Source organism: Heteronotia binoei, chromosome 3 (assembly GCF_032191835.1).
Source record: "Heteronotia binoei isolate CCM8104 ecotype False Entrance Well chromosome 3, APGP_CSIRO_Hbin_v1, whole genome shotgun sequence".
In the NCBI taxonomy this organism is placed as follows: Eukaryota; Metazoa; Chordata; class Lepidosauria; order Squamata; family Gekkonidae; genus Heteronotia; species Heteronotia binoei.
The window spans coordinates 94,071,627-94,143,715 of NC_083225.1; the positions used below are offsets into that span (position 1 = coordinate 94,071,627).

The following is a 72,089-nucleotide window of genomic DNA, read 5'->3' on the forward strand; positions in this document are numbered from 1 at the left end:
ATCTAGCCATGCAAGCAGCATGATTAGATACCTTTACTCCTAGAGCTCCCACCGAATAAAACTTCTGACCAGCACTGTCCAATTTCTTGCCCTCCTTGTTAGGTGGCGAAGAATGGGTCTTGCAGGCCTTGGATGATGAGGAGACTACCACCGAGTTGGGTTTCGGGTGTGCGAACAGAAACTCAGCACCAGCCTTCTGGACCCGATACATATGATCCAATCTTCTAGAAGAAATAGGGGTGGACGCTGGCTTCGCTCAAGGCTCCTTCACTGCCTGCAGGATGACTTTTGTTACAGGCAATGCCACAGCTGTCGATGTGTCCCGCTGCATAATATCGAAGACTGTGTCATTGATGACTGGCTGAGGTTGCATCACTGTGAGGGAGAGGGAGTGTGCCATCCACTACACCAGGTCCCCATACGACTCCAGATCTTCCGATGGTGAAATGGGAAGGTCCTCAGTGATATGTGACTCTGGTGAAGGTTCCACTGCTCTGTCCGGGTCATCGGTACAGACCTCAGAGTCCAATGATGAGGAGTCCCTTCTTACTGAGTGCTTAGAGAGTATCGGGGTCAAAGCTCGCTCAGAAGACCGCAGAGATACCGACGATCGAGCTTGGATGTCTTCCACCCTCTCTCTTTGTCTCTCAGGCAAGATCGACACCGATGCTGATGCTCGCTGCCTAGAGTGATGGGAAACTCTGGAGAGATGAGAGACCTCCAACTGCTGATCCCACTCAGGAAAGTCACATGGAGGATACCATTGGTATGGTGAGTACGGGTAACCATAAGGAGAAGGCCACTGACGTTGATCCCATGGTAGAAGCAGTGGGAAGCATCGAACCACTGTCGTTGGCTCTAGCTCTCTCCGGACCATAGTCGATGCAGGTGCCAAAGCCTCGATCTCCAAGACCGAACCACTGTCGCTGCGATGGCGCGATCCTGATGAGTGGGTGCGCTGAGTCAGGTCTATTTCGTGCTCCGATCCCGACAGGCGGAGCTGCTGCGACTCTCTGCCTCTCGATGCCGAAGGACTCCTCGGACATGGAGACACCAGGATCTTTCAAAGTGGAGCAGCTTGAGTCGACACCAAAGCATCCCGAGAAGGAGTGCGGGAGAGTCTGGTCTTTCTCTTCTCCTTCGACTTCTTCGGGAGGGATGATCGGTTCCCCGAATCATCCCTACGCTTCTTGACCGGAGTCACCACTGACCCTTCAGAGGGTCGTTTAGTGGGTCGGCCTCTCTCGGTCAGCAAATCGGTCTGCATGAGCGATGGCTCGACTGATGTAACCGTCGGGGTTGATGCAGCCTCTTCCATCGGTACCGACGGGCCATTTTCAGCGGGCGAAGAGCCGATTGCACAAGTGCCACAGATAGTCTCGCCGCATGGTTTTTGCGGGTTTGCTTAGAGAAGGCTAAGCAGTGCAGGCACAAATCAACTCAGTGTCCCTCACCCAGACACAATAAGCAGAGGGAGTGACCGTCAGGAGGTGCGATCTTCTTACCACACAAGTGGCACTTCTTAAAGAAACCCCAACGCCTTTCCATAGGCGCCAAAGAAAAAACCACACAGAAAGATTTCTGAGGGAAAAGGGGGAAAAAAAACAATGCACCAAGGAGCAAAGTTCAACAAAATTTTTTTTTTCAAACGACAATACCTATCTTAACAACTAACTACACTAAGAAAACAACAAACGGGCTATATACAACAAGAAGAAACAATCCAAAGGATTACAGTATCGACTGGAGAAATGAAAGGAGATCCTCTCAGCTCAGCGGTCAAAAAGGAACTGGCAGGATCCGCACACTGGCGCCGGTGAGCATGCATGCTGGGACGCCCGCGCATGCCCACTGGTGCCGAGCATGAAAAAATCCCAGGCTTTTTAGGTACCGATTCGGGGGATCGGTGCAGGCGCTATATCCCGTGAGTGTGAAGCACAGAGACCACGAAGAAGATTCAGTTCTTCTCTTTTCAAAGAAGAATTGCAGGAAGGAAGGACAGCTGAGAGGGAAAGTGAGATAGGAGTGATGGGAGAAAGCAGCAGATTGGAATCACAGGGAAAGAATGAAGGTAACAAGGGTCCCAAAGATAGGGGATCTGGATCAAGCACATAGGCATGAATGACAATAGCAGGAGCAGACTTGGCAACAGGGGCAGGGAGGCATGTGCAATGGGATTTCCACTCCCCTCCGCCATTGTTTGTCATGGGTTCCCCTGTTGTTTACTGTAGATCTGGTCATGAGAGCACATTTCTAAATGAAGTTTCATCACAAAGGATAATCCCCACCACCATTTTTATTGTTACACATTATTTTTTTAAAAAAGAATGTCAATATGTGCAAGTTGCCACAAGGTGTTAAAACTAAAGTTTAGGCAAATTATAATTTAGAGTTCAGTTTACATGTGATACCCAGCTAAACCTCTTCAGGTACTAGTCGGGTATTTTTGAAATCTAAATCCCCTCTTGAGAATATGGAACAAACTTATCAGGTTATGGGTCAGGGAAAACAGAAAAAGGGCTATGAAAACACACTATGGATTAAGAGGCCTTGGACTGCAGGAAAAATTTAATTGATTAAACATTTTTTTTACAAATTTACAATTAAGATTTTGGACATATTTCAGCTTAAAAGAAAATATCACTCATGTTCTATATTATATAAAATTGCCTGTGTTAATATGTAACCCATTTTTATACAGCAGTTAGAACATCACATAATGGTCTTTGTTGCACTGCTTTTATTCTTACCTCTCAACTTGTTTGGATAAGTTTAAAATAATAAACCTTAAAGCTTGCATATTGGAAGTCTGGCCCCAAAGGGGTCACTAGGTTGGTCAATACTGCTTAACAGGCTTTCAATATGGAAATATTGAATATAGGCAATAAATCATTACAACAAAAATTATGCTTACAAATCATATGGATGACAAGTGTTCATTTCTGTTGGAAATACCCCCTTGGGATTGAACAAACTTTCTGTACTCTAACCGAGAAGGATGCATTTTGTAATAGAAACAGGCCAGGGAAGTTTTAGTAGTATCTATTAACCCACAGAGGCAGAGCCATATATATTTTTATTTGTCTGCAAATTAATTTAATCCTATAATTAATTAACATTACTTATTTATTACAGAAGGATACCTGAATATTAAACTTTCTACTAGAGTTCAGTTAACCTTGCATTATACAATGTGCAGATGACAACATACATCCCATTTTTGCTATTGTTTGTTATTCAAAACACATCAGGTGATCCACAAAGTCAGCAGGAGAGTTTCTTGTGATAGCAAGTCAGAACCAAGGCATGTGATTATCAGCCTCAGCAGCTGATCCGTTCCACTCTGGCTGAACTGTACCACCTTTAACTGTAGACTGGGAAAGCAAATGTTTGAATGGTCTCCCTCATGAAACACTCCCTGTACACATGCATATTATACATAAGATAGCAAGTCATGCATTTTACCTCTAAGACGAATCTCAGACTGTGCTGTCCCCTAACTCTAATTTAAATTTTCCCCACACATAACTGTTACCTCACTTAAAATGTTTATTAAGAGCAGGCAAAAAAATTGTATTTTTCTACAATGGCCAAATTTGTTGACTGAAAATTAAGCATACCCATTTTATATCCAACTTATGTGTGTGTTAAAAAAGAAAGAAAGACAGACCTATTAAACATAACAAACCCTACTTAATCATTACCCTCTTAATGAAAGTTTTTATGCAAGGAACTTTTCCCAAATTTACTTCTCTTAAAGAATTTCTACAAAGGAAGAATGTTTGAAAAAACTATCAGAGAGTTCTATTCCAGGTTAAAAATGGAACCTTGTCTGTGTAATCATTGCTGGTTCTGTTGCCTGGGCAACAGAGCCATACCCAACTGAGTATCTGTCATTGTACATTTCAATTTAGAAAGATGGATGAAAGTTATGCTACAAGTGTTGAGACAGCCCTGTCTTTGTTAGCCACATTTCTGTGGCAAGGGATTCTGTGAAAAGGCACATAGCAGTTGAAATTATTGCTTATGTAATTCAAGTATTCATACTTACTTGTCCTAATCAATGAAGGAATGAATTAACAGGCACTGATATATAATACTGAGGCATAAAAAACAAAATAGGAATGATAATTTGCCACCTTATTTTTTTTCAGTACAGGAGAACTAATAAACATCTCTCAAGATTACCAATCTTCCACATAAAGGCAATAGAGTTGGAAGGCACCTTCAGGGTAATCTAGTCCAACCCCCTGCACAATGCAGGAAATTCACAAATACCTCCCCCCCACACCCTCAGTGACATCTGCTCCATGCCCAGAAGATGGCAAAAAACCCTCCAAGATTCCTGGGCACAAGTGGCCTGCAGAAAAATTGCTGCCAGATCCCAAAGTGGCGAACCGCATTTCTATGGGTGTGTAAGAAGGGGCCACCACAAGTACAGATACAGCCTCTCCTGCCCTCCTTCTCATGATCTGCCTAAGTTCATAGAATAAGCATTGCTGTCAGATGGGCATCTAGCCTCTGTTTAAAAACCTCCAAAAGGAGAAGAGCCCATTACCTCCCAAGGAAGCCTGTTCCACTGAGGAACTGCTCTGTCAGGAAGTTTTTCCTAATGTTTAGTAAAAAAACCTTTGATTTAATTCCAGTTTGTGGGTTCTGGTCCAACCTACTGGGCAACAGAAAACAACTCCACATCATCCTCTATATGACAGCCCTTCAAGAACTTGAAGATAGTTATCATATCTTTCCGTCATCTCCTCTCCAGGCTAAACAAACCCAGCTCTTTTGAATCTTTCCTCATAGGACTTGGTCTCTAGACCCCCTCACCATCTTCCGGACATGTTCCAGCTTGTCTATATGCTTCTTAAATTGTGGTGCTCAAAACTGAACACAATACTCTAGACAAGGTCTAACCAGAATAGAGTAAAGTAATACCATCAATAGTTTACAGCTTATTCTTTGTTGCTCACATATTATATGCAAAAATATTGGATTATAAAAGCCAAAATAACCATAAAGATCAACATTTGGAAAACTGATTTATGTGAAAAGAAAAATTTAATGGCCAGCTATACAACAAACTATTATTTTCTGTACATATACTTGCATTTCACAGTTCTATACAAATGCCTAATCAAATATAAGGAGGCATTCTTTCAGGCATGATTATTGCTGAGTGCAGAGAGGAAAAATTAATTTGTTTCTTGATTATTGTGAATATTAAGAAATAGAGCCACTTTATTGCCTCTAGGGAATCTCTTTTATACATTTCAAAAACCTGTCCAGGCATTAAATTTTTGTTTTAAAGTCATTTTCAGCTCTTTTACTAATACTAATTTTTACACAAGTGTCTAAATCTATGTCAATTGTGGGGGAGAAAGTCAGCCAAAACAGCTGTAGGTGTGCTGTTGCCAGGTACTAAATTCAGTACAGGTTGGCATTTAGCAAGCCAGCACTGACATTTGTGGGCAGAAGCTGGCACACATCAAGACAGTTGTGCAAATACAGAGCCACCCTAATCAGTTACATCCTTCTAAACCCATTGATTTCAGTGGACTTAGAAGGGTACTTACTTTGCTTAGGGACTGTACTGTTACTATCCTATTTGCTGTCACCAATACCAGGCTTCAAAAGAAAAAGAAAAAAGAACACCTTAGCTTATATTAATCAAGTGGTCAACCACCTAGTTACTGTTTATTCATGAAAAACCCTTTACCTTTTCCACTCACAGCCAAATGGGCCACCTTTCAATTGAAGAGACTGGATTGTTTTCAGTTCAATGTCTAGTCATTAGATATATCAAAAAGGTGTAAAGAGAGAAACTTGCCCTTATAATTCATCTGCTTTGCAGAAGGTACATACAAAGGCTCAGTGAATGTATCCTAACATTGCTTATGCATGAATTCAGAAAAGGGAAGCTAATATGAGTGGCAAAATCAAATGTCATTAATTAGAAAAAAACTCAAAGGGAATGCTGAAACAAGGTAGCTTGTGCCTTGTTTTGGTAGGAAAGTATCTTTTCTATTTCATGAACTCTTCTGCCTGCATATTTGTGAATAGCATCCTTGTAAATTAAGAGGTAGTCTTGTTTTATGTTAAGGCAGCACAGTAGGGTTCAGTTTCAGTATTTTCCCCTACTTCATGTCTTCTGAGAATCTGGATCCTTTGGAAGTAACTGATATGGCTCTCTATCTAAAATAAAAAAAAAATCTCTTCCTAGTTTAACATGTATCCTTCCTCTATATAGAGAACTAATCTCCTGATTTAAACATGCTTTAAAACAACAATGGCTTTCTTTAAATGTGGCAAAGAAGAAAAAAATCAATTCTTGTTGGAACTATAACATTTGCATTTTTAAAAAGTAATAAGAGGATAAAGGTTCAGCTAAATGATTGTCTTTCCAGAAACAGCGGACTAGGGCTTGTTACTGTTATATGCATTTGGTTCAAAACCCTGGTTAGAAACAAAGCTTAAAATTATAACGCAGCAGAATCAGAGGACATTTTGTAGCGGAATGTGATGCTGAAATTTTTAAAGTGTGAAACCTGGACTTCCAGCTTTGGTTAAAATAGCCACAATTCAACTAAACAGAACAAGGATTCCCTGCAGTTTGATCAAATCCTTCATTTCCATCGATGTCGTACTAAGGATGATTCATCATTTACTACATCATTTTCAGTGTAACGATGCTGAGAACGAGGTGGAAGCAGCAGCAAGATAATTAGAAAAAGAAGGACTAGTCCACAGAAACTCATAAGCGCATATGACACTATCCACAGTATTGGTTCATGGAAAGATATTGTAGACACACAGTTGCTTGCTACATCAGCAGTTGTGAAAGGGCCTTCAATCTCAGATACCGGAAAACCACCAACTTCTAAAAAATTACAAAACAAAAAGGAAAGAAATATTTAAAAGGGATTTAAAAAAAACCTAACACATTTCAACCATTATATGATTGCACATATTTAGTGTTAACAGATCTATGTTAAATTTAATATAAGGAACATCTCGCGTTTAATAGTTCCAGCCAACTACAGGGGGGGGGAAGCCAAGCTACACCTTAATAAGACTTTCTCATCTGTCAGTTACTTGTTCTGAAATGGTACTCCTGCATGAAACGACACACACACTCCATTCTAAAATAAAGGGATGTGGACCTTTTGCTTTTCCGTTTCCCCAGACATGAATTATTTCAAGGCTGCCATGTCCTTTCTTTCTCCTGAACATCTGCACCACTCAGTGTTAACATCTAATCACTTCCCATCCACCCTCTGTCACTACTGCCAAATAATTTAACTGAAATATAATGGACAATTTAAGCTTATCAAATAATATGCTTAATTGGAGATGTGCTTGCTCAGTATGACGTTGCTTTTTCCCAGAGGGTTCTCTCTGTCTCACCAATAAAACAAGACTGAAGCAAAACCCCTGTTCACACAGTCTTCTTCTGTGTTACTAGGTAAGACATAATATCAATACACTTATTGCTGCTGTCCAGCTCATCACAATTCTTTCACAGTCTCTATCAATTTGTATTGTGCCACTTTTCTCCCAGTCATATCTCTAGGGGGTCCTTTCACAAGGAAAAGGACAGGTTTCTTACCTGTAACTGGTGATCTTCGAGTGGTCATCTGTGCAATCACACATACGGGTATTCCTCCAGAATGGCCCTGACCTCGGAGAGTTCAAAGCAATCTTGATCGTAGATCTGGCGCGCCTCCCCCTCGTCCTGGGGCGGAGCCACCGTTTGCGCATGCGCGGACGAGGGGGGAGGCGTCTAGCCACTCAGTTTCTTCCCGCCACCGGACAGGTGGAAGACGTGCTAGGTGAGTGTCCAGCAGCGGGGAAGGCTGGGTGGGTCTGTGTGATTGCACAGATGACCACTCGAAGATCACCAGTTACAGGTAAGAAACCTGTCCATCTTCTTCGTGGTCTCTGTGCATTCACACATATGGGTGATTAGCGAGCTATCCCTTCGGAGGCGGGTGCTGGATCTGTAAAAAGTATGCAAGGTTAGACCAGAATGTAATGAGAGTGGTACTTACGGTGGTCAGTCGAAGATGGAGCGAAGTACAGCCTGTCCGAAGGAGGCATCACGCCGGGCACGAACGTCAAGAGCGTAGTGCGAGGCGAAGGTAGACGTGGAGGACCAGACCGCTGCATCGCAGATGTCCTCTATAGGGATGCCCTTCGTGAAAGCTGACGAGGTGGCGACGGCTCTAGTAGAATGAGCTCGTATGTGTTGCGGGACTGGTTGTTTCGCCAGTTGGTAGCAGAGTTCTATGGTGGCAACGAGCCACTTAGAGAGCCTCTGAGTAGATATTTTGCTGCCCTTATTATGGGTGGCGTAGGTGACAAAGAGTCTCGGATCCTTACGGAATTCTCGAGTTCTGTCTATGTAGAAAGCTAGCGCTCTGCGCGCGTCCAAGTTGTGGAGAGCCCTCTGGCCTGCGTCCGAGGGGTGCTGGAAAAAGGCTGGTATGGTTGACTGTTTCCCTAGGTGGAATGGAGAGACGACCTTTGGTAGGAAGGTCGGGTCGGGGCGAAGGACCACCCTGTTACTGTGAAAGATTGTGTAGGGTGGGTCCGCCCTCAGGGCACAGATGTCGCTAGCCCTCTTGCCTGTGGTGAGAGCCGTGAGTAGTGCTGTTTTCCACGATAGCAGGTGCAGTGGAATAGATGCCATGGGCTCAAAGGGTGGTTTCATGAGCTGGCTGAGCACTAGAGAGAGGCTCCAGGTTGGAAGGATTTGTCTGACAGGAGGGTGTAGGCGAATGATGCCCTTGAGGAAGGCCTTCGTGGCATGATGAGAGAAGACTGTTGTTCCCCCGATGTGGGGGTGGAAGGCAGAGATAGCTGCGAGGTGTACCTTCAGGGAGGAGTATGAGAGGCCTGTTCTTGAGAGTGCTAAGGTATAAGTTAATACCTGAGAGATGGTAGCGCAGTTAGGGTCAAAGTTGTGTTGAGAGGCGTAGTGGGTGAAGCGCTTCCATTTTAGTAGATAGGCTTTCCTAGTGGATGGTTTTCTAGAGTTCAGTAGGACTTGGCGAACGTCCGGGGGAAAGTCTAAAAACTGATTCTCCAGGCCGTCAATTTGAGGGATGCCGGGTTGTGGTGTAGGACCTTCCCGTCTTGTTGGGAGAGGAGGTCCTGTGCTTGTGGGAGGATTAGGAATGTCCTGTTGGACAGAGACAGGAGGGTGGTGAACCAGGGTTGGCGTGGCCACCATGGGGTTATGAGGATGCAGTTCGTGCGGTCTGTTTGGATTTTCTGCAGGACCCTTGTGATGAGTGGGATGGGGGGAAACAGGTAGTGTAGTTTTCCCTTCCAGGTTTGGAGGAATGCATCCCCTCTGGAGAGCTGGGATGGTGGACCTCTCATGTAGAAGTGGGTGCACTGGGCATTTGATGGTGAGGCAAATACATCTATGCTCGGGGTTCCGAAGGTTTTGAAGATTTGTTGGATGTATTGAGCGCTGATAGACCACTCGTGGTTGTTGGTCGAGTGGCGGCTCAGGGCATCCGCCTGGGTATTCTCGGTCCCTGGTAGGTGAACGGCCGTGAGGAAGATGCCCTGGGTGATGCTCCAATGCCACAATGCCAGGGCCCTCTTGCAGAGTCTGATGGAGGCGGTGCCTCCCTGTCTGTTGATGTAGAAGACCGTGGCGATGTTGTCGGAAGTGACCTGGACGTGCTGATTCCGTAGCGATGGGAGAAAGGATCTCAGCGCTTTGTGTACTGCAAGGAGCTCTAGGCAGTTGATGTGGAGGGACCGCTCGTAGTCCGACCATTGGCCTTGGACTGTGAGGGTTCCTAAGTGGGCTCCCCATCCCCACCTGGAGGCGTCCGTGGTGACGATCACTGAGGGAGGGGCTTGTTTGAAGGGCATGCCCGTGCGGAGGTGATGTTCCATCGTCCACCATTTGAGGGATGTTACGATGTGCGATGGGAGGGTCAAGAGTGTGGATTGGTGCTGTGTGTGAGGATGAAAGGTCCTGACAAACCACATCTGCAGGGGTCGCATGTGAAGTTTTGCGAAGCATAGGACTGCGGTGGTTGCTGCCATTAGGCCTAGCATCCTTTGAAACGTTAGGGCTGTCTGGGAGCGCCGGGCAATGATGGTGTTGGCCAGAGATTGTATGCTGAGTACTCTGTCGTGCGGTAGAGAGGCTGTTTGGGAGATTGTGGAGATGTCTGCTCCTATGAACTGAATTCTCTGAGTGGGGGTTAGTTTGGATTTTGATAAGTTGACCTGGAGGCCGAGTGTGGCCAAGAGGGAGAGGGTAGTGGAGACGTCCAGTTGGAGTTGTTCCCTTGAATGGGCGACGATCAGCCAGTCGTCTATATATGGGTATATTGATATGCTCCGTTGTCGTAATGATGCGGCAACCACTGCCATGCATTTGGTGAAGACTCTCGGGGCCGTCGATAGGCCGAATGGGAGAGAGCGGAACTGGAAGTGTTGCTCCCCGACGGCGAATCTGAGAAATCTTCTGTGATGGTGGTTGATTGTGATGTGGAAGTAGGCGTCCTGTAGATCTATGGATGCCATCCAGGAGCGTTCTGGGATAAGCGGAAGGATTGCCTGGAGTGTGATCATACGGAATTTCTTGTAGGTGATGTGGAGGTTTAGTTTGCGAAGGTCGAGGATCGGGCGGAGACCTCCGTCCCTTTTCGGCACCAGGAAGTAGCGGGAATAGAACCCGGTGCGATGGTATTGGGGTGGGACTGGTTCTATCGCGTTCTTGTCTAGCAGGGACGCGATTTCTGTCTGTAGCGGTGCGGACGATGGGGTGGTAAGAAATCTGTGATGTTTCGGGGTGGATGTGAATTCTATTAGGTATCCTCTCTGTATGATGGTGAGGACCCAAGCGTCCGATGTTATGTCTCTCCAGGCGGAGTAAAACTGTTGTAGACGGGTGTGGGGGTTTGGCTGAAGGAGGGAAACTGGACGTCTCGTGGCAGGGTGGTCAAAGAGACGGTTTTGAGGTAGCTGCGGTCTTTTTGGAAGTTTGCGTGCGTGGTCTGTATTGAGATGACAGCTTGGACTGGGGGGTTTTCCGTCTCCATGAGGTTTGCTGTCTGGGGGACTTGGTACCCTTATGGTAGGTGGACTTCCAGTTCCTCTGCCTGTTGAACTGGGGTTGGTGTTGGGAGACCCCCAAGCGTTTCGCCCGTTTCCTGCCGTCATCGACTGATGTGAGGATGTCGTCTGTGGCTGCGTTAAACAGTCCAAGGCCGTCGAAGGGTAAGTCCTCAATCTTATATTTAATGTCCGGTTGGAGTGACGAGGACCTAAGCCACGCATGTCTGCGTAAGGCTATAGCTGAGGCCAAGGCTTTGGAGGAGCACTGTGCAGCATGGCGAGCTGTGTTAATCTGCTGCTTGCTCAGTCTTGCTAATTCCTGTAGGGCGTTAGAGGCTGGTTTTTGTGATTCCTCGGGTAAGGAGGGTATCAGGGTGTTGAGATAGGTGGTTAGGTTGTATGCATATGCTGAGAAGCATGCCGTGTAGTTTTGTATCTTTGTTGCAGCTGTAGTGAGCGAGTATATCTTTCGCCCTATAGTATCGAGCTTCTTGCCCTCTCTTTCCGGGGGTACCGGGTGTCTCGTCTGTTTCGATTTCGAGGAGGAGTGAACTATTATGGAGTTGGGAGCCGGGTGGGTGAACAAGAACTTTGCATCGGGTGCGTGGATCTTGTAAAGGGCTTCGACTCTTTTGGAGGTTGGAGGTACCGATGCCGGCTTGTCCCAGGCTTCCTTGAGTGTCTCGAGGAGGACGGGAAGCATAGGGAGAGAGGAGCTTGCTGGGAGGTCTGAATGTACGAGGTCAAAGACGACGTCCGAGACCCTGGGTGCGTCTGTGTTAAGCTTCAGATTCAGCGAGTTCGCCATATTGGAGACTAAGTCAAGGTAGGATTTCGGACCCTCTGATGGAGACAGGTCCGCCGGTTTAGCTATATCGGAAGCCGGGGATTGTAGGTCCGACCCCGAGGAGCGGTCGGATTCGGAGAGTTCGGCTTCGGAGTCGTCGTCGGATCCGTGCTGTAGGTCTGGTTGGGTTTCTACAGGTGGCAGCTGTTTGTTTGTCGCAGTGTGTATGGAGCCCGGTGGTGAGGGCAGTTTCGGCTCGAGGTCGAGGCGACTGCGTTCGTCATGGAGCTGAGCGAGTGTGTCGTAGTCGAGGTGGTGTGTGCGCGGGGACGCTTCGTAGTGTCGGGTTCGATCGTGTCTGTCCGCGCGGTCTCGGTACCGAGGGGAGTCATGGTAGCTGTGGTAGTGGCGCCCTCTCGAATCCGAGCGGTAGCGGTCGTGAGAGGGGGATCGTCGGTGCCCTCGTCGGGTCCGGGGAGAGCGAGATCTAGATCTCGACGGGGAGTAGTAGGAGTATCTCTCTCTACGGCGGCTGTGGGAACGGTGACTGCGGCGGCTGCGGGAACGTTGGCGGCTGTCCCTACGGCGGCTACGGGAACGTTGCCTACGGTGGCTGCGGGAGCGTCGGCGACTGCGTGAGCGTTGGCGGCTGTGAGCTCTTGGTGTGGGTTGCCGTGGTAAAAGGACTCTCGGAGTTGAAGGTTCCCTGGTCAGGGATTGGGCTTCCAGCGGCTTAGAGAGATCTATGAAGGCGCGGGGGTCGAGTGGTTGGTGGCTCTTTGCAGGGGAGTGGACCTCGAGTATTTGGTCGGGTGGAGAGGTCGTGATTGACGGCGACTTGGAGGAGATGCGCACAATCTCCAATGGTGTGATGTTCGGCGTCGGCGTCGATTTCACTGTTGGTGTCTTTGGAGCCGAGGCGGAACTCGTGGTCGGGTTCGATGTCGATCTTACTGCGGTCGAGCTCGTGGCCGGGTTCGAGCTCGTGGGTTGCCCAGATTGGTCGGAGGGTCGATGCGCAGACTTGGTTTTCTTTATGCTGGCGGTGCTCGTCGGATCCACGTGGGCGGACTCGGAGCGGTGACGCTTCTTGGTGCCGTCCGACTTTGTGGTATGTTTGCCGGACTTAGGCTTGCAGGGACCTTGAGCCACGGAAGCTGCCGGCTGCGCCGTTCCCACGTGGAGTGGGGAAGATGGCGGAGGCTGGTGTTGCGCGCCATGCGGTCGGAGGGAGGCTTCCATTAGATGGCTCCGGAGTCTCGCGGCGCGATTCTTGCGGGCTTGTTTGCCGAACTGGCTACAGTGGACGCAGGAATCCGTGCGGTGGGTCTCCCCGAGGCAGAAAAGGCAGAGGGAGTGCCCGTCAGACGATGGGATCTTGGCCGAGCAGCGCGTGCAGCGTTTGAAAGTGACCTTGTCCCTTCCTTCCATCCGCTCCCGGGGGGGGGGGTGAGGGAGAAAGTCCGAAAGATAGTGAGGAAGGGTTTTTTTTTTTTTTTTTTATACGATACCCGGTGAAGATGAAAGACTGAAGTAGGTTTGAAGAAAGAGGTAGTTTGCTGAAGATTGCAATGAGGAAGTTGGAGATCAACGAGGTAGGTGCGATCGGGTCAGCGGTAAGGAAGAAACTGAGTGGCTAGACGCCTCCCCCCTCGTCCGCGCATGCGCAAACGGTGGCTCCGCCCCAGGACGAGGGGGAGGCGCGCCAGATCTACGATCAAGATTGCTTTGAACTCTCCGAGGTCAGGGCCATTCTGGAGGAATACCCGTATGTGTGAATGCACAGAGACCACGAAGAAGATCTTTCAGATATTTGTTTCCTCAGTGATTCTAGCACAACATCCAAAAGAAAAACATTAGGTCCTAGAAGTCTGATGATGGTGCAAGAAACTACGGTCTTTTCACATTGGTTATTTTTGTCCTAATTTTAATGCTGTTGGGAAGTGGTGTTTTTTCTTGTTTCCCTACAGCACTGGAGCACATTCATGCACCTCCAAGAGTTAACCCAGCTTTTCTCTGATCTTTCCCAAACCTGCTTTGCTCCAAAGTTTTGGGAAAGATCACAAAGCAAAGTCTGGATGGTGGTCAATATTCCTTCTAAGCTGTGGAGTCTTGTGAGCAAAAATTGTACTTTGTGAGCTACTGGCATAAAGGTTGTGAGCTGCTGCATAAATTAGTTTGCTCTGAGGTCATTTTTTGAGCTAAGACAAAAATGTGTGAGCCAGAAGCTAAAACACTGTGAGCTAGCTCACACTAACTCAGCTTAGAGGGAAAACTGATGGTGGCTGTGTAAGAGAGAAAGTTCAGATTTTCCCAGACTGTCCAAGTGATTGTCCCTGAAATGCCATCTTTTCTACCATGACACACAGCTTTTTAAAAAAAATGGTGATTAAATAGGGCTATTTTGCTATTTGGTAATACTAGTATTTGTATCAAGTTCCCTGAATGCTCAGCTTTAATTTGTTTTAAAAGTGTAGTTTTATTGAGACAAAGAAAAAGGGGTATCTCTGCAAGGAAAGGAGCCAGAGACTTAAAAAAAATCGGTCATTCAGAAAACCTTATACAGATAAAGATAAAATAGCACAGAGCTATAACTATGTAACTGCCAATTAAAAAACAAAAACAAAACTGCCAGGGAACACTTTGATGTGGAAGCCCTATTGTGCTGTAATGTGTTAGCAGCCACAACATTAACACGGAAACTATATAAGTCTGTACCCATATGGAAAACATCTATGGTTCCTTACTGATGCCTTGCTACAGCCTTCCTCTAAACATTTGCTGAGATTAGCCAGTGAAACACATATGCAGTTTCCCTTTTCTTAATAAGAATCTGGGTAGACTATTATCAAGTTCTTTCAATATATATATTGACTTTCTATTACCAAAAGGTATCTTCCTGTTCAAGAATCTTTGTTCCTGTTTGCTTCTCCAAGACACTTTCAGAAACTTGGCCTCTTATGCAGTATACAAAAAAATTAACATTACTTCCCAGAACACATTGTAATTATCTGCACATTAGTCAATGTGTTATTACATCTGGGCACAAGTATGTGTTAAATTTAGACGTAAGACAGAGGACCAGGTGCAAAATCCATCTGGATCCAAAGAACTATATGGGGCAGGCTGTCCAATGATTTTGAAAGTGTTTCAAATTTCAAAAACATATGCAATGAGAGACTACTATTCAAGAAACACATTCCAAAACATCACTTGGATACATGGAACTAAGTGTGTGAGCCTTTTTATTCCAGCCCAACTCAAGTATTATTAGATGGTCTTGAGCTAGTCATCATCTCTTTGCCTGGCCTACTTTGCAAGTGTGTCCCAAGGACAAAAGTAGTAAATAAACACAGCAAGTGCTGCAGAAGTTATTATTCATTTGCAGGTGGCAAAGGCAGACTGAGAGACTAAGGCAAGGTGCTATATTACGATATGGGTGTTTTCTTTGTAAAACAGGTGTCTTACCAGCACATGGACTTAATGCAAAGCCCACTCTCTTTTGAGCTCTATCAAAGATGACATAGAAACCCTCCATCACTGTAGCACCAAGGACCAAGGCATTGGTAGATGAAGAGATACCAAACCGATAACAGTTCAGATTCTGGGCAATCTCTAGAACAGGCTGAATATAAAGCTGTTTATTTAAAAGAAAATTGATTATGAGTAGTTCAGTTCAGACCTTTATTGGCATAAGTAAAATTGATTATTAAAAAGCAGAAATTGACTATAAAAGGGGCAGTAGCATACATTTAAAACATTTTAAAAGGAGCAGCAACATAAAAAAGAAGTTATGAAGGTAGAATGCCAGCAGGAGCTTGGGGGCTATCCAATGTATTGCAATGAGTACAACATGTATGACTATCTGCTAGCTGAACAGAAATTATGCGTTTGTGCTCTGTGCAAGGAGCTCCTGGTTCTCCAGGAATGAGTTCACACTCTCAAGGCCAAGGTGGCTGACCTGGAAAAGCACAGTCAGTCAGTTAGGCACACAGATAAGACTCTTGGGGACTTGCTAGACATGTTCCACTCCACAAATGGCAGCCCCACTGCAGGCAGCTTCCCAGTCAGGGAGCATGAGGGTCAAGGGGAAACAGAACACTGTGCTGAAGAAAGGAGGAATTTTCTCTCAGAAGGAAACCCTTCCACAACTGGTGAACACCAAAGAATCATCCTTGGGCAGGGAGAGAGGGGGGCTCTTGGTAGCTGGTGATTCGATCCTTAGGCATGTTGATACATGGGTTGTAAAGTCAGGTACTGACTGTGTGGCGACTTGTCTGCCCAGTCTGAAGGTAGCAGACATTACATGTGGTCTAGATAGTTTGGTAGAGGAGCCAGTGGTCATGGTACATGTTGGCAGCAACAATGTGGGGAAATGTAGTTATGTGGTCCTGGAGGAAAAAATTAGGCTTCTGGGCAGGAGACTGAAGACCAGGACCTCCAAGGTAGCCTTCTTAGAAATGCTGCCTGTTCCATGTATAGGGCCAGCTAGACAGGAACACATTAGAAGTTTCAATGTGTGGATGAGACAATGGTGCAGGGAGGAAGGGTTTAAGTCCTGGGATACTTTTTGGAACCTGTATAAAAGAGACAGCCTACACTTGTCCAGAGAAGGAATCAAGATGCTGGCGCTTAAAATCAAAAAGGTGGCAGAGCAGTTTTTAAATTAAATTTTGGGGGAAAGCTGACAGGAGATGAAATGTCTCCAGTTGGGGATAGCTCATCTCTAAGAGATGAAGGGGTAGTTTTAACTGTTCTAGAAGGAAAAGGATTAGGACTGGCCACTGAGAGGGTGATAAACAATATTGATTGCCTGACAAGAGGTCACAGGAGGAAGACTGCAAGTCTAACTCGTCTGGGAAATTATAGATATTTATATACAAATGCTAGAGGTGTCTGAAGTAAACTAGGGGAGCCTGGAATGCTTCGTGTCAGAGGAGAACATAGATTAAGATGAGCAGTCATGTCAGTAGCAGTAGAAAAGAACAAGAGTCCAGAAGCACCTTAAAGACTAACAAAATTTGTGGTAGGGTATGAGCTTTCGAGAGTGCTTCACAAAAGCTCATACCTGCTGCCACAAATTTTATTAGTCTATGGTACTAGAGAAGAACACAGACATTGTGGGCATTTCAGAAGCTTGGTGAAATTAGGATAATCAGTGGGATACAATGATTTCTGGATATAAATTACACATATCAGAAGGATAAGGAGGGAAAGTTCAGAGGTGGAGTGGCTCTGCATGTCAGAGAGGGTATATAGTCCATAAAATTGAGTTTATAAGAGAAACAGATTCGCTTACAGAAATGCTATGCGTTTCTGCAAAGGAAGTTTAACACTGGGAGTTTGTTTTTTGTTGTTCAGTCACACAGTCAAGTCCGACTCTTTGCGACCCCACGGACCAAGTCACGCCAGGCCCTCCTGTCTTCCGCCATCCTTCGGAGTCTGCTCAAATCCATGTTTGTTACATCAGTAATGCTGTCAAGCCATCTCATCTTTTGCCGTCCCCTTCTTCTTTTGCCTTCTGTCTTCCCCAGCACCAAATCAAATATTAGAGCAGGGCTTTTTCCGAGCAGGAACGCACAGGAATGCAGTTCTGGCTGGCTTGGTGTCAGGGGATGTGGCCTAATATGCAAATGAGTTCCTGCTGTTTTTTTTTAAACAAAAAAGCCCTGTGTGAAACAATGGTGACATCAGGGGTGTGGCCTAATATTAACATGAGTTTCTGCTGGTCTTTTTCTACAAAGTAAACCCTGGATTAGAGGATGATTTAGAAACAGCAAAGGAATAAAAGCAACCAGATGAAATAACTGTGTCATAATAGGTGATTTTAACTAAGTCAAGAGGAACAGATTGGATTTCTAGATACTCTCATGGACTGTGTTATGAAGCAGATGATCACAGAACCTACCAGGAGGGAGAGAGGCAATCCTGGATTTGGATTAAATACTGATTAATTAATAGGAAACAGAGAGTGAGTATAAATGGGAGTTTTTTACAGTGGAAGTTGGTAAGCAATGGGGTACCACAGGGCTTGGTTCTAGGTCCAGTACTTTTTAACTTGTTCATTAATGATCTGGAGTTGGGAGTAAACAGTGAAGTGGTGAAGTTTGCAGATGACACAAAGTTGTTTAGAGCAGTGAGAACCAGGGAGGACTGTGAGGTGTTCCAGAGGGATCTGTTAAGGCTGGGCAAGTGGGCATAATCATGACAAATGAGGGTAAACATGGGCAAGTGCAAAGTAACATTGGTGCCAAAAATCCTAACTATAAATATATGCTGATGGGGCCCAAACTGGCAATAACTGACCAGGAGGGAGATCTTGGAGTCCTGGTCGATAGCTCCTTGAAAATGTCAACTTAGTATGTAACGGGGAGGGGGGGGGGAACCCAACAGGCAAATACTATGCTAGGAATTATTAGGAAGGGAATTTAAAACAAATCAGTCAGTATCAATCTATTGTGCAGCCTCATTTGGAATACTGTGTACGGTTCTAGTCACCATACCTCAAAAAAGATATTACAGCATTAGAAAAAGGGCAGAAAAGGGCAACTTATTAAGGGGATGGAACACCTTCCCTATGAAGAAAGGTTAAGGAGGTTAGTGATCTGTCAAGACAGGGCAAGAGAGCTTCAACTTGGCAAATGAGATTCAATGTGGGCATATGGAGCACATGTATAGAAGTAGCAGTTTATACATAAGGTAGGTACACAGGAACAGACTGGAAACCAGTCTGGTGGGAGCTCTGCACATTCCTAAAGGAAGCACTGTTATATGCAAACTCTCCAATAGCTTCTGCAAATATCCATCTCAGAAAAACATCAAGCACAATCCCATTTCTTTAAATATAGATTGAACATATGAACATATGAAGCTGCCTTCTACTGAATCAGACCTTCGGTCCATCAAAGTCAGTATTGTCTACTCAGACTTGCAGCGGCTCTCCAGGGTTTCAAGCTGAGGTTTTTCACACCTACTTGCCTGGACCCTTTTTAGTTGGAGATGCCGGGGACTGAACCTGGGACCTTCTGCTTACCAAGCAGATGCTCTACCACTGAGCCACCGTCCCTCCCGTGAGCACAGAAGGACACATGGTCACAATTTAATAGGCTACCACTGTTGCCTATGAAAATGCAAATGTTTCTACATATAATGAGCAAATGTAGGTATGTATGTAGGTGTTCCTGCTATAATTCAAGCTCACAAGGTATTCAGGAATTCAGCTGTCAGGAATATAATGAATTGCTGGCCTCTAACAAGATTTCAGCAGGGCATCCTACTTTGTTCATCACTTTAGGAAGAAATAGCAACAACTCCAAAGTAAATGCAGGGTATATAAAGGCTTTGAAATCTATAATGCATTGGTTATATGGTAAAATGCAATGGTCCATACAACACAAAAGAAAAGGGATGGTTCAGACCTGTGGGAGGATAGTGATCCTAAATGATGAGCTGGAATTTTCATCTCGCAGATAGATAGATATCTTTGGAAACATGGTCCAGGGTTCTTCAGTTATATCCCAACAAGCAAGCTGTGCACCAGTCCAAAACCCAGGTGAGAATTCTTGGATCTATATGGGGGAGGGGGTTCAAAACAACATTATATGTACCACACTACAAGTAGAATACATTTTTTCTGTGCATGGCCTGTTTTAGTTTTAAAAGTTACATCAGTAGTGATGTGTTCTTCTCAACAACTATGGCTTATATAGCCAGTGCAACTTACCAATAAAGACATGCAAAAATTTTCAAGGTGTGATGCTAACTATTTTGGGGAGGTTTGAAATATTGGACATTTTCACAAGGGGTATGGTGAACAACTTTTAACCTGTCTTCTGGAATGTCTACATTTGGGAAAACAAACATAATATTCTACATACATGGGAATATTTTAATTTGACGAAGGTCTTCTCTGGAAGGTGAGATTCAATTTAACGGTTGATATTCTGTTTTTAACACCTGTGCAAGCGTGCATTGTTAAAACAAGAACTCTTTTCATGAAAAAGAAGCATCTGGTTCTTCTTTTTTGGCTATGTGGGCACTGATTCTAGAAGACAGTAGCAGGTGACAGTAGAAAAAAGAGAAATTCTGCAATTAATATGGATACCAGGGCCAATTTTACGAAAGCCTTTGTACGACCAAACTAAAAAATCTTTTCTATTTTCCTTCTACCAAAGCACCTGCCTACTACAAACAGGAATTTTCCCATTTATTTCAGGAGATTTAGAAATATATCCTTCAGTTCCATCTTTATAATTGATCTCTGTTGCTATAGCAGATAGATTATAAAATTCAACCCTTAATATCCAACCTGACATGATCACTTAAGCAACCTGTGCAGTTTTCTTTCCAGCCAGACTAAACATTCTTCCAGAATTTACTGACAGCGTTTCCTTGTGCTAACCTAATGACATGAAGACTTTTGTTACTAGTGTTGTTTTATTGCAGAGCCATAGCAACTAGCCCTAAAATATTCATTTGGGTGAAGAAGCAAACCTACTTCAGACAGCAGAAAAAGGAAGATCCACTATCCAACTTGGTTATCTGAAGAAGTGAGCAGTGATTCATAAAAGTTTATACTCTACCACAAATTTTGATAGATTCTAAGGTGCTACTGGACTCTTTTCTACTACTCAACTGAGAGCTCTCATAAGTGAGCAGAGCCCCAGAGCTCTTATTGACATGCAGCCCTTGAGGTATTTAAAAATTCTACTAGATGATGCTACAATCTGGCGGGCTGGTGCTCCTGATAAATTGCTAAACAGTTTGAAGGTCAGATGAAAAGGTCCTATGAGCCACATTTAGCCCCCAAGCTATAATTTGCACTTTTCTGATGTAGAATGTATACATGTGATTTTCCTGGTTGAGTTTGACCATATGCATTACAGCACACAGACGCCACTGTATCCAGAAATAAGTTAGAAAAGCAGAAGGGCTAGCCTAAAATCATACCCAAATTATTATTAGATCTGAGGGTATTGCAGTATAATGTTACTTAATTTAAGCAGCCACAAGTCCAAATGCATAAGTTCCCCTAATTATTCCAGAACATTATCTCCTGAAAGCATACAGTCATTATTTTGAGTAATGTAATAAATATAAGATGGGCCAGTTATTTGTAAATCTTAGGCTGAAGTGCTGAAAATTGAGTATTAATTCTGGAAGGAACAGCACAAGGTATTTCTAGACCATAGCCATGGTGGGGCACATTGTAGCCATGCCCCCCAACTTACAATTCATGGCCTACAACTTTTCAGTCAAGGAAATATTCTTTTCCAATGTAAATCTATTCAATTTCCATTTAAATCATGCTGCACTGGCACCCTGCCCCGATCTGCCTTGCCCATTATGAACAGCAAATTCCATGAAGCTGGAGGACTACTGACACTTTTCTCTTCCCCCCTTCCCCCTCCTGCATGGGTATGGGGGGGAAGAAGTCCTGTCTCAGTGCCATCACCTTAGGAAGGAAGCCCACCCAGTACCTGAAATGGGTCTGTGCTGCTTGGGTCTCCTTCTCGGTCACAGAGCACTCACCCTCTTGGAGCAGCAGCCTGCCTCCTCTTCCCCAGCTCAACTTCACTTCAACTTCCCCAGCTCAAGTTGCAGCAAAATTTACACTGACATCAAGGTTGGATGTCTAGAAGCTGAAGCAAGTGGCTAAGGGAGTCTTGCCTTCTCCAAAAGGGCTGGTGGAAGAGCAGAAAGTGGCTCAAGTGTGGTACTTCAGCCCCAGCATCACCATGTGACAGGTAATATAATTAACTTTAATGTACTGCTCCCTTAAAAATTTAAATGCCCCAGAGAACAAAAAAATCCTGGCCATGGGCTTGGGGTGTTTATACTTTGGATTCTCACCCATACAAAACAAAACAAAACCACGAAGTGGCTTGGATCCACTTGAGCTTTTTCAGGGATACAAGGATTTCTACTAATGGACAGTGACTTTCTCACCTTCCCTTCCTGTTGAAGCCCAAAATGCCACCCAAATCCTGTTCACAGAGGTTCTGGAACAGGTTTTTGGAGAGTATTTCTGGCTACAGTGTGAAGGGGAAGATGAGAAAGTCACGCTCCATGGGTTGGAATCCATGAGTCCATGGGAAAACTCCAATGGATACAAGTAAATATTTGATCAGTGTGATCTATGCTTTGGGTCTTGGGTCACTCTTCAGAGATGCCAATTTATTAAAGTAATGCATAGCTATCTCTTTTCTCTAAAACAAGCAAATGAACAAAAAACAAGCTTGTGTTCTAAACACTACGCATATTACTGGCAGAACAATAACTAGCACTGCAAAACCATTTCTTTTCAGAAAAAGTGCCAATAAAGCAGTTACTTTTTAGGCCCAAACCCTCCATGATTAAAGAAGGGTAGCATGCGAATGTTTTTAAAATAAATTGAAATAAAATTATGCCCATTTTAATTATAATTAATTTTTCCAAATTTCATTTTCTTATCTAAGATGCTATTTACCCAAATGAGAAAAGACAACTTATTAAAAACTATTCCCAAAAGAAACAAGTATCTTAGAGGACAAATATGATGAATAACAGCAGCTTACCAAGGATGTGCGTACAATTGCATCCACAACAGCACTGAAGACTTTCTCAGGCAGTCGGAGGAGAGTGGTGCCACTGTCTACAATTGCCTTTTCTTTGTTGTACTGATGGAGAAAGAGACAACCATCTTAGGAAACTGTATCAAACAACTCACAGGCAAGTCAAAAGCACAACTCTTTCTTCTGGTGGGGCCTGGCACAGCACAGCAAAAATCACTAGAAGGATTACAGTGTACAATAGAGACTTCAGCAAATATTACTACAACAAATATTACCACTGTAATGAAACAAGCTAAAAATCTAAAAAAATCTTTATGAAATATTTCATCTTATAAATCTTATCTTTTTAATGTGTATAATAAACAAAAATTCAAAAGGAACATTAGTATACAATAAGTTCAATACAATCACTTGAATCTCTATAACAAGATCATGATACATCCAAACTTCTATGTAAAAAATAATCAATTGGAAGAATAATCAGAATCATCAATGGGAAGAATCATCACACAAGGATCCTGGGTACACAATCTCTTGTTTTGATTCTCTTCTCCAGTGACACTAAAAAGATACACACATTACATTGTCATATAATCATATTATTATAATGAAGAACCAAGACCACAGAAGTGGACTATATATTAATCTTAGGATTTATTGTTACTCACTCTTAGTCCATCTGGAGTTCATACAAGCATTGGAGAATATAAAACTGTAATTTTTGAATTATTGTATATGACTATATTGTTCAATATACACACAAAAAGATGAGCTTTATAAGATAAAATATTTCATAAAGATTAGTTTAGATTTTTAGTGCATTTCATTACAGTGGTAGTATTTGTTGATTGCACAGCAAAAACTTGAAATGCCTGATGCACAAGTTATGCCATGAGCCCTTCAGCATAGATAGCCCAAACAACTATTTCACGGTAAGGCTAGTCCTGTCCCCACTCCCAAGTGGTCCTAAGACATTTTGTTTGTCCATAAACCCAATACTTTGTGGGACACTTTGCACTAACCTGAAGGATTAAAAGACGGTAGCTTGGTTTTATGCTAAATGAGACCATCTAATCTATAGTCTACAGTGCAGGATCTCAAACGGGGTGGCCAATCTGTGGCTCAGGAGCCACATGTCACTCTTTCATACATATTCTGTGGCTCTCAAAGCCCCCACTGCCCCATTGGCCAGCTTGGCGAGGGCATTTCTCTTTAAATCACTTCTCCAAACTGGTGGATTGGAAAATGCATTTAAAGCTTCCTTCCTTCGGGTTTTCAAATATCTGAAGTTCATGTCTTGCAGCTCTCAAACATCTGACTTTCATGTCTTGTTGCTCTCAAACATCTGACGTTTATTCTATCTGGCTCTTACATTCAGCATGTTTGGCCCCCATGATGTCAAATTATTTGATTGTCAACTAACATTTAAAAGAATACGTACAAGTATCCTCATAACATTATTTTGTACAAATATATAGGAACAGCAACTTCAAACATTACTTAAGAAGTACCACTAACTGAGTCCTGAGCTGAATGGCACAGGCTAACTTGATCTCATCAAATGTTGGAAAGTTGGGTCGGCCCTGGCTGGTATTTGGGTTGGAAACCACTTAGGAAGTCCAGGGTCTTTAAGCAGGGACAGGCTTAAGCAGGGACAAATCATTTCTGAACATCTCCCATCTTGAAAACCGTATGGGGCAGCCGTAGCTGAAACTTGATGACACTTTCCACCACCAACACCACTAACTGAATGTCTGGTAACTAGCAAATGGCCTTCAGATCTTAAACTATATTCTTAGCACAGTACTAAACTACATCCACCAAGTTTGTCTAACTAAGACTTGCTACATTTCTTCTGTGGAAGCTCTTCTTAAATATTCCAAAGGATACAGAATTTCTGTATCGATACAACATTGAAAACCCATCTCCTTCAGGGTTCTTGAAAGAAGAGAATCCCTTTTGCATAAGGCATGTGGGAACCTTTATTCAGTCTGTTCTAATTTTATGTTACTAAGTTAAGAGTTATCATGGCCAGCTGAAAGTGATTTAAAGTTTTGCGATACAACAAGGCATGGATTCCTTTCACAGTGTATCAAGGTATGGTGGTGTGGGGGAGAATATGCCTGAAACCAGAAACCTCGAGCAAACTAATACCATTAATGAAGTAGCTATGCCTAATGATCAAAATATCCAGTAGAAACCGTACATTTCTTCATTATAGTACCAAAGTGTTGTCCATGGAATTTACACTTGGGCAACTTCCTTTCATGTTAATTTGGAGGAATTCCAACTAAGTTGCAGTCACCATTACAAAATCTGAGCACATTTGGAAACATGGTAACGTTAGATTTTATAAAGCAGAATTAATTTAGGATTCATCCAAGTGGCTCAAGGGACATTCAGACATAAAGAATTCCAGTTTCATGGAAAAGATGACTGAAGCTTCAGGAAGGATAGGCTGTTGTTGCCATTTAATTAAGTGCCACACTCTTTTGTTAATTTGTATACTTTGAAGTAAATCCCCTTAACTGCAAAGGGACACTGAACTATGCTTAGTTAGATTCATACCATAGTCCTATTGATCAGCATTTTAAACCACATTTGTGGATTTTTTTCCTCCTTGCAAATTGCTAGAATCTTTTTAAAAAAAATCTGGAATTATGGTTTCTTATAAATACCTCTCTACAGTCCAAATTAAGGTTCTGGCCTGCAACCTCCAGTTTGAGAATTTCAACCTGATAATACCACTCTTCTTTAACAGGCGTATACCAGACTTCTCCCTCATACAGGCTTGGTTCAATTCCACCTAATATCTGAAAAAAGAAATGCAAGAAACAAGCTGTCTCTTACTATATATTTTTTATTGCTTACTACAATGACTAATACAGTATGCATGTAACTTTCCAGACAGTGCCTGGTGTACTAGAATTACACTGAAATGCAAAAAAAAAATAAAAAAAAATAAAGGAAGTACTTGCAAAGGATATATTAGGCATGCAACGCAATTTTTCATGGCGATTCATCAACTAAAAAAAATTCTAGATTTGCAAACAGGTATCTTTTGTATTTCAAAACATTTATTTTCTAGAGCAAAGGAATATAAAATGAAGACAACTCTGTACTCCAACCACTGTAATGTGAAATGGTGTTCACAAGATAAGCAGGGCTTAAAGGCAGTCAGAATAGTCCTGATATCACAAAATTTTATGAAATGAAATAATGAGTTGTAGATTCTTTTTAAATATAACAGAATAAAAAATAATCTAAGGCCAGAGTTAATCAACAGTGCTAGACTATTTGAGTCCATAAAGTTCTAGGGCCACCTTAAGTAAATTTATACACTTTTAAGTCTACTAAAGTCTTCTAGACACATACAGAGCAATCCTAAACAGGTTTACCCAAAATTAGACACCATTTTATTAAGTAAGGTTTACTCCCAGGAAAGTGTTTTTAAGATTGCAGACATATGCACTTAAATTACACTGCAATCTTATGATAAAATGGTATATTATTTCTGCTTTATAATGGTTTATATAGAAAATTTTGTAGGCCTCCAGAGACACTGTTTTGGTTTCATACTGACATGACAATACCATAACTAACAAGATTAAAAGATCTTTTTTTCTACCTAAATAGGTTTAAATTCATTGTGTAAGTAACTACAAACCTGATAAAAAGCACTTTAAAAAACCATGAATATTTCCTCTTCCAGGAAGGTTGCCAGCCTCCAGGTGGGACCTAGAGATCTGCTTTTACAACTGATCTCCATTTGGCAGAGATCAGCCCCCCTGGAAAAAATGGCTGCTTTAAACGGTAGCCTCTATGGCATTGTACCATGCTGAGGCGCCTCCCCTCCCCAAACCCCACCCTCTCCTGGATCCACCCCCAAAGTCTCCAGGTATTTTCCAGCACAGACCTGGCAACCTTAGTTGACCGAGATACTTACAAGACTACCTCCACTGGTACCAGATCCTGAAACAGGCAAACCAGCTCCACACATCTGTAAGGAAAAGATGTTGGAGATCTTGGCTTGACTCACAAGGGAATCAAAAAAGGTCTCCACAGAACTTGAGGGCTGTAATAAAACAACAAAATTTGTAAATTGTGTCAAGTATTCTCACACAACACAATTACTTTCAGTTTTCCCCCTTTCTGCATAGGTCATCACCCAAAGAATTTTTAGAAATGCAGTGATGATTTTAGATGCCAAGGACCTGTATACAAGCAACCCCACAACTGATCTCTGAGGTCAGGCCTTGATACCATTAGCCAAACCTGCCTTGATGAGTAACACCATTAGGCTTACTTCTCTTTTCATCCCAGGGTGATACATTAATGTATTTTAAGTTTCATTTCCTTTTAAGAACCTTATATTGAGTTAAAGGTCTATTCCATCTTACTCACTGTTGTCTATATCATAGGGTTGCCATCCTCCAGGTGGGAGACAGAGATCTTCCTTTTTTACAACTGATCTCCAGCTGGCAGAAGTCAGCTCCCCTGGAGAAAATGACTGCTTTGATTCTATGGCATTGTACCATGCTGAGGTCCCTTCCTTCCCTCAAACCCTACCTTCTCCTGGATCCACCCCCAAAGTCTCCAGGTACTTTCTAACATGGACCTGGCAATCCTGCTGAAGGAAGGAGTGTCATCTATATAGAGATTTAAACTCCATTGATATGTTAGGGTTTTTAAAGGGGTGTAGGCTGCAGGCATTTTTAAGGGGGTTATTTAGGCTTATTCTATTTTTGTATGTTTACAATTTTAATTTGTAAGTCATCATGAGGTGAGGTATAAATACTTTAATAAAATAAAGTCAGTCAGCCAATAAATACCCTGGCAGCAGCTTTCCATGCTGCCTGGTAAAGAAAGGTCTCTGGCATCACCTTATTATTTAAAATCATTTAACTGAATATGCTAGGGATTGAACCATGATCCTTCTGCAGTCAAAGCATGTATTCTACCACTGAGCCACAGCCCTTCCTACAATTTTGTAATTGTAATTCCACATAAAACATGATTCAAGGCATGTGTATATACCTGTGCCTCCATCCACCTAAATTGCTATATAGTATGAACAATGGTTACAATAAGAGATAAGATAGTTATTTACAAGAGCTAGATTTGTTTTTAAGTGTGACTAAAGGCCAATCTGTAACAAACTGAGTACAGACAAATGTCCTGGAATAGTTCACTAAGCAAAGCAACTATTTTAAAGAAGATAATCTCTCTCATTAGATGAACTGGTAGAAGGAGAAGTAGTAAAGTATTGAAAGAAAGTGCTTAATTATCAGCTCATTCTGACACGTTGGTAAGCAAAAAGTCAAAATTACCTTGGCGAGGACACTATAGGCAAGACCTAGAATCCCATTCCATTTAACTCCTTTTAAAAAGAAATTCTCAGACTGAAAGATGGTAGCAATATTGATAGTATAAGTTCCATTTATCCCTTTAGGAATAGTGATAATATCTGTGCCCAGAGTTCCAGTCCAGCTCCCTTGAGTGTATTTAACAGTGACCTCAGTGCCCAGTGACCGATATGTGTTTGACCTAAGACAGGAAAGAGAGAGGCAGCAAAACTCATGAACAGGGTTTTTTTTTTTAAACTTTAAATTTTTTATTAATTTTTCAACTATAACCAACAACCTTAATACACTCTAAACAACAAAACAATTACAATAAAGTACATAGCTTATCTTCATGGCATAAGTACTATTGAATCTAAGCAGAGCACCACTACCGTTTTCTATCCTTTCACAGTGTTGCATATGTCATCCATATTTCTAATACATTATCATTCATTATATAACATAGGATTTGGGAAAAAATTCTTCAATAGTATGAGAAAGTAATATATTTCTTTGGAATATGCTTTTCAAAGTCTCCATCTGAGTTTATATATTTAAAAAAGGGGAACCATTTCTCAACAAAATTATTGTTCTTCTGTTGTATATCAAATGCCCTTATTTGTATGGCTAATTTGTCTAAAGCTGCTACTTCCCAACTTTGGACATCCATTGCAGTTTGTTGGGAGACACATCTCGTTTCCAGTATTGGGCAATCAAAAGTTTGGCCGCCATCAAAGAAGAGTTGCCAGTTCTTTTTTCAATGGAGAAAGTTTTATATTGGGCCAATAGTTTAAAAGAAAGGATTCTGGAGTAAAAGGAATAGCACCCTCAATAATGTTATCTATTATGGGTTTAATTTCTTTCCAGAATTTGTTGACTTCTGGGCATAGCCACCAACAATGTAAAAATGACCCTTCCTGCTTACATTTCTTCCAGCACTCAGGGGTAGGCTTTATACGTGATAAAAAGAGTTTTTTAGGTGTCAAATACCACCTGGAAAAAAGTTTATAGTTTTGGAATTTCAAATTTAATGAATATGTGTTATAAAGTGGAGATTCCCAAATGGTCTGCCATTGTTCTAAAGTAAATGATATGCCACAATCTTTCTCCCATGCTTTCTGCTGGCTTGTGGTTTCAGACCAATCTTTGGTATTAAGGAGGTTATAAATAGTGGATGTTAAAGCTTTAGCTTGTGTTGGATTCCTTCTTAACAGCTTTTCAAATGTTGTTAATGGCCTATCAATTACATCTGTAATTCTAGGATTATGTAAGATATAATGCAGTTGTTGGTATTGGAACCATGGGATCAATATTTTGTACTGAGTTTCCAATTGTGTTTTAGTTAACATTTGTTTATTTTTAATAATGTTTTGAAATTGGTATATGCCAGCATCTCTCCAGACTTTAAAGTCCTTAGTTTCACGACCTGGTTTAAACCATGCTTGTCCCAAGAAACTTGCCATCGGTGAGATGGATGGTATTAGAGTTTTTTTATATTTATCCCAGATTTTTAAAGTTAAGGATAAATAAGGATTGTTGTCTTCAATAAAGTGTCTATCATTCGGTATATTCCAAATAGCCTCCCATAGGTGGTCCCTTACTAAATAAGATGCTTCAATTTTTACCCAGGCTTTGTCACAGTCTTTCACTGCGTACCATAGGATATTTTTTAAGTTAGCAGCTAAGTAGTAAGCCTCTAAGTTAGGCAAGCTCAATCCCCCCTGTTTTGTTGGTCTAGTCATTAATTTAAACTGAAATCTTGGTCTTTTATGTGACCATAAAAATTTGGAGAAGAGGTGTTGTCTGTCTCTGAATTCTTTGGGCGAAATGTAGCACGGTAAATTATAAAATAAAAACAAATATCTAGGCATAACAAAGGTTTTAATCATGTCAATTTTTTCTAACAAGGTTAGATTGAGTTTATTCCATTGTTCTAAATGTGTTTTAATAGAGTCATCTAGTAGTTTATAGTTAACTGTGTGAAGATCCTGCAGGTTCAATGGTATTTGGATACCCAAGTGTCGAATAGATTTTTGAACCCATTTGAAAGGAAAAGCATTTAATAATTCTAATTTGGAAGTTGAGGATAAATAAATAGGGTACAGTTCAGATTTTGTATAATTAATAGTAAAGCCAGATACCATGCTAAATTTTTTGATATGATGAAGTAATGAGGTAACCGACTGGGAGGGATTAGTGAAGTAAAATACAGCATCATCTGCGAACAGGCTTAATTTGTATTCTTCTTTTCCTATTGGAATACCACTTATTGATTTCTCATTTCGTACAGCAAAGGCCAATGGTTCTATGGAAAGTGCAAATAAAATGGGTGACAAGGGACACCCTTGCCTTGTACCCCTATGTAAGTTAAAGTCATTTGATCTATAGTTATTTACGTAAATTTGTGCTTTTGGCTTGGCATATAACGATTCAATGGAGGTTAAGAATTGTGGACCAAAGCCCATATGCTGTAATAAAGTATTGTTTTTGTTTTTAATTCTCAACATGAGTAGCCCAAATTCTATACAACAAGGCTAATTAAAAAAAAAACTCTATAAGAATGCAAGTTATAAGCACCTCAAACAGGTTCTAGCCAACTGAAATAGATTCTGGAGAGAGGTGGCACAGAAAATTTTAAATAGTGCAAATTCAACAAAAGTCTGTATGTTTCCTTATTTTGATTCTGCATAAAAAAGGCCAGTGTGACCACTGAAACCACTGCACCCACTGAAAACACCATCCAGCCACTTCTTTGGCTTCTGAGCTTTTGGCAGGCATAGGGCTGCCAGGTCCGACTCAGGAAATATAAGGGGACTTTGGGGCTGGAGCCAGGATCAAAGGTGTGACAAAGGAGTGACAATTTTCCAGTATTTAGTTCATGGAACTAAAAAAAGCCCTTCCAAAGATGCCTGTTCTAGATATAGTTTTATCCGTCTTCCTTCAGTTTGGAAGCTTATTTATCACTGGAACTAGAAATATATACATACATGTCATATTAAATTGTTATACAAAAGTTAAAAAATAGTCAAACAGTTGTCAAAACATCATAAACAGAACACTCACCCCCAATCTTTACAATACATTCACAGGAGATCAACAAGGTTCAGAACATGTCTGTAAGATTTCCAGGTTCTAGAATTTCTAGAGCCATTTTACAACACTTAAAAGACCAACAGGTGACCTTAATTAAGCCAACAGAAGCATAGTTCAGGGCAACTGATTACAATGTATTTTTATAAATTGCTTGTTGATGTTTTTTGTATGTATAGTTAGCTTGAACATGTATAATTATCTGGAACAAACGCCTTTGGAAGGGCTTCTTTTAGTTCCATGAACTAAATACTAGAATATTGTCACTCCTTTGTGATTGGAAAGGCTGCTTTTGAACTGTCTTCTGTTAATGTTTTTTTGCTACATGCTCTTTTCTATTTGAAGTTCTATGTGCAAGCTTTGTCAGAACACCACTGACCTTTACATTACACTGTCTTGTTTAAAATTTATGGTGTCTCTTAGCGGTTTTTTTATTTACACAGCTGTATGCTAAGATCCTATAGTTTCGCCCAACTGGGGATTGGCAACCCAAGGCAGGCACAGCTCACACATTTTCAAGTGCACACTCACAGCCAGAAAGACAAGAAGCTTCTTTTTTACAATGAAAGCAGAGATTCTCAAGAAGCTGAATTTTGCACTTATTATTACATTCTGGGCTTTTTTTTTTTTTCCGTAATCCCACAGAATTATGGCAGAGATCCAGAAGCCACTTCATATTAACCCCTTTCTTCTTCACCCACCTCCAGGAGCTCTGTGTAGCTTACACCTTACTGAGAACCACTGGGCAACCACCAATTTCACTCAATAAATCTGCATACAACCCGCCCCCCCCAAAGACCCCAGAAGAAACTGAACAAAATTTGACTTCCTGTTTCAATGCAGAAATTGCTTGTTTTGAAGAGCTTTTCTAATTGATAGCAAATTGATTCCTAATTGATAACAAACGTATATGACCTTATGTCGTTTTCTTATAAAGTCAGACTATTTGCCTGTCTAGCTCCATATTGTACGCTGATTATCCTTAATTATATGTCTCACTCTCAGTCATCCAATATGGCACAATCCTAAACAGATAAACCAAGGCTGCAGTTGCCTCCCACTCCATCTCACCCGTCTTTTTTCTTCACATCTTAAGTTGTGTCCCAATGGTTCTTCCCTTGCCTTCCCTTCTTTTGCTTTCAGTTACAATAGGTCAAATGCTCTCTACTAAACTCTACTAAATTATAAGGCAGGTGTGGCACATTAGTCTTGCAGAGCTCTCCTACATAGATTCCATTACAGAACCAAGCCTTGACAACTAATGTACCAAGTGCAAATACATGAATTTATTCATTATTCATTTTATATAGCTTGGAATGAGGAGGCCTGGAAAGCTCCCATGCTTCTGTCTTTCTGCAATCTACATAAAACAGAATTGTTCAGGAGCACATTTCTATAGAGGAAACAGGACTATACTATAATAGAATGGATGGAAAAGCACTTTATAAAGGGGAAGGGATTGTGAACTAAACCACTGCATCAAGGACATACATATAGGACATATTATCCTTCTGTTACTGCATTATTATCTACTGATGTAATACCATTTTCTGCCTCTGTATTCTATTTGTCCAGATTTCTGAAATCCAGATCCCAGTACATTGCTTATGATGTCTCATCATATTTACTGCATTGATGTAAACTACGTAAACCACTCTGAATCTTAATGATAAAGGCATTCTATGAATAAAAAAAGCTTAAGTAGTGACACATTCTAAGCAATAGTTTTCGTGTATGAAAACTGATGAGTGTAATCTGTTAATGTAAAAAGTTGTTAGTAAGCGGAAATGAAATATGATAATTAATTAAGTTAAGATTATGCATTACAAAATGCAATTTCTCTTGCTGCTGGATTGAATACATTCGCTTCCTGCCTCCTAAGAAAGTCAGGGATGAAAGTTATTTGCAATTCTCGTAAAATAAATGCTCAAGATCCTCTCTGCTGCTCAGCTTTCTCTTTGAAAGGCAATCAAACTGGTTGCCCTTTTCCTCCAGAGTTATGCTATGTCACTTCTGCTGAATAGTTAAACTGTTGATCTACAGAAAGATAGTCCCCCAAAATATCACTTTTGTCTTTATGCATAACACAAAAATCTTTTCCAAATGTCACATGAACCAAAGCAATAAATCCTTCTTCCCTTTTCACAAAAGTTTCTACTTTCCACTTAAATGCAGCGTGTGCTTTTTACTGTAGTATGCTGATCAGGAATCCAATCTTTTCAAAAGCCCCAGGTATTCATCAAACCTGCCCCCCCAATATGTGTGTGGTTGTGTGAGAGTGTATGCAAGAATGCACTTGCATAATGTGCAGGGGGTGTGGAGAAGCCCCTCAGGAACTGTGTAGGATATGGTGTGAAAGTCTGCCACAGACACTGGTGAAATTATCCCCCCACTTCCTGAGCAAAAGTGCTCTTTGACTTAGGGAAGGAGAGCTTAGATCCAACCCAATTTGTGCAGTAGCTTCTCAGTCTATGAATTATTGGCAAAATTTAAAACACAAAACACAAACTTACTTGACCTGTGCTTGAGATATGGTTGTATGTGTGTGTTTGTTTCTAAAACATCTCTTTGTGGGTCAAATGTCATGTTCAAAGCAACCCTAAAAATAGGCCTTCCTCTGGACACTGTTTATTGTAATTTCAACAGGTTTCAAAATTCCTGCTTTCCACCAAGTTTTCCTAGTCATCTGTGACTGTGGGCGCCTGAGTGGCTCTGTTCCACCTTTACAAATCTAAGGGTTGAACTTAACCAGTTCTACTCACTGAGTACAGTAAAAGTTACTCTACTCACTGCACCCAGTTCCTAAAGGATGCTTCCTACTTTACAGCAGCAGCATCCAACTGGCTTCCTTGTGACTTTTCCCATACAACTCTAACATTTGAGAGCAGGGACCATATGTGCTGGGCAAAGGGTATTTTCTTTCAATAGAAATGTTGCTTGTCTGGAAGGATAGGGCACATTTGCAAAGGCAGAAGCAATGTGGCCAACTTATATGGCAACAGCATACATTACCTGTGCACCATGAGAATAATACCCAAGAACTAGTTGTAAAAACAGAGACATTTTACACCCAAACATTTAACTGCTTGTAAAGAGAAGTCTCCTTGCTCTGTGTACTGGCTCTGTGTACAGTGCTCTGTGTACTGACAAATTTCAGTGCTCTCTCCTGAGTGGGTGAGTAGGGGACACACTTACTTTTTTGTATCAAAGTATGAAGCCACATCTACGTTCGGTGCACCTGCCACTGCAAAATTGCTGCTTCCAGTGTCAACTAGAATATTTAGCTGTCAAAAAGAAAACAAGATTACTTCTTGGATTAAATGCAATAGGCCAGATCCTGCGGAAGTATCCCACAAATGGGGATGTTTTCCTCCAGAACAAGGAGCCTTGTCCCAGAAGAGAATGCCACTATTAGTAGAAAAAAAAATCTGCAGGATCCATACTTCAAGTTTGATATGCATTGCATATAATAAAAAACCCCTGTCAATTCTTCTAAACAACATTATTTTTGATGCTATTTTGCTAGTGTTTAATTTACTGTAGTCCTATAAGTAGACTCCCAGAAGCTGGAGTTCTTTTTTTTCTTTTCTTTTTTCCCCATTTGAAGCCAATTTATAAAAGCCAGGAATTGGTACTGACAAATGAAGTTTTGTCTGAAGTAGTATAAGAAATGTTCACAACATATAAGTAGTACACAGTGAAAATAATAGTGGAAAGTAAGGATAAAAGTTTAAAGAGATAATATAGCTGGGATCACAGATTTCATTGTGAAGTTCTAAAGGTGTCTTAAACAATGACGATGGCATACTGAATTGTCTTTGAGAACTTTGCTGCACTGAAGGAGAGCTTGGGATTTTTATTTATTTACTTCATTTGTACCCCACCTTCATCTTCACTGGGACCCAAAAGCAGCTTACATAATTCTTCCCCATTTTATCCTCACAACAACCCAGTGAGGTAGGTTAGTCTGACTGTGATTCTGACTGAAGTTAAAAGAGGCAAGCAGCAAACTAACTGGGATTTACAAAGAAAACGCAGTCTGTCATATACACTATGCATATACATGGTACACTAACAAGGGTTTGTGAAACAAGACAATTTAAACAAACAAAAATTTATTGTGCCCCAAATTCCGCCTATAGTTCTAACAAAAATGTGATTTACATTGCAATTTCCTGCGCATTTAAAGAGGAGTGGTATGACTGGTCAGTTTAATGAGCACTGCACTACCATACATATTTAGCTGTCCAAAGGAATAATGATCTCTACAAGAAACAAAAACACCATACAGTAAAATATCAAAGCTGCAGCCCACTTGAGTAGCACCAGAATTCACATGAAAAACTGCTATTCAAATTGGCATTCCTTATCTATATGAATCTGGAATAATCACACATAGGCAGCTGAGGCAAACACTGCTCTATTGTAATCTGCACAATGGTGCTAGTTAAACAGATTGAGAGGACTAGAAATGAGCCACTGCATGTTTTTAAGATTCAGTGTTCATAGTTCTTTGCATACTACACATAAAGGAAACCATCAAGAGTGACAATTCTGTCATTTGAGTCATGGTACAAGACAGTCAACATGAAACTGATTTGCAGAATGATTTAAAAAGAATGCGATTATACTAACATTTTAGAGCAGTCTTAATTTAATAATTGGAATAAAAAGACAAATGTTTCTTGGGGAGTATTCACTCACAAGCTTTGAGAAAGCCAAACATTTGCAGCTACAATGCTGCACAAAACCATAGACCAATACTTCCATCAGAAATAAAGTACACTTTCTGAAAAGTCTGGAAAAGTATTTCTGTGTTTGGAAAGAAGAAATTCTGGTTTTCTCTGGATAAGGCAAGTTGGAAGCTTTCCTTTCCTTGTATTCAGTTCTAGGTAATGGTGGATCAAGCAGTAGCAAAAAAATGTGGATGTGGTTTGAATATTGCAAATGCACTTTGAATACACAAGCCCAGCAGGAACTCATCTGCAGAGGCCACACCCTCTGACACCAAGCCAGCCGGAACTGCGTTCCTGTGCAAACCTGTTCAAAAAAAGCCCTGGTGCTGTCAAGTCATAGCCAACTTACAGTGACCCTTTAGGGCAGGGGTGTCGAACTCATTTGTTATGAGGGCTGAATCTGACATAAATAAGACCTTGTCGGGCCAGGCCATGTGTGTAACTATTTAAGAGATATAAATTTTATAAAGAACACAGGCAAATAAAAATATATATTTTTAAAAAACTTTAAAAACATGCTTAAAACATTAGCACTCATTGGTCTTAAAAGTGCTTTCTTTATATCTCTCCCAAGCTCTGGCTCTTTCCTTCCTTCCCCAGAGGACTGGGGAGCTTCAGCCAATAGAAGGAAGAGAGGATTGACTCAGTAGCTCGGCTGTGCAACTGAGAGAGCCTGGCAAAGCAAGCTCTGCCCCCCCTTCCCCAAGGGAGGAGTCTCAGCCAATGGAGAAAATAGAGGTTTTGCCCTGTAGCTCCTGTGTAATTGAGCAAGCCTGGCAAAGCAAGCTGTGATGCAGAGGGAAGTAAGAGAGAGGGAGAAGGAAGCAGATTGTCAGCCAGTTGTTCAGGGGCCTGATAGGAGTTCTCGGGGGGCCTGAATTGGCCCCTGGGTCGCATGTTTGACACCCCTGCTGTAGGGTTTTCAAGGCAAAAGATATTCAGAAGTGGTTTGTCATTGCCTGCCTCTGTGCAACAACCCCTGACTTCCTTGGTGGTCCCATCCAAATACTAATTAGGATCACCTTGTTTAGCTGCTGAGATATGATGAGATCAGGCTAGCTTGAGCTGTTGAGGCTATGCACTAGGTAAACTAAAATAAGTCATCTGATACAATGAGGTTTTCCGTGTGCAACAGCTTACCATCACTTCAGCTGATAAAATGGCATTCATCTTAGCAAAAGTGTACCTTAGGATACCTGTTTATCTATCCAATACATTTTTACTGTGCCTTCCTTTAAGGAACTCATCCCATCTCCTTTCTCATTTTATCCTTCCTACAACACTAAGAAAGGTTAGGCAGAAAGTGTGTGACTAACTCAAGGTCAGTAAGCAAACTTCATGGCAAAGTAGGGACCTGAACCTGGGTGTTCCAGATCTTAGTTGGACAATAAACTCTGCAACATGCTTGCTTGATCTGTGAATGTCTCACTTAACCAGGGATACCAACCCATCCTTAACATGTAAACACATCAATCTATCAGTTTTGGCAAAACTCTTCCTCCGTATTTCCTCATTCATTAAATAGTATTCTTTGTCATAGATTTCCATTTTACCCTACTGTAAAGCAAACTAAAAACTACAATAAAGCAAAATGAAGCTTCTCTTTTTAATATTGTGTTTTGAACCAATTCAAATATTTGTGTTAAAAAAAGAGGGAGAGAGTTGTAAAAATTCACTCAGCATAGATTCACAAAATGGCTATATACACCCTCAGCTTGTATTTAATTATTGGTTCTTTTAATGTTGCTGTTGGTGTGGGAGAGGAGGAAAACTTAATATAAAACATTGTCAGAATCCATGTGGATTTTCTCTTCATGGGAAAAACACTATCTCACCAACATAAAAAAGCTACTACAACTCAATTCAATATCCTAAGAGTAAGTTAATAACCTGGATTCCAAGTTTCCTAGTTGATCATCACTAGGAATCATCACATTATGAATCATTTATTGACTTTAGGACATAATGAGTCATGACGCATGCTGTTTCTGCTGTAACTGCTAGGACTCTTCAGTAAATTATGGTTACTGCTGCACCCTGCATCTCTCCCGCTAAGAATACGGGGCAAAAAAAAAAATCTTTATTTCATGATCCACATCACCTTCATTCTGCAGTCCAAATTCCAGGTGCCCCCAGTGAACAGAACTAACAACTAAGTTCAAACAGTGGATAAGTATACAGCATAGGTGGGCGGTCACAGCTCAGTGGCAGAGTGGCTGCTTTGCATGCAGAAGGTACCAAGTTCAATCCCCAGCATCTCCAAAAAGATGTCAAGTAGTAGGTGAAGTGACAACACTCTGCCAGCATGAAAGCTGCCACTAGTCAGAATCAATAATGCTAACTAGGATAGACAAATGGTCTAAGGCAGCTTCATGTTCTGAAAGTAAAAAAACAAAACTAAAAACCACAGGGTTGCTCACTAGCCTAACGACCAGCCTCAAACTGTCCTCCCAGTTCAAGCCCCAGAGTCCCTGATAGTTTCAGGGAGTTTCACGGAAGCTCAGCAGTAGGAGACAGTTTATAGGTGGAGATACCAGGTTAAATATCTGGCATCTCCAGATATGAAGATCATAGGTAACAGCTGATAGAGTGATTTGTTAGGCTAGGCAATCTGTCTATAAAGGCAGTTTAATATGTTCATCTGTCTTCTACAAAATCTGCTCTCCCTTTTTGCATTTTTCAAGTGCCCCACCATCTGAGGTTAGATGGCTGGTAACCTGAGAAAGGACCTTCTTGGTTGTGGTGCTAAAACTTTGGAACTCCCTTCCCAAGGAGATTCATCAGTCTCTTTCTGTCATTGTTTTCTATCAGTGGTTGAAAACTTTATTTTGTTTGGCATAGTCCTGAAAGGAAAGGTTCCCTGTGCAAGCACCAGTCGTTTCCGACTCTGAGGTGACGTTGCTCTCACAACATTTTCCCGGCAGACTTTTTACGGGGTGGTTTGCCATTGCCTTCCCCAGTCATCTACGCTTTCCCCCCAGCAAGCTGGGTACTCATTTTACCAACCTCGGAAGGATGGAAGGCTGAGTCAACCTCGAGCTGGCTACCTGAAAACCCAGCTTCCACTGGGGATTGAACTCAGGTTGTGAGCAGAGTTTAGGACTGCAGTACTGCAGCTTTAACACTCTGCGCCACTCCACCCCTACTAAACACTTAACGGACCCTCTTCCATGACTATGTATGTTGGTTTTATGTTTGTTTTGGTATTACTGTACTATTAAATATTTATATATTTAATGATGAAGTAGTATTACATCCGCTGAGTGTAATACTACTTCAAATAAAATTATCAGAACAGTATACTGACATATAACCCTGTGGAATTCAGACCCTTCTTTCAAGGAGATCTTAAAATGCCAGATTTCTGTCTCATCATTTTCTGTTCATTCTCTTTAAAACACTGTCTCAGGAAGCCATTGCTTGGTCTTTGCTTCTGCCAGCCATTCCTGGTGTTATTGCCAAGTCTCTCTTCTTCTTTAAACTTTTATTTTCTAATATTATATTTTTTATACATACATCTGTTGGGATGAGGTATTATCTCTCCACAGTGGCCATTACCAATATAGCTCCAAGGCAATCTAAGGCACTAGTGGTATCAAATAGGCCTGTAGTTTGTGTGTTGTAATTGTTTTAAATATTTCATATATAGCTAGATAGATATAGATATTGCATTTTAAATGCTGTTTTTAATGTCTGAAATGTTTTAATGTTCACCATCTTGGGAATCCTGAGTGGGGTTGAAAATGGCTTAGATAAATTTTAAATAATTGAATAAAATAAAAACTGCTAAGTCATCCTGACAGAAAATGTCCTCTAAATCAGGGGTGGTCAACGGTAGCTCTCCAGATTTTTTTGGCCAATGGCTGGGGCTGATGGGAGTTGTAGGCAAAAAACAACTTGAGAGCTACCGTTGGCCACCCCTGCTTTAAATGTTTATTTTGTGGTGATCCATGCTAAGGCTTCATAAATTCTACAGTTAATGATCAGCAGCCAGAAGTCACTCTAATGCAGTGATTTTTAACAAGAAAAAGTGGGTTAATAGGTGGGAAAATTAGCAGCCAATTTAAATATCGCCTCATTTAACACAATGATTCCTAATTATATTATCAACCCATCTGGAAGAACTGCTTGCAACCATAATAGAGGACTGATAAAGCTCTCTAACTGCTATCACGCGTGCTGCTTCCCAAGTTACTGCACGTTATTATTAGCATTTAGTTCATAAATATGAGTTTTTCATGTCTTTACAATACTCAAGTTAGCTTTTTGGGAAACAGAGAATTAGTGAATCTTATATTATTTGTAATGCAAAACCAGAGTACAAACAGTATTTGTAGCCTCATTTTCAAAATCCAGAATTTATGTTTCTACTTTGGATTATCCAGTTTCTTTCAAAATAACTGAAGGCTGAAAGAACAGGAGACATGCTGTTTAAACAAATTCAAATGGGGTTTTAAAAAATCTGCACACAAGGAGAATAATTATTTTTGAGGATGAAGCTGAATACTCAATTCACAGGCTTGGCTCTCGCAACACACAAACAAACTTAGTATAGTTACAGTTGCACAAGATCTTGAGTAACAGCATCTTATAGAGCCAAGAAATCTCTCGTGCAAGCAAATAGACAATTCAGAATATTCTTTGTTTAACTTATCACAAGGAACTAGCATGAGGATTTTATGCACATGCACCCTAACAAATATGGAACTCTTTCAGTGGATCCAAGTCATAGTGATTGCTTGCACCATGTGAAACCATCATGTTCAAAAGGATCATGTGGACAGTTAGGGTTGCCAGCCTCCAGGTGGGGCCTGGAGATGTTCTGCTTTTACAGCAATGAACACATATGAACATATGAAGCTGCCTTATACTGAATCAGGCCCTCGGTCCATCAAAGTCAGTATTGTCTTCTCAGACTGGCAGCGGCTCTCCAGGGTCTCAAGCTGAGGTTTTTCACACCTATTTGCCTGGACCCATTTTTGGAGATGCCAGGGATTGAACCTGGGACCTTCTGCTTCCCAAGCAGATGCTCTACCACTGAGCCACCGTCCCATCCCCCTAATCTCCAGCTGGCAGATATCAGCTCCCCTGGAGAAAATGTCTGCTTTGAAGAGTGGACTCTATGGCATTGTACCATGCTGAGGCCCCTCCCCAAACCCTGCCCTCTCCTGGATCCACCCCCAAAGTCTCCAGATATTTTTCAACATAGACCTGTCAACCCTATGCGGGCTGCAGTTCCTAACATGGGAACAGCCAATATGATTCTGCTGGACAACATGGTCCCCAGATACTGCTGTAATCACTGCTGTGAGGATCCCTATAGCAGTTTTCATTTAGTATTCATATAGTATTTCCCTCCTCCTTGTAAGAAGCTAAAGTGATAACTATGGAGTTCCTCTAGAAGCCTGGCTAGGTCCAGACCTGAGATAAAACCAGATCAGGTATCTTTAGGAAAAACCCTGACATCAAAAAGTAAACTGAAAACTTCTGTCATGTTTCAAAACAGGCTCAGGGCTTGGCCAGGCTGGTAGAGAGAGAGAATGATGATGTCTATAACCCCATAGCAGAGAGTTCTGCATGGGGTGTTGGGTTAGGTTTTCTTGTTTTAAGGGATATTCCATGCAATCTTTCCCCTTGTGGATAATTCAGACTATTAATCCCATATGACAGCAATCTACTTTCTACTTTTAATTAAAAATACATATCCCAATGTACAGCTCATGTAATAGGGAAAAGGGGGGAATCTTTATCATACAAAGTGCTACCCTAAAGCCATTTAGTGATAAGCCTGTTTTTATAGAAATAAAATATTTATTGTGGTGGTAGTCAGATCTATAGTGGCCTTCCACAGCAGTGCTGACACAATGTGAAAACCCCACACAATGGTTCCTTCCGTAAGTCTTCTCCTCACCCACCTCTAAACTTGGGGAAAACCCCAAAAACTTCTGGGTAGAGATTATTTGCTTCACAGTTGCCATTGTTGGACTTTTGTTTTGAACATGTCCACTTTCAGTATTGAAGCTGCTGCTGGTAATTAGCTTGATCTTCATCACTAACTATGAAAAGATATGTGGTGCATCACTTAAATCAGAATAACAACAAACAACAGATTTGATAAAGTGAGATCCTCAGCAGTGTGAACCTGACCATGTTTTCATAGAATCAAGTCCCACTGATTTAATTTGGGACTTACTTCCAGTCACAGTCTCATTTACCAAGCTGTTTCATTATAATTCAGGTATTTTGTTAAACAGCAAAATTCTTTGATGTACTGTATTTGAGAAGCTGCAAGGAACACCACTAATGTTGCCTTGGTTGGGCACATTATGGTTTTTATATGTTATCTGCTTTCTTTTTCATTTTAATGCATCCAGTGATACATCCAAGTAAAAGAGTTGTTTGGTTAACCTTTATATAGCCATTATGAACATTTCAAGCTATTAGAAGTTCTTTTGAAAGTTGCAGTGGATCAGCAAGCATTCAATGAGGATAAAACATTATTGTTTCCCCCAGTTTATAGCCCCAGAAGAAGACTTGGCCAACTATAACTTCTAGGGTTCTGTGATTTTACCCATGTTTATTGATAGGGAACACTTAAAAGGCAGCCCTTACCATTCACCCAATACACAGGGAGGGCACACATTAGTAATGGGCTATTTTGTCATTTTAATGACATTAATACTGCAGTGGGCTAAGACTACAGGACCCTGCTGCTACAGGATGATCCAACTGAAATCAATTCTAGGTGAGTATACTTGGAACTGCAGTCTCACAATTGCTGACCATCTCATACTATAAGGTGGAGAAACAATCATGTGTTTATGCTCCTTCAATGACAAAAGTTGTAATGGCTGGAAACTTTCTAGTAGCTTTGTAAAAGTGAAGTGAACAAACTCTTTTTGCTCATTTCCTACTTCTTGTGTCTGTTAGCAACTGCTAGGGAAACAAAGTTGGCTGATTCACTTTGAATCATCAACACAGTTAATCAAAATCCATCCTTAAATAACTTCTGTGTTTGAATAAACGAGGCAAAACTATGGAGAGTACTTTAAAATCATTGCCAAAATCAGTATCAGGAAGACAAAATATCTCTCAAGCCCAGGGTTGGGTAAATACGGTTTTTCCATTCATTTTATGTGAACATGTGCCTCTTAAAACAGGAAATGAAATGCTTGCCCAAATAAAGAAATCCTGCACCACTGTCCTCTTTATGGAGTATTAACTCAGGCTTTGCTGCTCTTTTGGAAGAAAGGGAGTATCAGAACTTGAGCACATTCATGTGATTTCTTCTCTATAGACGTTCAACCATTCATTGTACATTTTCCCAATAAACACATGAGAAACTGAGATGTGAAACACTGAGTTTTCTATGGGCATGTTAGAAGGCGAAGAACTAGGATCTTATTTATCTGCAAGTCTCCTCCTATTGTTGCTACTGGGCAGCCATTCCTAACAGGAAGATGCTTCAGGAAGAGCACTCCAAGTGTCCCTCATTGGTAAGTGGCTTGCCAAGGAGAGACATAGATGTGATTTGCTTCCCGCCCTTGCTTTTGCATAATCCAGCAGGAAGAGGCATCTAGCATATTTAAAGCCCACATTGCCTTTACATCTGTGTATGAATAGTCAATGCATTTAGTTTTGTATGAACTTCCATGCACTGCACTGAAAGCTGAACAGCACATGTGGCAATTGCCCCCATGATAGATGTCCTCTGTATTTTTTCCTGTGTTCAAGAAGTCCTGTCACCAGTGTAAACAGAAACCTATTTTTTGTTTAAATGCTGAAGTTAATAATCCAGGATTTCAAAGCACTGATTTGCAAACCTATCTTTCTCTTGAGAATCTCAGGACCAAAATGGGTTTTTCTTGGAGGAGGGGGTTGTGATGGATATTTAAGTTTTAAAAATTCTACAGTTTATAATTCAACAAAGCTTTATACAACTTCAAAACTAAAAATTATTGAAAAAAAGGAAATCATGGTTTTTGAACATGAAATGTTATACTACTCTTCAGTAAACTTTCAAAGATAGCACGCCATATCAGAGTGTCTTATATAGTGGTTTGGATCCCAGTGACCCATTCTGCTCATTTGGGCATAGGCAGGGGCCTACACGGGGGCTCCAGGGCTCAAGCCTCCCCTCCGGATTTTCCCACAGGGGCTGAGCCCCCTTCGGACAACCAACACAGGACTTGGGGGCTTCCAATTTATCTTCAAAGGCATGAATGGGGTAGTAGAGTCTGTGTGTGATTTTCCCTCTGGGCTGCAAAGTGATGTAATTACTTTACAACCTCAGCTTCTTAGAAATGCTAATTGAGCTTCTCCCGCCAGAGGCTAGGTGTCAATATGCATATTAACCAGTGTTGGTAAGCTCTAATTGGGTAAATTAATATATGGGTGAGGAGATCTGGTAACTTTCTTTCCTGGCAATAGCTTTTGCAGCACACAGGAGATACAGATCTAGGAAAGGTGGCTATTTTTTTCATCTATCCAGCCAAAATAGAGTGTTAAAGGACCCTTGATATTGAGAGGCAAGGTAATTTGAGATCTGCAAAAGTTTTCAGTTGTATCTTTAGATTAATGACTAAAGTATTGATATCCAGCACATATCAATCCTTATACGTTTGGTGCCTGTGGAAAATAAAGCCTGGCTGGCTACACTCACTTTCAATGTACCAACAGTCAGACTGCAGGCTCTCTTTGGTGGATTCAACATACTTGCTTGGTTCCAATTTACATCTGGGGAGAAAGTGAGATTGAGTGTGGGTGGACATGAAGATCAGAGGCCTTTAAAAATTTCCTAATAGATTTAGGTGGAGTACCTATGTTGGTCTGAAACAGCAGAACAAAATTTGAGGCCAGTGGCACCTTTAAGAACCAACAAAGTTTTATTCTGGGCATCAGCTTTTATGTGCATGTACACCGTTTCATTTAGATCACACACACACACTTTATCATATATGAGCTTTTTTTTTGCTATTAATCATTGATGTTATTTATTGTTTTGCTGCTGTTGATTTATGATGTGAGCCATCCTGAGCCCATTTTGTGGATAGAGCAGGATATGTTGAATACATGAAATGAAAATTTGATTTCTGAGTATAAATGAAAACTGAATGATTTAGGTATCAACAGCAGCCGTAAACTGTAGCATATACTGAACCCAACATGTAGTTGGTGGCATTCAGTTTGGTGCAGTAGTTAAGTGCATGGACTCTTATCTGGGAGAACCTGGTTTGAATCCCCACTCCTCCACTTGCAGCTGCTGGAATGGCCTTGAGTCAATCATCGCTTTCGTAGGAGTTGTCCTTGAAAGAGCAGCTGCTGTAAGAGCTCTCTTAACCCAACCTACCTCACAGGCAGTGTTCCCTCTAAGCTGAGTTAGTGTGAGCTAGCTCACAGATTTTTAGCCTCCAGATAACACATTTTTGTTTAAGCATAGGAAAAATGCCCCCAGAGCACAATAATTTATGCAGTCGCTCACAACTTTAATGTCAGTAGCTCACAACTTTAATACCAGTAGCTCACAAAGTAGAATTTTTGCTCACAAGACTCTGCAGCTTAGAGGGAACATTGCTCACAGGGTGTCTGTTGTGGGGGGGAGGGAGGTAAAGGAGATTGTGAGCCACTCTGATTCAGAGTATAGGGCAGGATATACATCCAATAATAATATCCTCCTTCTCCTCCTCCTCATCTCAATTTATACCCCATCCTACCCCCTAGCAAAAAAACCCCATGCCTCATGTCAGAGAAATATTTGTGTGTGTGTAACCCCAGAAACCCCAGTGTCTGAAAAAATATCAAAAAGCAAGAAGGCACTGTGAAGGGGGCTATAGGCACTACTTTGTTGGTGTTAAAGGTGCCACTGGGCTCCAACTCAGTTCTCACATTTGTTGACTGCTTTATTATCTGTAAGAGCCCCACGGCGCAGAGTGGTAAAGCTGCAGTACTGCAGTCTGAGCTCCCTGCTCACAACCTGAGTTCGATCCCAGCGGGGAAGGCAATGGCAAACTACCTTGTAAAAAGTCTGCTGTGAAAACATTGTGAAAGCAACGTCACTCCAGAGTCGGAAACAATTGATGCTTGCACAGGGGACTACCTTTACCTTATTATCCATATACCAATTTACTGTGATTTACACTTCTTACCCAATGTGTTATTTCAATCTTAGCTGGATTTATTGTTCAGTTACTTACCCCTCTTTTCTTACCTATATGTAATACTTGAGGAAATCTGTTTCAGTGAATCTTAAGGCGTGGACATGCTAAGCTTCTCAGCTGTACCCATAAATTCATAGGTAGTGATAATGGAGGCCCCTCCCTGTGATGTCACTGGCTCCTCCCTATAATGTCACTGGATCAAATGTCTCTGGCTGGGCCTCAGCGCCCCCTCCCCCCCGGGAAATTGAAAAGTCTATGCCTCTCCATTTGGGCACATCCTCTGGTACTAGGAGGCAGTTGCCACCTTGGCACAGGAGGCTCACTAGCAGAATGTATCTGTGTGCTCAAAACGCCCCCCCCCCACTTCAATGGAAGAAAGCTCAAGAATGGAACAGTTATATTCTTAATATATCTCTGCATAGTTGTTGCTTGGATATCTGAGTTGCACTAGATATAAACAAGCATTTATCATTATATGATCATCTTAGTCAAAAGTTCAGTGACACTTTTTTACTGTTCCAAAGGCGCAAACTTTAAATTTCTTTTGAGAAAGTAGCTGGGGGTAGACTACTTCCTTCTTATATATTGATCTCCAGACCAAAAATAATCTACCAATGATAGTGGCAGAAACTGCTGGTTTATGGAAACCCTGTGTTTTAAAAGAGATGTTCACAGGTGGTTCATTACCGTCTGCCTCTGCATAGCAACCCTAGACTTTCTTGGTGGTCTCCTATCCAAGTACTAATGAGGGTCAACCTTGCTTGGCTTCTGAGATCTGATGAGATCAGGCTAGCAATCTACCAGTACTACTGGGCAAAAAAAAAAAATTATAATCAACCAGTATTACTGGGCAAAAAAAATTAAAAACAAAAAATATATACTTTTTATCAGGATGGATTTGATTTAAATCACTAGTCAGTAAGACTTGATTTAAATCATAGTTTTCTGCATAAAGACTTCATTTTTGCTGGTATAACCTCAATATTCACAATTAGATGAAGATTTGATTTTTAGAATAACAACTGTTCATATTAGTTTTACAGTTATATAAAAATATTGATTTTTAATACTATTAGAAACACATTATAGTTAGGTAATTATGAAATTATTGTGAGGTGAATTAAATCCAGTTTAATAACTATAAGTAAATAATAAAAACTACTATATACATGCCTGCCTTACCTATAGGTAGAGGAACTTCATTAAAATATTCCCAAACTGGGTCTCTTTTATGGCCTGTTGCCATTATAGGTTTTCTCCTCCAGGGAAAGAATAATGTGATAAACCAGGTTATACACACAAAAGATCCGAAGTCTTGTGGAATATTCTGCTCAAAAAGTTTCACTTTCATTTTTACTGCTTGCCCCTCCCTCCTCACACTGTGTACAAAGGTTTGTAGAACAATGAGATTAAGGAATTTTTCTCAACTCTGTTCATTTTATAACATTTTTGCTGTGTAGAAGAGACATGTGATCTCTGCAGACACAAATTACAGTTTTGAGAACTGCAAAACCAAGCATCTGTGTTCTGTGATAACATCTTGTAGACAGAGAAACTGCCCAGTAATCTTACATAAACCTCTGGAAGAGCATGACATTTTGAATGGATTAATAGAATTTATTATCAAAAAATTTAAACATTGCATGAATATACAGCCTTATGCTTCAGAATTAAAAACTAATCCTTATTTTATGATGGAATAACCTTTGGATAATATATTTTCCCCAAAAAGCATTTTATTTTAAAAATCTGATTTAAATTTTAAAAATCTGATTTAAATTTAAAAAATTCGATTTAAATTAAAAAAAATCTGATTTTTAATTTTTTTTTAATTATTGATTTTTATCCACCCTGTTTTTTATGCACAAATATATGGCTGAATTAAAGGCTGCACACAAATGGGATACACTTAATAAACCTGACTTTTTCATTCATTTGGCACATCAGTCACTCGTTCAAAATGTTTTAAGGGGAGTCTGTATTCTGGATCAGTAAAGACCCAAACTTACTGAATGAGGAAAAATCAGTTCTCAGCTACAAACCAGAACCAGTTCTCTACCTATCAGTAAACAGTCAAAAGAGCGGGGGAGGGAGGGACATTCTTTGATAGTCATCCTGAATTGTATGTACAAAAGAGTGGTTGGGTGTATTTAGGCATAACAAATCTATATCAGCAAAATGAATAAGTTGTAAATTGAACACATCCATTTAACATGTACAGTATATTTCTGGAAGGATGTCTAAGCCATACTTGTAAACAATGGCAAGCAAATGCAATCAATTTCTCCTGAAACTGAACTACTAGAGTAAAAGAGATTTAATATAAGAGTAGGAAGAAAAATCTCCCCAAATGAATAATTACTTACTTATTGCTTCTTTATCCCATCTGTCTTCTATGGAATTTAAGGGAATGTACATTTAGCACCATTAAGGAGGGAGGGGAGACATCAGAGCTCAGAGTAACCTTTGAGTTTTGTTCTTCTTATACTAAGACAGGAATCCTAAGCAGGCAGTAATGTGGGAAAGAAAATATTCTGATGCATTAGTTTTCTGTTGAAAAATTTCTCCTCCATGTACATATAGTCTATTCAGGACTTTTTTGGTAAAAAAAGCCCAGCAGGAACTTATTTGCATATCATACCACACCCTCTGACACCAAGCCAGTCAGAACTGCATTTCTGTGCATTACTGCTCAAAAAAAGCCCTGAGTCTGTTTATCTAACAGTTGTCAGGGGTGTTGTGTTGCAAATCAATCGTGTTAATTGATTTGTAAGGATAAATGTCGGATATGAAACACAAACAACCCACAGTGCTTGAACATAGTCCAGGTTTGTACAGAGTGCATTTGCCTTCTTTTGCTAACATCCTTTAACTTTCACTAATATTCTTTAAATATGTAAATTATTTACTTAAACGTGAATCAGAAAAAAATTCTGCACATTTTTCCATTTGACAGCTAGCTTTATCATATTTGAGAGTATTGTTCTAATGTAGTTGGAATTCAGAAAGAAAAAGTGCTCTGGTATGGAAACAAAGATGAATGAGAGAAAAGAAAAAAAATTGTATAAGAAAAACAGAACAAATATTATGTAATAACTGGCTTTATAAGTTGAGCATGTATACACTATAACAATAATAAATTATTTGAACAGCAGTGCAAAAAACCAGTCAATTTTACAAAAACATTAAAGATACACATAATCATAGCAATGTCTTGAATAATTCTCAGGAACAGAAGATGAAACACTGGCCAAGAGTGAAAAGGCACTTCTGAACAAATGACAAGTCAGGGATGTTCTGTATGCAAAACCCTCCATGTGAAACCTAACAGCAGGAATGAACGCACTGCCCCCCACTTTTTTAAAGCACTGACTTGCTTATCATTTGTTAGGAATAATATTAAGCAGCATTTTAAAGCTTATCCTAATGCACATTAAATACCTGAATTGCTAGCAGGTTGAGAAGAAAAGGTTAGTAAAAACAAGAAACACATTATGGCTGCTACTGAAATAAGCTTCTGAACTTCAGCTGATGTTAGAAGACCAGTGCTATATACACGACTCAGTCCCTCAGAATCCTGAAACCGAAATGCAGGAGCCAGCATCTTAACCCCATCCCATTAACACATGACAGGATCCAGTACAAGTTATTCAAAGGTGACAGTATCAGTGATTGGGAAAGAAGACAGCCAATGGAGCCCTTCAGAAGTCATTATGCTTTTAAAACAGCTGCACTGCAAGGTAGCCATGCAAACTGGTAAATCACCTGTTACAGATATAACAACTCCAGTATTCCTAGATGTATTATCCACATCACCCAGAACATAGTGTGTTGCATCTTATGACTCATTCTGCTAATACAACTACTAGAAGAACTATCGTTGCAAGACTCCTTATTTATGTTTATGAGAATATTTATATCCTGCCTTTCATCATGGCTAAAGGAAGTTCACAAGTCACCGAAGAAAGCAAGGTAGGATAAAGGCACAGCAGCTGACTCACCATGGAGTGTATGGCACGGAAAACGTAACAACTTGCCTCAGATCACCTTACCATTTGACTTGTGAAAAATACCAGTGTGTGTAACAATGCTATGCCTTGGATACATAATCCATCACATACAACACACAATTTTTATTTCATGGAGTGTCCACTGTCAAGATGTTATTTCTACATGCTATATCACCACAGCATGCCAGCATGTGAAGCAAGTAAGAAAGGTAAAGGTAGTCCCCTGTACAAGCATCAGTCGTTTTCAACTTTGGGTTGATGTTGCTTTCACAGCGTTTTCATGGCAGACTTTTTACAGAGTGGTTTGCCATTGCCTTCCCCAGTCATCTACACTCGTGAGCAGAGGGCTCCAACTGCTGTACTGCAAGCTTTACCATTCTGCACCACGGGGCTCTTGTGAAGCAAGTAGCATAATAGAAATCTGATCTTCAATGTCCTGGAAGGCAAAATTTCTGCTCACTATCCTTGCTCTGTCCTCTTCACCTCTCAGCAAATGCTTTCAATGGGATGGAGTCCATGCAATACCATCTATATCAGCCAGTTGCACAATAACACAGCTGCTCTACAAGGAATCTTCAGATGTGATATTCATGCTTTGGTTTGGAACATCACATTGGTAAAAGAACAGAAGAGTACACTTCTTGGTTCCAGGGACACCTTGTGCTTAGGTCACTATTCCCATGTTCACTTCCCACAAGTCCCCTTCTCCCCCCCACTTGTGCCTTGTATATGAATTCACTGTACCAATTATACAATCCTGTGTCACTATACTGGCTTAGTGCACTTGGGGGTTTGCTACATTAGTGCAATGCCAGAACACTCAGCTGGTTCCCCTGGTGCAGAGTGATAAAGCTGCAGTACTGCAGCCAGAGCCCTCTGCTCATGACCTGAGTTCGATCCCAGTGAAAGCTGGTTCAGGTAGCCGGCTCCAGGTTGACTCAGCCTTCCATCCTTCCGAGGCCAGTAAAATGAGTACCCAGCTTGCTGGGGGGAAAGTGTATGGGGAAAGGCAATGGCAAACCACCCCGTAAAAAGTCTGCCATGAAAACGTTGTGAAAGCAACATCACCCCGGAGTCGAAAATGACTGATGCTTGCACAGGGGACTACCTTTACCTTTTTTTACCCACTGTGAAAGAAAAATGTGGATGATAGCAGTTACAGCAGTGCTATTATCAACCATTTATTCAGGGCTGACAGTGCTTAAAAAACTAAACTAGATAAGCTACTAAAATAATCTTCCTTCAAGATTTAGATAAACTTAAATATTTACAGCTCTCAGTGAAGATGTTTTAAGTATAGTTAATAATGAACATGTTTTAAGCAATTGAGAGAAACTAGAACTAAAGATTCTTCTTCCATCTGACCTCTCACAGTCTACAATTAGCAGTTTCAGAATGCAAGGAACAGTTTTTTTTTTTATGAAAATCCAAGAAGGCTTTCAAGAAATAAGGCTTCATTCTTCAAAATACTTTTCTAGAGTAACCTTCATTTCTTCCAACTGGATTTAAGATACTGGATGACTTTGAGGATTACATACTTAAACCACATCATCTGACTACTCTTCTTGCCCAATAATGCATCCCTTACTCACATGAGATCCCATGACACAGATGAAAAAGCTAAGCCTTCAGAACTTTTCTAAGAAGTAAACACACTCTTTCAAAATACAGAGCTTTTCAACTAACATTGTGATTGAGGAAAGGAAAAAGGAAAGGTCCCCTGTGCAAGCACCAGTTGTTTCCGACTCTGTGGTGATGTTGCTTTCACAACATTTTCACGGCAGATTTTTTATGGGGTGGTTTGCCATTGCCTTCCCCAATTATCTACACTTTCCCCCCAGCAAGCTGGGTACTCATTTTACTGACCTCGGAAGGAGGGAAGGCTGAGTCAGCCTCGAGCCGGCTACCTGAAAACCCAGCTATGCCGGGGATTGAACTCAGATCACGAGCAGAGTTTAGGACTGCAGTACTGCAGCTTTAACACTCTGCGCCACGGGGCTCTTGATTGAGGAAAAGCTTCCATTTAAAATACTTTTCTTTAAATAAAATACTTTAACCCAATAAATGATGAATAATTTACATATTTTTAATCCAAGAAAGATGCAAGATCCCTTTGTCTATAGTAGCCTATTCAAGCAACAGTGAAAAAGAAACCAAACACAAAACACTACAAAGTGTTTTGATGGCTTAGCATACATTAAATCACGGAGAAATAAATATAAACTCTGCATAAATATTTTCTTTAGCAAAGTTATTCATCCCTGGTGGTTAAAAGCATGGTTAAGTCACAGCTGACTTATAATGACCCCATAGGGTCTTCAAGGCAAGAGATGTTCTGAGATGATTCACCACTGCCTGCCTTTGTGTAGAAACCCTGGACTTCCTTGGTGGTCTGCCATCCAGGTACTAACCATAGCCAACTCTGCTTAACTGCAAAGTCTGATGAGACCGGGCTAGCTCTTGGACCATCCAGGTCATAGCAGTCTTCCTTGGTTTCTCTAAATAACTGCTGCAAAACTGAAATACTACTGGCGTAAGATAAGAATGAGACTTGTGAACCAGGAAGCCTCAGGTTGCAATTTCATCTTAGCTTAGTTCTTGCTGATGAAATCTCTGCTTTGTGATCTCATTTAAACAAGAGGTTGGAGGACTACATGTAATGGACATAGGGCTGCACACAGAACACAGAATTTTAAATTCACAATAGTATTCATAGCTGCCATACAGCAAGTCAGATCAGTGGTCCATCTAGTGTCCATGAGCAATGAATCTCCAGAGACGCAAGCACAGAAGAACCTTTCCCAGCACTTGTATCTGGTTGCTTTAACTAGAGATGTCAGGGAATGGAGCTGCACAGCATGTGCTCTGACCTCACAAACTTTCACTTTTTCCATCCTCAGGTTAGATGAATGTTCATAGAACCATAGAGTTGGAAGGGACCTCTAGGGTCATCTAGTCCAACTCCCTGCACAATGCAGGAAACTCACAAACACTTCCTCCTAAATTCACAGGATCTTCATTGCTGTCAGATGGCCATCTAGCCTCTGTTTAAAAACCTCCAAGGAAGGAGAGCCCACCACCTCCCAAGGAAGCCTGTTCCAATGAGGAATCGCTCTAACGGTCAGGAAGTTCTTCCTAATGTTGAGCCAGAAACTCTTTTGATTTAATTTCAACCCATTGGTTCTGGTCCTACCTTCTGGGGCCACAGAAAACAATTCCACACCATCTTCTATATGACAGCCCTTCAAGTACTTGAAAATGGTGATCATATCACCTCTCAGCCACCTCCTCTCCAGACTGAACATCCCCAGCTCCTTCAATCTTTCCTCATAGGACTTGGTCTCCAGACCCCTCACCATCTTCGTCGCCCTCCTCTGGACCCGTTTCAGCTTGTCTATATCCTTCTTAAAATGTGGTGCCCAAAACTGAACACAATACTCCAGGTGAGGTCTTACCAGAGCAGAGCATAGTGTCCAGATCACGTGATCTGGACACTATACTTCTGTTTATACAGCCCAAAATTGCATTTGCCTTTTTAGCCACCGCATCACACTGTTGAGTCATGTTCAGCATATGATCCACTAAGACCCCTAGATCCTTTTTGCACATACTACTGCTAAGACAAGTCTCCCCCATCATATAACCATGCATTGGATTTTTCCTACCTAAATGCAGAACTTTACATTTATCACCGTTAAAATTCATTTTATTGATTTTAGCCCAGTTTTCCAGCCTGTCAAGGTCATCCTGTATCCTGTTTCTGTCTTCTTCTGTGTTTGCAACCCCTCCCAATTCAGTATCATCTGCAAATTTAATAAGCATTCCCTCTATTCCTTCATCCAAATCATTGATAAAGAAGTTATAGATTAGCTTTTGCCTTCTGCATGCACATTTTTGTCAAAGCTTCATAATGCTCCCAAACTATCCCAGCAAAGCTGTGTTAATACAAACATACATGCAACAAACAGATCCACAAAGTACACTGCAAATGTCACCATTCCAAAGCTGATTAGACACAGCAATTAGCATGACCTCAGCTGGTAAGACTCCTGATAAAGAGACACAGCAAGTCCAGATAAGGGTAAGACTTCTTTCCAAACCAATCCGTTTACTGAAATTCCTGTTTTTCTTATTGAGGCTCTATTCACTAATTGGTGACAGCCCTAACAAAATAGTCCTGTGAATTGAGATAAGGGTGGAGCCCATAATCTACCAATCCAGATGCTGCAGGACAATCCTAATAAGGGACCGGTAACCTATGACCCCAAGATTCAGAGGAAGGTTCATTTTTAATTAATTTAATTTGCGATTTATACCCCGCCCTATCCCGCAAAGTGAGCTCAGGGCGGCTTACAACATTAAAACATTACAATAATAAATAAGGTATCAAGTAAACATATCAATAAATAAGGTGTTAATAGGACTTTTTAAAGAAAGTCATGTGAGGATCTTTCAATAACATCCTTAAATCAGCATTAAGAATAGATAAATTTGCACCAAAACTTGGGCTAGATCTGAAAAGGCTATTCACAAATCATTCAGAAAGACATAATATAGTAGTATTAGTTCAGATCAATAAACACAAAGAATATCATCAGGAACTCTTAGCGCTTCATAATGATCCAGGCCATCTTCAAAAGCTTGTTAACTGTACATACATATCAGCACACCAGAAACCAGAGGGCTCTCACACAGATCAAGGTGTCTGATCAAGATGCAATCACTTCTGTGGGAACTTGGCCAAGGTGGTTTTAGACCAGGGACCATTTCTCAACCTGAGTTCCATATATGTAATGGTCCAGTGTCAATGCCTGACCCATCCCCAGCCAAGGCACCTGCAGTAAAGCTGGGAATTTCCCCAATGCTGCAGGAGCTGAGTGGGACCCACCCGCCTCCCTCATCATTCAGGCAGCTATCATCAGCTCAGCCCAAACTCCCAGTTGGGGACCCTGGGCAGCAGGTAGCTGCAGCAAGGAGGCATGGGCATTGCCACTTCCATCCTGCGCCTGAGAGCTTTGGATCTCAGTTGCTGATATCATCAGTATATGCCAGGGAAGAGCAAACCTCAGGGGCCATCAGGCCAGCCAGCAAGCACAGAGGCAGCCAGCAGCAGCCCTACCATGACAGCTTGGGCAGGGCACGGAAGTAACCTAGCCATGCAAGAATCTGGTATGAGCCAAGCAGGGAAGGCCTGGCTGAAGGCTTCCCAGGAACTGGCCAGTGAGAGAAAGAGGAAGGGACAATAAGGATGGAGGAGAAAATGGGAGGGGGAGAGTGGTGCTCCAACCCCTGACCATAGAGGCAGGAGCAGGGAGGTAGGGACAGGGTTGATGGGGGGAGGAAGCATAAATGGCAGCTTTACAACCTGGCCAGGGAGGGCTAGAAAGGAGGAGTATGCCATACTCTGCAGGAACTCTGCTGCAAGAAAGAGGGGGAGCACTTGAGTGTTGCAACCCTATGCCCCCTTCCTATTCTGAGGCCCTGGGAGACCCTGGGGGAAGTAAAAACAGTGCAGCAGAAGCCAGAAGAACAATACCCATGAGAGAAGAGCATCATAGTAATCGGGAGATAATGGCTCAGATCCAAAGGTGCTGTCCTGCTGGTGCTAACAGCAGTTCCTCTGATGGAGCACCATTCATTTCCTTTTGTGGAAGCGAAGAGTATGATCTTCGTCAATTTCTCCTTTCCTATTGCAGATTCCCCCCCCCCCTTTTTGGACCCCACACGTTCCTGGAGGCATCAACTGACCTGCAGGAGCACAGCGGGTGGGGAGAAGGCTGTTCTGGGTGGTGAAGAAGCTGCCTTCAAGAACAAGGACTCCACTTTGGCTGGTGCTTAGGATCCAAGGCAATAACACTCTTCTAAGTATTACTGAGGGAGGGAATGAGGCATGGTTTGGCCCACTCTTGTAAGACCTTGGAAGCTGATCAGGGTTGATCTATGGAGGGAGTCTAAGGAAAACTCTGCAGAGAATGGCAATAGCAAACCACATCTGCTTCTCACCTTCCTTGAAAGTCCCTTGCAAGCATCACTATAAATCTGTTGTGAGGAGACTCACGGGTACGAAGTATTCACTGAGAATGTTAAGAGCTTCTGAGTTGTGGACACTTGGAAAGTTCTATAGAAATGCTAAGCATTTAGAAAAAGGTCTGGAATGCAATGAGATGGCAAAGTTTTGAGCAGAGAGAATGACTGTAGCTGTTCTTTTTTTTAAAAAAATACCCCCCTATAAAAAAGCTAACTGAAAATAACTCTTTGGCATGGTAACTTTTGACCTCCAAGGAGTTTTACATAAGGGGAGCATCCAAAACTTGTATCCCCCACATGCAGTCTTAAGTAGTACAGTCCATTATTCTTCCTCAGTCTGCTGCATGTGTAGACCAAGCCAAAGTGAATATCAATAAATTCACAGCGCTATCCTTAAATTACACCCATCTAATCCTACTGAAGAGTGTAATTCTACTCAAGATGGCTCTGTCTAGTATACTCTTGTCATTTTCACTCTTTGGAGAACACCACTAGAATTACAGATGAGGTGAATGAAAAGAAGAAATCATCAATATATTGTTCTCAGATCCCACTGCTGCTTACGTGGACAATGTCAGGGAACTATGCATTGATGTGTATTTTGTTCTTTCCCCACCTCTAGCCAAAACACTAAAAGAACAGGAAATGAATGTGTAAATATGGAAGATGAACCTTGCTCCCTTCTTAACCCTTTTCAACTCAGTGTATTTTCCCAGCAACGCCCACCTGATCTGGCTACACAATTTTCAAAATATAGTCTCACTTTACTGAAGAGAAAACAATTGTTCTGTTCACAGATTGGATCAAGTTAAAGCCCTTAAACCTGAATATGGTTTCCGCATTTGTTTAAATGCATAACTTCTAAATCCTCATGTCACCTAGCTAGATTGGAATAGAAAAAGCACGTTTATGTCACAAATCTAAGCCAGTTTCAGGGCTACTTTTCATAGTGGAACTTTGCTTTTATAATTGTTTTCATGATATTATAAAACTAAAAACTTCTACAAATCTCCAAGCAATTTTTCTAGGAACTGAAGTATTGAAGATACAACCTAAACTTCTCTGGTGTAAAATAAGGTGTCTACTGGGTTTTTTCCCTGTTTAATTTAATTTAATTTTTTTATTTATAACCCGCCCTATCCCGCAAGTGGGCTCTGGGCGGCCTACAACATTAAAAATCTTACAAAAACATTAAACAAACCACATCCAGACTACATAATGTTGTTATCTCTTCATCTCTCTTCCATCAGATCATTGTGCAAGAAACAGAATGGAAGCAGAAAGCACAGAGAGAATGACCTCAGAGATCAGGAGTCCATCCTGTTTAGACAATGCTCAGAAAGCTATGCTCACATTTAAGCGGGGCTTTTTTCTTTTTTGTAGAAAAAGTCCAGCAGGAACTCATTTGCATATTACACCTCACCCCCTGACATCAAGCCAGCCGGAACTGCATTCCTGCTCAATAAAAGCCCTGCATTTAAGCAAGCTTTAACTGACTACTGTGGGATACACATTTCTGTATGTATTTAACAAGTATGGTAAGTAGGCCTCGGATTCAGCAGGAGCTCACAGGAGCACAGCTTCTGAATTTTTCTGACAGTTGCACCTCCTCCTTCCCATCATGTCCATTGAATAGTAGGTGCAGCTGCATAACAATTCCTGGATGAGCTCCACCACCTATTTTTCTACAAAGCGACCCCTGATGGTAAGTAATCCAGAGGTTTACCAAGGCACAACAGATTCACCAATCTATCACCCTGCACTCACCTAATCTTTTTGTTTTCATTTAGAGACCTGCAACTTAATTTCAGTAGTCAGGCAAAGCTGTATAATACCATGATTATTATTTCAGAACACTACTTGACCAATGTTTACACATTAAAACATTTATGCACTGGCCAACCACATCATCCAGATACTAAAATGTTACATCAATGTATCTGAAAAAGCTTGCAAGAAAGAGGTGGCAGGCATATTTTATCTAAATGACTAGCTTGTCTGCTATGCTTAGTATGTGATATGTAGCCCCTAAAGCAGGAGTTTCTGGAATCCCTCACAGTTGGCTCCCCAAAGCAAAAAAGCAAATGGTATACGCAGCACATTAAAAAAGAAGACAGGTCAAGATGGATAGCTGTGCTAGTCTCTCTGTAGTAGCAAAAAAGAACAAAAAGAGTAGAAAAGAGTCCAGTAGCACTTTAAAGACTAACAAAAGTTGTGGTAGGGTATGATGAGCTTTCATGAGTCAGTGTTCACTTCTCAGATCTGAAGAAGTGAGCAGTGATTAATGAAAGCGCGTACCTTGCCACAAATCTTGTTAGCGTTTAAGGTGCTACTGGACTCTGTTCTTTTCTACTGCATAACAAAAGAAGATCCAGTTCATCCTTCCCTTAGTCACAGAGCCAGATGGATTAACGACAACAGAAAGGACCAAAGCTAAACGTGCTAATAACATTTCTTTCATCCTTTCTTTACTACAGTTATCGTCCACCTTTTTTTCCAAGACTCAATTGGATTACAAAATTAGATGACAATACAATAAAATCAGTATAATACAATAAACGACACAATAAAAATGTCTACTGTTTTCAAGGACATTAAAACTACAACCCTTCATAAAACTGCCCTTCTGAGCAACCCTGTTTACATGTTCTGTGGAACAGTAAACATGTGGGGGCCTTCCAGATCTCACCATACCCCTCTTCCATTTTTTAAGCCCAGGGGCAATGTGGGACCCAGTCAGGTGCAAGCATGTGGCAGGAAGTCACATGACACCACAGTCACCAACACCTTCCGCCAGAGTGTCTGAACTTGCTTGTGCTGCCTCTGCTGCTGAGTGAGCTCACCTCACCATCCTGCTATTCCTTTCAGCATGCATGCAAACTGAGGCTGGAGGCTTTGAACTAGCAGACTGTTCTTCCAAAATGCAGCCAAAAAACCAGTCAGCTGTTCAGAACTTTCAATGCAGCAGGTGAGGGTCCATGACTGCTCTACGGCCCACCAGAAAAGGACAAGTAGGAACAAAATGCCGTTCATAGAGTAACACTGCCAACCAGTATTTACCCAAAGTCCTGTACGGGTATTACTTCCATAGGCTTCCTCAGGAAGTGGTGGGCTCTCCTTTGGAGGTTTTTAAGCAGAGGCTACATGGCCATCTGACAGCAATAAACTTGAACTTAAGCAGATCATCAGAAGGAGGGCAAGTGCTGTATCAGTGCTTAGTTCTCTTGGCCCTTTCTTACACTCGCAGTGAAAAGCTGGTTGCCACCTTGGGATCAGGAAGCAATTTTTCTCTAGACCAGTGATCCTGGAGGATTTTTTTTTTTTTTTTGCCATTTTCTGGGCATAGAGCAGGGGTCACTGGGTGTGTGGGAGTAGTTGTGAATTTCCTGCATTGTGAAAGGGTTGGACTAGATAACTCTGGAGATTCCTTCTGACTCTATGATTCTTTGTCCAGGATAACGATCTGTTGGTTTCCAGCAATATCAGTCCATACAACTGAAAAAAGATTGTGTAAAAATGCAATCTACGGATATAGCACACCTTTGGAACAGAATTCAAACCCATGCAAAACCCACACAAATGGATGTGAGACTAAAACATGTATTGGTTGGAGTGGGACTATGGATCGTAATGTGCCTACAGTCAGAGTAATGGTCTGCACAGAGTTAGAAGCAGAGGAATGTCAGGGATGAACCACTAGCAATTGCTTGAGCTCCCTTAGCCTTTAAGAACCCAAATCACAAGCCCTATTTAAAGTCTACTCTTTCGTTACGTGGACAACCCTCGGTGACTGGGTGCAACGTCTGTCTCCCTTCCAAGTGCCGGATCTTTGGCACTCTCGACCCCCTTTTGTCTCCACGCGCCCCCTCTCCTCCTCCCCCCCCCCCCCACGATGTGGAGCTGCCCCTACCTTCTGCGGCGGGCTTCCCAAGAGCATCTCAAGGTAGTAGCCGCGCCCGGAGTCGCCCTGCAGGTTGTCCACCATGGCCACGAAGTTGACGGTGGCGCCCGGCTCCGCGGCTAAGGCTAAGCTGGCCGCCTCTTGGCTGGCCCCAGTCCTGCCCGCCGGTTTCAGCAGCACCGGCGTAGGGACCACGGAGCCGTTGGGGGCCACGGCGGGAGACACTTGGAGGGGGAAGACGAAGCGAGCCCCGCAGCGCCCGCAGGCGACGGCGGCGAGGAGCAGGAGGCAGCACGCCGCTCGCGCCTGGCCCATCCCAGCGGTAGCAGCGCCCAGCGCCTAAACTCCGGCCTCCCGGCAGGAAAGAAACAACCACCGACTGGCTGCACCCCGTTTGCCAGAGCCGCGGCGGCGGCGGAGGAGGCCGGCTCTCTGGCCGCCCGGCTTCATGTCGCCTGCCCGGGATCAACCCTTCCTTGCATTCTGCGCCCACTCCCAAGCCCGCCTGCCGCAAGAGCGAGCGAGAGACAGAGAGAGAGAGACGGAGGAAACTTTCGCCTCCGTTGCAGAGCAGCGTCCTGGAATGGAATGCCTCTCGCCGCCACCCTCCTCCTCCTCCTCCTCCTTTGCCAAACAATTGGCAAGTAACTTCTCCAGCCCCACCAAGCAAGCAGCCCTGCAACGGATGTGACGGGGCTGGAATCGCGGGCTGGAGGGAAAAGTCCCTGGTTGGGCACTCGAACTCGGCAAACAAGACTCCCTGCCTGACCGGCCCGCCCGGCCGCACCTCCTCTCTCTGGGCAGCTCGGCGCGTTAAGGTGGAGGGGAGCGCCAGCCCTGGCCCGGAGGAGGCGGGGCCGGCAGAGAGTGCGCTGGCATTTGATGCGTCGGGGAAAGAGCGAGCAGGAAATGCCTCTTTCTTTTGTGTACTTCGCGTCTGTTTGTGGAAGAGCGTGGAAGCTCTCGGCCACAGGGTGGGTCACAAAAAGCCACGTCATGCCCTTTATCAAGAAAATGACACAACATAGAGCTTTCGAAGCTCGCACACCGTTTTGTGTCATCTGGGCTGGTCTCAGCCAAAGTATTTTGTGGCTTTTGTGTTAGGATTTCACTTTGGACCAGGACGCCTACCTGCGACAAGATTCCTCAGAATCTGCTTTCAGGTGGATAGCCGTGTTGGTCTGAAAGGAGCAGGACAAAGTTCGAGTTCGGTGGCACCTTTAAAGCCAATAAAGTTTTATTCTGCTTACAAGCTTTCGTGTGCACGCGCACTTTTTCAGATACATTGTATTATGGTTATAGAAGTCTGTGCTTTACAAAAACTAGGCCGAAAATGTGTGTGTTTTTAGAAGAGATAGGTACTCTCTCCCCGCCCCCCGCCCCCATAACCCAGACCTGGATTTACACCTGTTGCAGCCCTCCAGCCCCTGAAGTAAGTGGACCGGAGGGGAGAGTGGAGAGAGTGTATTTCTCTCATCTTTGAATGAGTAAGGGAGAGTCCCCACTGCACACCAGGAGGAACAGGCTTCCCAGACGGGTAGAATGATGAGACTTCCTGACAGGCCCTTTCTAGAGACCTTCTTTTTCTATAAATTAAGCCGTGTCCCAGCTTTCTTCTCTAGGGATCTGACATCAGCAACTGGCTGAACCATAGTTTCATGTACTGTCTATCTAAGTTTTGCTGAAACAGGAAATGTTAAAAATGCTCATCATCAGAGATCAGGGCAGAATATTGTTGAGTATGTTGGATTAAGACATAGGAGATCTGGGTCTGTTGTGAAATTCCATCTCTCTCTCTCTCTCTCTCTCACCATGATCTACCTCATAGGGTTTTTATGGGAAAATGCAGAGGTGTTATATATCAGGGGTGGCCAACGGTAGTTCTCCAGATGTTTTTTGCCTACAACTCTCATCAGCACCAGCCAGCATGGCCAATGGCTGGGGCTGATGGGAGTTGTAGGCAAAAAACATCTGGAGAGCTACCGTTGGCCACCCCTGTTATATATGACACCTTGAACTCCTTAGAGGACATGTGGGATAAAAATGCAAAAGATACTGAGATACCATTGGAAGGAAAGTATTGTCTATGCCTGTTCATCTGCCTGTAAGGTAGGAGGCTTTGCACTAGGAAGAAGAAAAGTGAGACTAGATAGTCACTGTCACATCACCCAATGGTTGACAGGGGTAGTGTGTCTGCCTGTAATTTACCATTTGTTTTTCAAGCTCGGAGAGTTGGAAATCAAACAAATTGTTGCTATAGACTTACCTATGCATCCCGAGATATTTCTCTTAGGAAAGTGGTCAGATCTCACACACAACAAAGAAAACCCCGAAACAGTCCATATTCTCATTTCAGATGCATGCATAGTCATAGCATCTAAGTGGATAGATAGTGGCACAACAAACTATGGGTAAGTTTTATTATGTTAAAATTTCATCCAACATTTATTCTTTTTTATCAGGGGTTCAAGAGTCAAGACTAATTGCAACCTGGTATCCTATTATTAATTATCTCATTTTGAAAGAGGTTATCCCTAAAAACAAACTGTACCACAAAATGCTATATTTCTGAACTAAAACAATGTTTTATTTTAACTTTAATAGAGTATGTCTTACAGTCTAGTACCGGTGAGCTGTATTCTTAGTTGTATAATTTCATGTTATACCTTTTCATGTATTGTTACCTATTTTGACAGCTTATGGATATATTTAATCTATTTTTATTTTATATGATTTTGTTATACTGATTCTGAAATAAAGTTGGGGGGGGGGAGGGTTAGGCTGGTTTCTTGCATATTCCAATTTTACACTAAAAGCCGTTTCTGAATATGTACTTTCCCCAAGAGTATGAACAGGTAGTTCTAAAAACACTTCATTTGACGCAGTTTTTATTAATGTCTACAGGCACTCATTCTATTAATTACTGCAGGCAAAATAAAGAATGGCAAACACTTTTTACCATCCTCACTTCAGGGAATATAACATTGCGAAGACTTACCAATTACTAGTTAACTGCAAAGCACTTATTATGCAATAGCTCCAGCACACAAGGATGGTCATTTTCAAATCACAGGAGCTATCCCAGGTTGTCCAATGGTGTTACTCCTGATTTTTGCTACTTTAAAGGGACAGAATCCTGAAAATAGAAATGGCTTGCTGTTGTCATGAATGGCGACTGGAACTTTGCTCCAAAGTCAAAGGAAAGATGGGATTGGGTGGTGTCACATACCAAAGAAAATCTATTTAGTGCATTCTTATCCCACCCTTCTTCCATAGATGGTTTTCCATTTCACCTGCACAACAAGGCTGAGAAACAGTAACAGGCCCAAGCTTCATGGCAGAGTGGGGGGTTGAAGCTAGGTCTCCTGGTTCCTAGTCTAACACTCTAACCAGCTGTGTGTCTTATGATTGCCAAGAAGAAGAAACCAATATAAAAGAGAAAGGCACCCAGCCCCATCTCCTAGGCTAGTCAGTATATATCAAACCCCAAAATCTTAGGCTATGGTGGGTTTGATAGAAGCCCAACTTCCCTAGCAATTACCCATTTCTCAGTGAAGCTCAAGCTTGCCAATCATGAAATCTGTGGCTATAAACTCGGGTGCAATTCAATCCTGTGCAAATTTACTTGGCAGTAAATTCCACTGAGTCCAGTGGAATCTGTGCATGTGCGTGGTGAATGACTAAATTTTGATGGAAGCTGGAAGATGCCATCCAGTATCAGCAATGCCCTTCTTCTCTCTGCATTGGACAAACAGGCCAGTCCCTACACAAAAGGGTAAATGGACATGTCCAAAGAGTCAGTGTGTCCATTAGATAGCATGAGGCGGCCTGGAGTGCAGCTCTGGGAAGAGGGTGCCAGTTTCAGTGCTCCTGCATGCCCTCGCTTCCTCAGCAAGGAAAACAGTGAGCTCAGCTGCAGCAAGGAAAACAGCTCAGCTGCAGTCCCTACACACACAAAAAAATGGACATGACCACAGAGCTGGCGCAACCATTAGGCAGCATGTGGTGGGTGCCTGGAGCATGGCTCTGGGGGGAGGATGCCAGTTTTGGTGCTCCTGCATGTCCTCGCTTCCTCAGCAAGGAAAATAGCTTGGCTGCAGCATGCATGCACTTTGCTTGCTGTCACTTCATCCCTGGTGTCTGTGCTTCTAAGCACAGACATGAAGGGCAGAGCAATGGCGGGCATGCATGTGTGCTCACTGAGGCCAGAAGCCCTGCTGCAGCTGCCACCAAGCTCACCCTCACCGAGGAAGCGAGGGGCAGTGGAGACATGTGGCCTGGAGTGCCAGCCTTCTGTTGGCTCCCCAGCACTGGCACTGCATGTACAGCATTAAAAACCGCAACACTCAAAAAACAGTGCAAGAACATTTTGATTTTCATTCTGTTTCATTCTATTTCATGCTAAGAGTGGCAGTCCTCAAACAGGGATGCTTTAAGGGGACATTACAATGGGAGACTGTTCATTCACCAGTTCGTAACAATGGACCCCTTCCAGGACTGAATACAGACATAGGACTCTTATCTCACTACAGATGCTAATTTTTGCCCCCAAGCATTTCCCTTCTGCTCTAATCAAGCTGATTATAATGAGCATTGTACCTCTGCATCCTAAATTCCTTCTTTTCAACACCTCTCCTACCTTCTGCCTGGGATATAAGAATTTGGAGATTTCCATTCTGAATAATATCTGAACAAATCTAATGGGTGGAGCTTTGCCTCTTGAAAGCTTTTACCCCCAAAACCTTACAGGTGGCTAAGGTGCTATTGGAGTTCTATCACACACCAACACAGCCATCCTCAGAAAACAGCAGCAGTAGGGTTTGGTGGAGAAGCAGTTTATGAGCCGAGGTCTTTAGCATACCACCTTCCTGACCTTTTGCTGCAGATGTGCTGACCATTCTTCTCATTCTCAACTACAGTGAGGAGAGTGTGGACTTGGGGTTAGCGATGGTGAGTAGTGTCTCCATCCCCTGTTCTACAAAACCTTCAGTGTTTGTATTCAGAAACTAACAGTGTGCTCTGCTAATGTCAGGTTTCTTTCTTTTTTTGGTAGCATTTAAGGCTGCATCCTGGAAAAGCAAACTCTGCAACCAAGAATGCACCTGTCAGTGCAAAAAACATGGATATACAGGTACAATTGTCACAGGTGTCTTATCAGTACAAGTGATAAGGAACACATTCTCCCTCCCATGGTCTAGTGAACTGTTGCAATTTTGTTTTAAAAAAAAATCTTGTTATGAATGCATATCCACTCTTTCTTTAAAATGGAAAAAAGAAAAAGAAAACAGTTTTTAAAATGTTTAGGAGCGGGGAAATGAGTGCAATAGAATGGACCAGAAGATGACTTAACTTCTCAGGTATAGGAGGAGCTATTACAATTAAGAAACAGGAAAATAGTCCGAGTAGAGTTATCCACTACCAGCAAGGGTTTTCTCTTGCCCGGTATATTTGTACAGATATTAACAAGCAGTGCTGGATTAGGGCTAGTTGTTACAGTAGTTGCTCCTGTTGTTCTGGAGAGAGAATCTGCCCTGTGTGCACAGCCTAAGGTTTCTTTCAGATTCCTACAGAGAGGACACGGGGTTCTCACTGGCTATAAAAAAGGCTGTGCTTGGGGATCACAGGACCTGCATGGAAAAAAGTCATGTGGAATAGAAACTGTATTAAAGAGTAAGGGTAAAATATTTGTATGTTTGTTTATTTAATCAAATTTATATACTGCCCTCCCCTCAGGGCAGCTAACAACAAATAAAAACAACATAAAATATTAAAAATAAATATACAATAAAATCATTTCCATTATATAATCATTAAAAGTCCAAGATGCACATTGATGTTCTAGTTATTCTGATGTTTCTTGTTTCAGTTATGTTGGTTCAGTGAGATTGTTAGTGCTGTGGAATAATAGCCACCTCCCCTTAACCGTTAAAAGCAAGTTTGAACAGTTCGGTCTTACAGGCCCTGCGGAACTGTGGCAGGTCCTGTAGGCCATGATGTTTCTGAGGAGGGCATTCCACAGAGCGGGGGCTATTACTGAGAATGCTCTGGCGGTTGACAATCGAGGTTCTTTTGGTCTGGGGATCTTAAGAAGATTTTGGGATCCTGAATGTAGTGCACTCTGGGGTATGTGTGGGGAGAGGTGGTCCTGAAGGTAGACAGGTCTCAGGCCATATTTTGATTGATAATAAAATTGATAATAAATACTCAGAGTATGCTCTGGCCTTCAGCTGAGAGGAAAGCTGCAGTGTAACTATTTTAATATTTATTTTTTTACTAAAAATAAACAGAGTAAAACATGCTAACGAATAACATATTTTTAAAATGTCCTTAATAACAATTCAGTTTTTAATTTAGACGTTGAATCTTACACTTTTCCTACCACCAGGAACCGTTAATCTCTCCTCCTCTTGCATAACAATAAGGGAAATGTCAGACAATTTCAATGAGCTGAAAGCCTGAAGCAAGTCCAGTCAGGGCCATTATCACAGTGTTAGACAAACTGAAACATGCTCTGTATCACACACATATTGAGAGAAATAGCTTAATAATATATTCACCTAGGCAACTGTCACCTACATTTTTGTCTAAATAAGAGCAGAGCTAATTAGTTTTGCAATGACAACATTTCTCTCAAAAATAGCACAGGGAGTAATGACGCACTTCCACTATAACTGTGCTTTTCTGAAGATATCATACAAACATTAGTCAAGTGCAATAATATAATTCTGAGGAAAACATATTTACATTTTGAAAGACGTAAAAAGTGGGCATGGATCTGGTTCATGAAAAATATACTAATTAAAAGGCTATGCACATTTGATGGCTTTTCAGAAACTTGGAGGCAATAGTGGTGAACTGCTATTATTTATAGTATGCTTACTCATTTTTGTGCCTCAACATTTTGAAAGACGTAAAAAGTGGGCATGGATCTGGTTCATGAAAAATATACTAATTAAAAGGCTATGCACATTTGATGGCTTTTCAGAAACTTGGAGGCAATAGTGGTGAACTGCTATTATTTATAGTATGCTTACTCATTTTTGTGCCTCAACATATTCTCTGATTAAACCAGTTTTACAGGTTTCTGTACAGCTGCTGCAGGTATTGCTCATGCCCCCAAATAGTTTTGGACTTGGTTTCAAAATGGTGCCTTTTTTGGGGGGTGGGGAAGTTTGGTTGATATTAGAAGGGACATATAGTCATCCACATAAATGCCCTTCCTTAAATTAAAAATCTTCCAGGCAGACAAAATGCTTATGAAAAAGAGGCTCATGCTGCAATTCTGCATTCCTATGTGGGAATAAATCACATCATAGTCAGTGGTACTGGCCTCTGAATGCATCAGCTGTGCTACACCCCTCCTCTCACTGCTAGCATTCTCAACAAAGCAAAACAGGCACCTGCTTGGAAGGGGTATAAGCACCCCTTCTGTCTGCCCTGTTCTGATGACTCCTTAAGAAAGCTCACCAACTCCTTCAGAATTAGTGTCAATTCAGATTGATTCTGAGGTAATGACAAGCGGTTAGAGATTTGCAAACTTGAATGAGACTTCAACGGAACAGAAGCGATTATTGTATGGAATATTGTGCATCATTTGGCATCCAATGGAATAAGTAGTGCTGTCACTATTGAAGTGCAGTCAATCAGTGGAAGACATTTTTGAGACAAAGAATAAAGGGCCAGTATCTTCATCTTTTACTGGACCCATTGGACTTTTGCAGTTATATAATTTGTATTTTCCTTGTAATAATCCCTTTACATTATATTGAATATGTGGAATATATGACAATTTCTGAATTGTGTGATATTTTTCAAGCAACAATAAGAACACATTTTCTATAATGGTTTTGATGTTATTAATGTCTATGGATACATTTATTGTAATATTGTAATAGCTTGCTTAGCAGTGGATAGCATAGGAACAGTTCTGTAGGTCTAACTATTCTTTACTACACTGTGACACAGAATAAAACAACATAAGATATAAAGACTAGCAGGGCTTTTTTGAGCAGGAATGCAAAGGAACACAGTTCCAGTTGGCTTGGCATCAGAGGATGTGGCGTAGTATGCAAATGAATTCCTGCTGGGTTTTTTTGTAAAAAAAAATTCCAGGAATTTTTTTCTACAAAATTCTACAAAAACAATTCCAGGGATTCCAGGAAACTCTTGGGCTCCATTTGGGCTTCTTTGGTCCCTTCTGGGCCCAAGAGCCCTGGTGCAATGCACCCGCTAACCCCCCATAGGGCCTGATAACAACTCTCTTGAGCATTTGACTGTGACGAGTAGCCATCTGACTTCATGTTAAAAATTGTTCTTGCCAACTTTTCAAAAGGATGTTGAATAAATAAAATAGCCTGAATTTAAAATGTTCCATTAGTGCTTTTTAATATAGTCCTTCATGGTAGTGGTGGGAAATACCTATCTGCTTCAGCAAGATCTTTAAGCCTTTAAAAGGAATAAATTTTCTCCCCTGTGGAAATTTGTATCATACAGACCAATAACCTAAACTGGAATTCCTAACAATATTTTTTTAGGTTTGGTATTCCTAGTTTTTCCTCTACAAAGCATCTCAAAATGATTTTGTTTTTGCTAGAGCATTCTTGTCTGCATATATATAAAGCTGCTATTTTTCAAAAACATCCAATATTCTGTACATGTACTAATCAAAAAGGGTTGGAAAAGAAAATTAAATGGAGGAAGAATTTAATTTTCATTGCCATTTTCTTTTCAGTCTAAAGACATGATCCACCAAAACAAAAGTTTGTATCATATGATGTGCAAGAACAGCGTCCTTACAGGGTTTGTTTTGTTTTTAAAAAGAAAAACATAAGTAGTTTTCAAGAAGCTATAAACTGGACTTGATTCCGTGTGGTTCCTTTCACCAGGAAAGCAAGGATGAGGAGGAAATTTTGATCATGAATGAGACCTGCAGGAAATATTAACTCACAATGCCCAAATAGTTCAAAATCTGGCAGTTTTGGTGTTGCTCAGATCACAGTTTTATTTCAGTCAAGAGACTGATCATGTCTCATAATCTCTCATCTAGAATATATGCCACCTTTTTTTTTCTTCTCAGGCATTTGGGGATTTAATACCATCTATCATAAAATTTAAAAATTTGACAAATTCAGGGATCAATAAATGTTTGAATTGCTTGTAAAATTCCCTGGGAACCCTTCTCTGCCTGGTCTTGATCATTTCTTCAAAAATTAAATATTTGGGGCTTTTGATAGTTAAAGAAGTAGTAACAGTTTCTAAGTAAATTGCATAATAATTGAAATTTGGATTATTTGGTTGCAGAGAACTTCTGTTTGGTAGGAGTGGACAGTTTTTTAATTAGTCTAGGCCTAGCTCTAGGATCATTTCTTTCTATAATTTATTATCAGTTCTCTGTCTGCATCCTCCCTCCCTTTTCTAGTTCCCTGCTATTTTCAGCAAATCTTTCTGCTAACAATAATAAAACATCAAATATGATTTCTTAAACCTTTATATTATTATTGAAGAACTATTGTTGATTCTGGTCAACCCCCACTGAGGGTTCTTAGCCCTGTTGGGCTCTTGCAGGTCGTTTGCAATGATGGCCACCAAAATACATTGCTGGAGAAATTCTAACAATCCTAAGCATCTCTTCACTCTGCCCCTTGAAGTAACAGAGGAAATAAAAGCATTATCTAGCTTTGTAAATTATCTTGCATTGAAAATGAAACATTTGAACTTTGATATGAAACCAACACAAGTACAGCCAATCAAGAACACCATAGGATGACAATATTCACAATGCTTCTGAACTTGCCTGACTATTTTATTTATTTATTTAATTCCATCTATAAACATCCCACCCTCCCGGCCGAAGCGGGCTCAGGGCATGAGTATAAAACATATAAAAGACATGAAAACCATAAAACAGTTTAAAACATAGAAACGTTAACATTTTGATGCTATGGTCTTAAATTCAGGCTTATGTTCTCTGTAGGTAGATCTTAGATGGTCCTTTCCACTGCTGCTACAGGGCAACTTGCAAGAGGTGGTCCAGATGCTTCCTGAGGACTGTAGTGGCCAGCAATCTAGTTTGCAAATGCCTGATGGAAGAGTGCCACCTTACAGGCCCTATGGAACTATATAAACTCTCGCAGGTTCCTAACTTCATCCAGCAACTCGTTCCACCAGCGTGGGGCCACTACAGATAAGGCCCTGGCTCTAGTTGTCATGAGCCTGCCCTCCTTAGGGCCGGGGATTGAAAGCAGATTTTGTGATCCAGACCGAAGTGCTGTCAGGGGAACATGTGGGTAAAGGCGGTCCCTAAGGTATGCAGGTCCCTGGCCATGTAGGGCCTTAAATGTAAGAACCAGCACCTTGAAATGAACCCGGTATGCAATAGGCAACCAGTGCAGTGCTTTCAGCCCAGGTTGAATGTACTCCTGGAAGGAAAGACCCAATAGTGACCTGGCTGCCACATTCTGCACTAGTTGAAGCTTCCGGGTTTGAGACAAGGGCAGCCCCATGTAGAGGGCATTGCAGCAATCCAATCTTGAGGTGACTGTAGCATGGATCACTGTCGCTAAGTCATTGCGTTCGAGGTAGGGGACCAACTGTCTTATCAGCTGAAGGTGATAAAAGGCTGATCTGGTGGTGGCTGCCACCTGGGCCTCCATATTTAAGGAGGGATCCAGGAGCACCCCTAGGCTTTTCACTTTGGGTGCTTGCCAAAGGTAGGTAATGAGACCTCAGTTCCTAGACTGCCCCAACTTAGGTACAACACCTCCATCTTCATCGGATTCAATTTCAGTCGACTCAGCCTGAGCCACCCTGCTCCAGCTTGAAGCACCATGGTCAGGTCTTCCGGGGAGGAGTCGGATTGGCCGCCCATCTGCATACTGATGACATCCCAGCCTAAACACACAAGTGGGTGCTGACAAGACAGTTCCTCCCCTATTGCCACCCTTTGTCCCTGACCCTGAAGGAAAGAGGAGAGCCACTGTAAGGCCAACCTCTGTATCTCAGCATCGACGAGGCGGCGGGTCAGCAACTGATGATTGACCATGCCAAATGTGGCCGATAAATCTAGAAGCATCAGTACCACTAAGCCACCTCTATCCAGATGCCTCTGAAGGTCATCTATGAGATCGACCAAAACTGTCTCCATCCCATGACCTGGGCGGAAACCAGATTGAAAAGGAGGAGACTATGTTGGAACTCAGTCCTAAAATGGCTGACTGACTCCATCTTAGTAATAGTAATGTTGTTTCTGCAATGTCATGCTGAGTCATGCTGCATCATGGTCCAGCTGTTACCTGTTACTGAGGTAAGGTGGGATGACCTCACCTGTAATTAGGCTTTGTGCTGACTCACAAAGCTGATGCAACCTTCTGGTAAGATTGCATGATTGGTACGTGTACTTAGGGAAGCTCAGTGAGCTTGCTCAGTCTGCCTGTAAGGATTGTGGGTACTGTGAGACTCACTGTCTGGGTGGCAGCGAACACTGCTGGTGTTGGATCCTATGCTACTGTGCTTGGATCGTGCTGTGTATACTTACTGCTGTATACTGTTATCTACTGAAGTGTGTACTGATTACTGTGTATGACCTTGGCCTGGCAACGACTCTGAATATTGGATACTATCCTGGTAAATATATCTACCATTGAATAGAGTTCTTTCTCTTGTCTATTAATTCCTGTGTTTGCCTGTTCCTCTCCTTCAGCTCTTCTGCTGCGTGCAAATTCTCTAACAGACGATGGCTCCTCCATTGTCATTGACTCCAAATGGATATCATGCTGTCATGGTATGAAAACCTTGAAACTTCCTCTTCAGGATACCTCTATTGGTATCATCCATGGGTTTGGGCATGAACTGGTCTGGCCTGCAGGCAATGTTGCACCCTGCTCTCCTGGGTTTTCTCAACACTTGGAGGGGTTTTTCTCTCTGTGTTCAACCACTGTCACCACCTAACCTTCATAGGAATTGCCTTCTGGGAGAGAGGATTCCCAGCTTCCCTTCCAAGTTCTGAGGCCTTGCTTCTGTGTCTCCCAGTCTCCAGCACCTGGTTACCATGGGCACAGCTTATTGTTTTGTGCACCACTAGAGAAGTAACCACTTGCCAAATGATTGCCTTCCCCTTCCTCCTGGCACTCCTAGTAAAATAGCGTGTCCAAGTCAGTGGAGGTCTATGTGGCACAGAGAGCCACTACCAGTATAAAAAATTACAAAGTATTTAAAAGAAAATGTTCACAAGCATATTGTTAACACAGCACCAGACTGAGCAAGCGATTGAAAAGAAAAGGTTAAAATGCAATTCCTCTGTCCCTCCTTCTATATATGTCCCATGAGTTTTTAAATATAAGGCAGGCTCCTTAGCGTAGGAAGTTACAGATTTTTACAATACCTTCAAGCCTCCTTCA

General features: G+C 41.7%; 1 protein-coding gene across 1 annotated transcript; it reads right to left on the reverse strand.

Moving 5' to 3' along the window:
• Nucleotides 1-5,039: 5,039 nt before the first annotated feature.
• On the reverse strand, nt 5,040-60,222 carry BACE2 (beta-secretase 2). The gene is made up of 9 exons (XM_060234227.1): nt 59,704-60,222; nt 34,059-34,147; nt 27,759-27,975; nt 26,375-26,503; nt 25,107-25,241; nt 22,432-22,533; nt 19,294-19,443; nt 15,344-15,512; nt 5,040-6,877 (listed from the first exon to the last, which is right to left on the reverse strand). Exons 1-9 carry the CDS (start codon nt 60,007-60,009, stop codon nt 6,624-6,626), a joined length of 1,551 nt encoding a protein of 516 aa, XP_060090210.1. The 5' UTR covers nt 60,010-60,222; the 3' UTR covers nt 5,040-6,623.
• Nucleotides 60,223-72,089: the final 11,867 nt, after the last annotated feature.

Bases quoted from the DNA above. Each gene is read 5' to 3' on its own strand.
- BACE2 (XM_060234227.1), bottom strand. From the start codon at position 60,009: ATGGGCCAGGCGCGAGCGGCGTGCTGCCTCCTGCTCCTCGCCGCCGTC. The intron at 27,976-34,058 runs GTAAGTGTGTCC...TTCCTGTCTTAG, and splicing joins TCATACTTTGATACAAAAAA to GTCAAACACATATCGGTCAC. The intron at 26,504-27,758 runs GTAATTTTGACT...GTTTTATTACAG, and splicing joins CCTATAGTGTCCTCGCCAAG to CCCTCAAGTTCTGTGGAGAC.